The 72089-nt window shown below is 41.6% G+C and overlaps 2 protein-coding genes across 2 annotated transcripts in view; both read right to left on the bottom strand.

Moving 5' to 3' along the window:
- Positions 1-23438: 23438 nt before the first annotated feature.
- Positions 23439-55173, bottom strand: DHX35 (DEAH-box helicase 35). The gene is made up of 22 exons (XM_083147712.1): positions 54859-55173; positions 51595-51722; positions 51077-51169; positions 46809-46886; positions 45756-45860; positions 45483-45544; positions 44595-44664; positions 44166-44225; positions 43220-43332; positions 42495-42591; positions 40997-41155; positions 40689-40899; positions 38792-38916; positions 37867-37921; positions 37162-37257; positions 36061-36155; positions 33091-33168; positions 29504-29633; positions 28954-29035; positions 28637-28708; positions 25027-25138; positions 23439-24126 (listed from the first exon to the last, which is right to left on the bottom strand). Exons 1-22 carry the CDS (start codon positions 55052-55054, stop codon positions 24082-24084), a joined length of 2262 nt encoding a protein of 753 aa, XP_083003838.1. The 5' UTR covers positions 55055-55173; the 3' UTR covers positions 23439-24081.
- A 15828-nt stretch (positions 55174-71001) lies between these two features.
- SACK1D (scaffolding CK1 anchoring protein D) overlaps positions 71002-72089 on the bottom strand; it is an 18196-nt gene continuing 17108 nt past the window's right edge. The window contains exon 4 of the mRNA XM_083147716.1: positions 71002-72089. This exon is cut by the window's right edge and continues 1840 nt beyond it. The gene's annotated coding sequence lies outside the window, so the exon portion shown is untranslated.

The raw sequence follows: 72089 nt of genomic DNA on the forward strand, positions 1-72089 counted from the left end.
AATTCCACAACAAAAATCACAGAAAATGGGTATTATTGACCACAGCAAAAGATAGCTCTCTTGTTGAAAGAGTTGAATGGTAACTAAGGAAGACAATCCCAGGACATTTTTTTATCAATCTCGGGATTTGGGAATGAAAATGTCTCAATCCCAGGATTCTCGGGATTGAGCTCCAGATACCACGCCATGGCGGGGCATTGCTCTTTAGCAGTCCTTCAGCAGGCAGGTAGATGTGAATGAAAGAGGGGTGAGCACTTCTGAAGGGGCAGGCAGATGTGTGGCTGTGCAGAGTGACCTCTAACATAACCACACAACCTTCTTGCCGGGCAGCATCTGAGCCATGTGCCGCTGGTGCTCAGCACTGCCCAGCAGAAATAATTGCGCATGTACAAACTGATCCCTAAATTGCGGAACTGTGGGCTCCAATCCTGGGATTTAAATCATGGAAAGTTTGGGCCTTAATCCTGGAATCCGACCAATCCCGATACCAGGATTGGCCTCTCTAGTTGTAACTAACCAATGGTCAAAAACAGGCATTTGCTCAATAGATCTAATGGTCAAAAAAATTGTAGGCAGCTAAAAAAATCTCACCATATCGAACATGTCAAATGTGTGATTTTCCCCCCAAAATTTGCAAATTTTTATAGTCATAAATCACTTGCAATTTCTGGCAACTTTCAGTAACGGTAACGTGCAATTTTTATAGACATGTGGTTTTTTTAGTAACGTGAATGTGCGATTGTTTTAGTAATGGTAGTGTGCGTATTTTTGTTTCCCCCCCTAAAAGGATAGTATAAAAAAAGTCAAATAGTGAATGGAATAATCTTATTGTACTGGTATTCAAGCCAATACAAACTTAATACAATATCACAATTTGATGCCATCCCCGTGTGTGGGTTGACAAACCGGTAGAGAACTTAGTGAAAGACCAATATGTAACCATTCTTGATATGACAAAAGGGTATTGACAGATACCCTTAACTGATGCTTCAAAGCAAAATTAGCCTTCTCTATCCAGAAGGGATTGTTCCAATATAAAGTACTACCCTTTGGTTTACATGGAGCCCCTTCAGCCTTTCAGAAGGCCATGAACAAATTTATCTGAAGTATGCAGCGGCTTACATTGATGACATTGTCATCTTTAGCTCAAACTGGAGGAGGTGAAAGAGGAGGGACTCTGTAAGGAAATGGAGAATTGGCATCTTCCCAGAAAGGTTATGAGAATAAAGGAAGATGAGGTAGGGTATTTTATCTCAAGAACTTGTAGCTTTATCAGCTACAGCGGAAGTGTGTGACTGGGGCAGTACAAACATACCTGGCATGGATATAAAATAGCAAGGATGTGTCTGGAAAGAATCCAGGCCAGGTCTTCCATTTAGAAATTCTGAGAAATAGCCAGTATGAATACAGACAGGATGAACATTACTCCTGGTGGTAAACTAATTGCCCAGGTGATAAGCCAGGGGGTGGCTACTGTTAGGGGACCTGCACCTGATCTTTGGAAACTTTATATCTCTGTTTGCAAAGGTCTGCTCTGAAATGTTTTACTGGGAGCTTTACTTGCTTTTTTTTATGGACATTCATCTGTGAACTGCCTATGTGAAAACTGAACTTTCACCTTGAACTTTTACCCGGTATGTGTGCTTCCTGTCACAATATTTTCCCCCTGATGAAGTCGCTTTGCTGACGAAACGTATTGGACGTGGTTAGACTAGCGGTGACATGAAGAAATTGACCTGTATTGGAACTGGGGGGGGGGATTCTGGTTGACGTGCATCGCTGTTTCATTCGCAGTGATGCGTGTCATTTCCTGCCTGCCGTTCACATATATCACTGCCCCCCATTAGCATAAGTATCCATTTGCAGCCTATTGGGAAACATCCACATCATTCGATGGTCGCAGAGGTGTCTTAGTTTTGCATGTGTTCTCGAGGAAAACATGATGGGCAGCTAACATCCAGTGATGTCAGCTACCCGCCCACAGCATCTGTGTCACTGGGTAAATCACCATGGGAACGCCCAGTGTTTTCATGGAAACACCCATGAAACGCTGGGCGTTCCCATGGGTGTGACTATTGATGCCTCCCCACTTCCCTTGCCTGCGGTGGTGGGTGCGTGTGCTCACTGAACACTCTGTTCACCATGGCCGCAAGCACCGGGTGCATGCACATGCGCAGAAATGCTCAAAAGCAAAACATTGGTCCTTTGTGCATGCGTGCGGAGGACCACATGAACCGGAATAAGGTCCAGGATTTGGGGAGGATTGAGCGGCAGTGTTACCATGTTACCCCCAGGCTGTCTCCTAGTGGGGTGACCCATCCAGGCTTTAAGCTGACAAGCTGTTCTATTTTAACTTTGATGTTTGTGAGTAATTTTAGTATGGTAAAACGATTGTCTGCTCAGCTGGTGTGTGCTCTCCATGTGCTTATTTACCAGTTTGCATGAATATGGATGCGGACGGTGTAAGGGCATCATGGACTGTGTAAAGGTTAGCATTACTGCTTCACAGCGCTGAGGTCATGGGTTCTATTCCCACCATGGCCCTAATTGTGCGGAGTTTGTATATTTTCCCAGTGCTTGCGTGGGTTTAATCTGGGTACTCCGGTGTTCTCCCACAATCCAAAAATATACTGGTAGGTCAATTGGCTTCCAAAAAAATTAACCCTAGAATGTCTGTGTGTGCGTATACATGTGGTAGGGAATATAGATTGTAAACTCCACTGGGGCAGGGACTGATGTGAATGTTCAAATATTCTCTCTGTAAAGCGCTGTGGAATATGTGTGCGCTATATAAAAAAATGTTAATAAATAGCCTATGTTACATGAAAGCTCTCAAGGAACATTTCAGCCAATTAGCCAATTGATAATAGCAAGAAATTTCATAGCCTATGTTACATGGAGGCTCTCAAGGAACATTTCAGTGAACACCCAATCACAATCTATTCAGTAGTTTATTGCAAACATGCTGTAGCAGGGTTAGAGAAACAACAGATATCTTCTGCTGGGGTAGATGCCAGTACACAGCAGCCAAGAGATTACACAAGGTTTCTGGTCCAACTGTCCCCAACCAATTTTATTAAGCAGCAAAAGAGAATATCAAACAAACATGGCACTAATAAAAAAAAATACAGGAAGATTTACCAAGCATAGCTCACTTGTTTCAAGTAACAGTTTTAGGTACTCTTTACCTAGAAGGGCGCCCATCGCGACCATCGCGACCATCGAATGCACTAAAAATCGGGTGCGACGCGATGGCCGCGATTTCCCATAGGGACCAATGTTAAAAATGAGATTGGACCTGATTTTAGTGTTCAATGCCTCAATGCCCGCGATTTTTACATAGGAAACAATGTTAAATGGGCCACAGAGCCCTAATAGTCACCGTGAACTCTGAAATGGCCCCCACAATTGTTAACGCCACCCCACGATCAACGTGAACCCGAAGCGTGGCGAGCGGCGGCGGTACGCGTCCTCCGACCTTTTCATGCCCTACTATCCACGTCGGCGTGGAGTTGAGAATAGAATAGTGTGGCGAGCACAGCGAGCCACCGAGGCCCGAAGTGTGGCGAGCGCAGCGAGCCCCGCGAGGGGACGCGGATACCTTCACAGTTATATGCGTCCCCTTGCGGGCTTCACAGGTGTCCGTGGCGAAAAGCGGACACCTGTGAAGCCCGCGAGGGGACGCGTTTACCTGTGAAGGTATCCGCGTCCCCTCGCGGGGCTCGCCACGCTTCGGGCCTCGGTGGCTCGCTGCGCTCGCCACACTATTCTATTCTCAACTCCACGCCGACGTGGATAGTAGGGCATGAAAAGGTCAGAGGACGCGTACCGCTGCGCTCGCCACGCTTCGGGTTCACGTTGATCGTGGGGTGGCGTTAACAATTGTGGGGGCCATTTCAGAGTTCACGGTGACTATTAGGGCTCTGTGGCCCATTTAACATTGATTCCTATGGCCAAATCGCGGGCATTGAGGCATTTAACATTAAAATCGCGGTCAATCACCGTTTTTAACATTGATCCCTATGGGAAAATCGCGGTCATCGCGGGCACCCGTTTTTAATGTACCCGCGATTTACCCGCGATGCCCGCGATTTTTTACCCCCGACGCCCGCGATTCCAATCGCGGGCGCCCTTCTAGGTAAAGAGTACCCAGTTTTCTCTAACAAGACTCTGCAGTCCCCAGGAAATATGAGTGAATTAGTGGTCATGCTTCCAGCCTTTTAAGGCTTTGCACACACCTAAAGATACACTAGATCAGTGGTTCCCAAACTGTGTGCCGTGGCTCCCTGGGGTGCCTCGGGACACATGCAGGGGTGCCGCGGCTTGGGGGTCCAGGACCAACTCAAATTATTAATGGTTAATTATTTATGAGCAAAACCAGTGCTGGTGGCTGCCAATCATAGAATGTGTACAAACAGAAGCAAATCCTGCCCTTTACCATATAACTGCCACTAAGAATCGCATATAAACCCAATCAAATTAATTTTTTTGGGACCTAGGGGTGCCGTGAAAAAAATTCTGATTCTCTAGGGTGCCGTGAATCAAAAAAGATTGGGAACCCCTGCACTAGATGAACAAATGTATTCAGACACCTTACCGTTACACTACCAGGGATTATAATTACATTGTATTCAAATACATATAAGGAGTTGGTCCCTCGGCTGTAAAAGATTCCACTCTTCTTGAAAGACTTTCCACAAGCTTTTGGAGTGTTTCTGTAGGAATTTGTGCCCAATTATTGTGTAGATCATTTATAAGGTGGGGGACTAATGTTGGACAAAAAGGCCTGGCTCGCAACCTCCATTCCAGTTCATCCCAAAGGTACTCAATGAGGCTGAGGTCAAGTCTCTGTGCAGGCCAGAAATCTTTCTCAAATGGGAAAAACCATGCTACACTGCAGGTGAGCAGTGGCGTAACAATAGCCCCGCAGACTCTGCAGTCGCAGGGAGGCGCTGTGTAAGTGCGGGCGCCGGGGGTCTGAAGGGCTATTGTAATGATGCCGTCGCCACTGCCGGGACCCTCTTTGGAAGCGTCGGCACCGCCCTCCCCCCTGGCCACCCATGCCCCCGTGCCTCACCCCTCCACTTAGCAGCATGGACCCGCAGATCTTCTTTGTGGTGCGGTCCCGACTCCTCTCCTGGCTACTGCTGCTTTGGAAATAGACCATCAGAAAATGTCCACCCCCATACAGCAGACAGTTCTGTGAAACTGTATGGGGGCAGACTTTTTGTGATGTTCCATTTTCATAGCAGAAGCAGGAGGGGAGCCGGGACCACACCGTAGAGAAGATCTGTGGGTCCCTGTTGAGCAGAGGAGTAAGGAAGGGGGGAGGGTTGCTAACTTTACTGGGGCGGGAGACTCATAAATTATAGTTACACCTCTGTAGGTGGTGCAGACAGAGGCAGAACTCTGGGAGGCAATGGAGTCATCTGCCGCCGGGCTCCTGCTCCCAAGGGGGCACCTCTCCTCCCCCTGGAAGTTTAGATTAGTCATTTAAAAGCCAACGATATTGCCTCTGTGGCTGAGTTCTGAAATATATATGTTAACATGTTATCTCTATCTATATTTCTGAACAGAAATATTGTGTGTGTGTGTGTGGTGTGTGTGTGTGGGGGGGGGGCACCAATATATATCTTGGCTCCGGGCAACTGGAACGAACTTACGCCACTGGGTGCAGATGTAACATGTGCAGAGAGAGTTAGATTTGGGAGGGGTGTGTTGAAACTGAAATCTAAATTGCAGTGCAAAAATAAGGCAGCCAGGACTTACCCTGCACAGAAACAAAATAGCTCACCCAAATCTAAAGGTGGCCATACACATGCAGATTTATCTGCAGATCTGTCTGGTAGGAACAAAAACATGGTTATGGATGAGAGCAAATGTCAGTTGACCATTTGCTTGGAAATGCTGGAAAACTGACAAACTGTCACTAATCCATAACCATGTTTTTGATCCAACCAGCCAGATCTGAAGATAAATCTTACTAGTGTATGGGCACCTTAACTCTGCACGATACATCTGCCCCGCCTGCAGTGCAGCATGGTTTTGTCCATTTTGAGGACAAATTTGTATTGCAATCAGGTCTGAATTAGACCCCATGTCTTTAGTGTCAGTGCATTGGGACACAGTTATGTAGGAATAGAAAGGGGCCTTCCCCAATCTGTTGCCACAAAGCTGGAGTATAGCACTGTGGTCTTGGTATGCTGAAGCATTATGATTGTCCTTCCCTGGAGCTCCTAACCATTACCCCTCCTCCACCAATCTTCACTATTGGCATTATGCAGTTAGACAGGTAACCTTCTCCTGGCATCCACCAAACCCAGACTCGGCCATCTGACTGCAGAACAGAGAAGCATGATACGTCACTCCACATTCCACTTCCACTGCTCCATACCTCCCAACATGACCCTCTCCAGGAGGGACACATTACTCTGTTTCTGGACTTTCCTCTTAATTTATGATTACCATCACCTGTGCTGAAACACCTTTCTTGTCCATTAACCTATTTAAAACAGGTGATGGCAATCATTAATTAAGAGGAAAGTCCAGAAATAGAGCCTTCTGTCCCTCCTGGAGAGGGTCATGTTGGGAGGTATGCTGCTCCATAGTCACGTGTTTGTGTGTGTGTGTATCACAACAGTCCGTTGGACTTGAAGATGTGATGCCTAAATCCAGCTGCCCATTGTTGTGCTTACATTAATGCCAGTAGAATTTTGGAACTCTTCAGCTATGGAATCAGCAGAGCGTCAGAGACTATTACTCACCATGTGCCTTAGCAGTAGTTGACCCCGCTCTGTGATTTTACGCGGTCTTCTGCATTGTGGCTAAGTTGCTGTTGTTCATAAACCGTTCCACTTTTTGATAATATCACTTACAGTTGACCGTGGAATATCTAGCAGGGATGAAATTTCATGAACTGTCTTATTGCAAAGGTGGCATCCTATCACAGTACCATGCTTGACGTCATAGAGCTCTTCAGAATGACACATTTTGTATCACAATTGTTTGCAAATGGAGACTGCATGGCTGGGTGCTTGATGTTATGGCAACAGGTCTGAATGAAACGCCTGAATTCAATAATTAACAGATGTGGCCAAATATTTTTGTCCATATAGTGTATAGTTTCACCCAATCGTAAAATCTATTTATAACAGAATACGAAGACCCAACCATTACCCATTATCACATGGAGTGTTAAAATATTATGGGATGGATTTAATTATCCACTGTCATTTCCTTCACGTGGAAAAGGGTGCACCCTCAGGCTTTTACTCCCAGGCATATTCATTTAAAGCCCCTTTTACTTGCAGTGGAAAGGTAAAATAAATTAGCCTAACTGTAAGCTACAAACCACTGCCTCTAAATAACTATGACCGTCCTAAACATATAGCAAGTCCCATTTATTGCTTTTCCACGCTGCCAACTTCTAATTGGATAGCAAGTAAAAGAATTACAGATCAATTCAGCTCAGTGGCATTATTTGCTGGTGTGGTTTTTTCTTGACTTTTCAGGTCTCACACTGCTGTGAATCACTGTGCCTAATTCAGACCCGATCACAGTACAAATTTGTTCTCAAAATATGAAAACCCATGTTTACTGCAGGTGGGGCAGATGTAACATGTGCAGAGAGAGATTTGGGTGAGGTATTTTGTTTCTGTGCAGGGTAAATATTGGCTGTTTTATTTTTATACTGCATGTTAGATTTTAGTTTGAACACACCCCACCCAAATCTGAAGCTCTGTACACACACATAGATTTGCTTTTCATTCGATTTTCTATTAGATCTGGCATTAGATCTTTCCATTCGATTTGGCATCATATCTGTACTTTTGCATTAGATATCGAATTCCATATACATTCATGGTACATTGTACACATTTGATTTGATTTGCTAGATCAAATTCGATATTTCCTTGGCTGCACAGTAGATTCGATTTTGTTTAGGATTCGATTCGATTTTGCTTCTATAAGCAAAATCGAATCGAAAATCTGCAAAAAAACGATGCATGGGCTTAACTCTCACTGCACTTGTTACATCTGCCCCACCTTTATTGCAGCATGGTTTTGAGCACAAATCACAATTTCCCCACTATCACAATACTATACACATTTTACAGTAGTCATAGCTATTACATTCATTGCCTTCACACTACATATCTTTTATAAACATATTGCAAATTATATTGCAACCTAAAATGTTAACTAAACCTTAAAAAGTAAAAATGATTTCTTACAGCAAGAATACCTATGCAGCTAATCTTCCTCTCTCCTCTCTCTCCAGTTTAACTGTAGTGATAATTCAGTGCTTGCTCTCTCTCTCTCTCCTTCTTTATAAGTAGTTTTGGCCTTGAACAGCTCTGTGGAAGATCGATACAGCACTGGGGTCCCCTATATCTCCTGCTTTAAGTGCTTCTCTGGTCTTTAATGCTCTTGCTGATAAACGGCCACATGGATCAGCGTTTATCTCCTGTTCCAAAACAGTCTTTTAACTGCTGCTTATTGTCCCATGATAATTTATTATTTATTGTTAACTGTACCTGTAAATTTTCTGATCCTGACCTGCAGGACAAGATATGTGCATTGAGGCCAGTTACCAGAAAAAAATCTGAATCAGAATTTTCTTTTCATTTTTTTTTTTTTGAACCACAGATTCATTCATGAGCAAAGGAAGTATTTCCAACAGGAAGCATTTAGAAATAGGGAAACTATTTTTATTTAACTGTACATGGCTGTATTTATAAATAAAGGAGCGAAAGCAGCCATTTTGTATGCTCCGTAGGGCTAATTCAGCATGGATCGCTAAATTAAGAAAACACAATCCAGTCAATTATGGAATGTCTGCCCGTGCGTAGGAATCGCATTGCATATGTGCACCCCCAATCTGCAAATGATTCTGCTTATGCATTCTGCTTCAGTGATTGACACAAAGCCAGTGATTAAGGGCAGTTACATGGTGTTTTGTGGGTGTGTTTGTCCAAATGCAGGCGTGCCCAGGCATTTTTCGGGTGGGTCTCTGTCATCAGCGATGACCACTTCCAGCCTGTTGCTTTAGCAGAGTTGTGGAAGCCTTTATTGGGTGCAGATGGAAGGTATTCGTTGATGTTCATTACAATGCAGCCTATTCATTTAGTAAGTCATTTCATAACCACAAAGATTAATCCATTGTACAAATACCAAAAGGGTGGAGCGCTAAGAAGTATGGATCAATTGGTTACTGGTAAAAAACAATAATGTAATTTATTTAATGAATTAGCAATTAATATGGTATAAAAACATATAAGATATACAATTTATCTACTTGCGTATTAACTTAAAATAGTTGAGGTTGTATACTTAGTGGTATGGAGTCCAATAGGGAGTCTCAATAGGAAATTCCTGAAGATGTTAGTTTCCTTTGGGCTATTTGTAGGGCTGGATAAATGCTGGGTCCATAAACCTCGCTGGATTTGAATTACGATGGAGGACGAGGATGAACCCCAGATTGGAATAGGGGTGTCCTCAATGACTGCACGTATTTGTAATCCGCAATTGGTAGGTGGTGGAGTCCCAAAATGATGGTAGAAGGATAATACCTTTCTCAGCTCCTGGCCCAGGAATGATGTTGATTGTATAAATCTCCAAAGATAAGGTGTCCAATACCAAGCCAAAGTAGTACAACAGAGTAAAATCAGCAGGTGCTCCCTGACAGCTTTCTCAATGGAACCAATTGATCCATACTTCCTAGCGCTCCACCCTTTTGTTATTTGTATTCATCCCTTAGGGCAGTGGTTCCCAAACTTTTTGACTCATGGCACCCTAAAGTATCAGAAAAATTTTCACGGCACCCCTAGGCCAAAAGTTGGTTACCTATTTCAGGAAAAATATAAAATTAGTTGTGATTTAAATGTTTTCCTTAGGTCCATTTATGTGGTGAGAAACATGATTCACTTCTGTTTACCCACATATTCTTAATTGGAAGCCACAAGCACTGTTTTGCCTATTTCATTGGCCATAAATAACTTGAATTGGTTCTGGAGCACTAACCTGAGGTACCCTTGCAAGTTCTTCAAGGCACCCCAGGGAGCCTAGGCGCACAGTTTGGGAACCACTGCCTTAGGGGTTGACGCCCCCCAGTAGGAGCAGCTTGACACAACACCCTATCAGGCGCCTGTCTACCTCTGGTCGTAAAGCCAAGAGTTAACTCTTTTTCGCTTAATCCATTGTACAGTCTTCGAAAAATTCAATCGAATATAAGCCTCTAAGAAAACTCTAAGCACACTCATCTAGAGAAGAGAAACAAATTGCAGGTTGCTCTGCTCATCCCAATACAGGCTTCTATAAAAAAAAAAAAAAATTATAAAAAAAATTATATATATATATATATATATATATTGAGTAATTAGAGGCTGGCACACCATATCCCGTTTCCCTGCGCCCTGTACCTATTGGCAACGTTGTCTTGATTGCCGTGGTGACCGACTCTACTAGCCGGCTGATACCGGAAGTGGCGCCGCGTCACATCCTGCCGCCCGGACACAGTGGGAGATGAGATGTAATGTCTTATTGCTGGTACAGCACAGGTGAGCATGCTTCAATTTCATTAGGCTGCGTTAGTGACACTATATATATGCGCTGTCTGTCTCAGCCTAATATGCTCCTGACGACGGCAACACCCCCACGCCGAAACAGCTGTTGAGCATGGCTGACTTACAGTGGAATCGTTTTCTCTGATGCTTTTAGATGGCTGATAAGTATTGCTTGTATTCTGTAAAGCTCCACTGCAAGTTATTGGATACCTTTTTCACTATAAAAATATTTTTCTATTTTTTGCAATGGTGTGCCAGCCTCTAATTACTCAATATAACATTTATTCAATGAACTGTGCACCTGCCCACTCAAAAAGATTTTAGAAGTGTGCGGACTGCTAATACCAAGATAGATACATATATATATATATATATATATATATATATATATATATATATATATATATATATATATATATATATATATATATATATATACACATTTAAAAAAAATAACATAAATTCTGTGGACATCAGAAAAAGAATTTTAGGTGCTCTCGAGACAGAAACAATGAATTACATATTGCTGAAATAGTAGTGTACATAGATAGAAAATCTATTGGGGGGAAAAAGACCGTACAGAATGTTATGGTATCAAAATGTGAGAAAAACTTGCTTTTTACATTTGGTTACAAATGAGAAAAACTTTGTTTGGAATAAACAAAACACAACATCACTACAGTTCTCCATCCCACTAATAAAGCTTAATGCTAGGAGCATTACATTTTGAGGCTGCCTGGAGAGGGATCCCTGGATATAGCTAGATTGCTTGGTTGGTCCCAGGAAGCGTAAATGTTTAAACCGGCTTATCTGACCTGCTTCCCGTTTACAGCATTGGGAGATCCTCGACATGGAAGCAATATACTCACACACATACAGGGGCAGGGCCAGTGACATCATGGGGTAGAGCATACCTCCCAACTGTCACTATTACAGCGGGACAGTCCCGATTTTCGGGTCCTGTCCTGCTGTCCCACCCGTGGCAGGCATTGTGCCGCTGCGGGGGGTGGCAGTTGGGAGACCCCCCCCAATCTAATAGAATAGACGCTGTGCGCATGCGCACAGCGTCTATTCTCGTATGAAAATGAGGTTGCGGCTAATTAGCATAAGCCGCACCCTCATTTGCATACGCCCCACCCCCTTTTCGGACGCTCCCTATTTCATTTCATCAGAAGTTGGGAGGTATGGGTAGAGTCATCCAGCCACACAGTCCAGGTTTTAGTGATATCCATGCTTTAGCACAGATGATTAAACCAATATAACTTAGGTACATTAAAAGGGTGTGCACTGGACACTCTTCATGTTTTGGTTCGAATCTAGATCTCCCTTCGTGTTTTGTATCTGGATTGGTTTTGCCAAAACCACCCTTTTAAAAGGTTGCACCAAGGTAACTGGATGACTTTGCTAAGAGACACAAGTGGGCGGCACAAACACTGGACTGATACTGCCCACTTACACCCCTGGACTAATACGACACACTAAACAGAACCCTTGCAGTAAAAGGAAATTTTTTTTTATTACTTTTAATTTAAAAAATAAAAAATAAAAGGGCAGCTCCCCTGGATTAATACTGTACAAATGGCGGCACCCCTGGATTTATAAGGCACACATGGGGGTAGCCTTGGACTGATACGGCATATTCAGCAGCACCCCTGGAATTATTTGTTACACTTGGCAGTCTCCTATAGTAATCCCCTTTAATATTCCCCCATAATAATCCCATTTTGTAGTCCCCCATAGTAATCTCCCTTAGTAGTCCAGCATAGAAGGTCTCCTAAAGCTGCCCTCCACAGCCCTACCTTCAGCTCCCCCCCACAGCAGAAAGCATAGACACATCTGTGCTGTATGAAATCGCAGTCAGAATGAAATTGGCGCCAAACGCTGGGACTTATATCGTGAGAATCCTACAGCGGGATGATGATATTTGGCCTTGTTCTGGATCCGGAAAAATGGCGCAAAGGATCGAACTGATGGGATCGAATGGCTTGGAAGCGAACCCACTCATCTCTAATTAAAAGTCACCTGTGCTCAAGCATTGCAATCACTAAAACCCAAAGTGTTTGTTTGCTTTGTGGATCAAGGTTGTGCATGCCTGCACTAGGTGATATATCACTAGATGGTTGGTGGGTTACGCAGGGCCGGCACAGGAAGTGGGCCCGTTACACTGACATCTCTCGGGTACCCAAACCCTGCCCCCCTTTAGCAGTGGAATTTTATTACAGTGCATACTAAATGTGTTTATTAAAAAAAAAAAAAAAATGATAATTACTATTCACTATGATATGGAATGGGGAAGGGCAGATAGGAAGGCGCAGCATTTTTCATTATTCAGTTTGGTGCGCTGCGTGATTCACAACTTATTAGTGCGGGTACCCTCACAGGTGTCCAGGCCCAGGGGAGTTAACGGAGGGGGGTTTTGAGTAAGCTCTCTTCCAGGAATCCAGGCAGGCGGGTTGCTGGCTGGCCACCCCTTTATAAACTATTTCTAGTTGCTGCACTGCAGCCAAGCTTACAGCCCCTGAGCCCTTCAGGTTGGGGTCCATTACAGGTGTCCCCTTTGACCCCCCCACCCCCACCCACCCACACACAGGTCCTAGGTGTTGGCAAACATCTGTGAACAATGTCGGTCATAGGTCATAGACATATCAGATGACATTTAATGGGATGAGATATCTCGACTTTTGCGATTTTTAGTTAAAAAACAGCGAATTAGCACAATTTTTAAATATACTTCAATTCGCATCCAGATGTTTTCCCATTAAAAGGTGTACAGCTCTCAAATTTAATAGGATGCGATTTTGGGAAAATGTTACAAAATATTGCAACACAAATAGATCAGGTTTTGGCAGACGATTTTGACAGAGTCATGCACAGACCAGTACGATCTGGCCAAAAAAAGTAAAAAATTTTTTTACAGTAAATGGTGTGAGGTCCCCCTTCCTGAGCATAACTAGCCCCGGGCTCAAATAACTGTTCCTGGTTTCAGAGATTCAGGGGAGCAAAAACATAGGGCACCCCCAGGATTTAAAAAAACAGCACCAGGCTCACCGGCCAGTCCTGGTTTCAAACATACGGGGGACAAAATGACTAGGGGCCCTGTATTTTGGCAACCAGCACCAGGCCCAAACAGCCAACAGGGTAATGCCACAGCCGGGGGAAACTACATACATTCACACATACATTACCTATGGATTCCCTTGTAGGCCTGTCCTCTTCTCCATGTAGAATCCCAACGAGTACCTGTTGAGAGAAATCATACTCACCAGACGCCTTCCAGATTAAATGCTGTCAATAAGGAGTGGAGCCGCAAATGTAAAAAAACATTCAGGCTTCTCTCACAGGCAGAGGCGTAACTACCTCCTTTGCGCCCCCCCCCCGCCGAAAATTTTCAGCACCCCCATCCCCCTACCCTTACTAAAAATCGCACCATATCGCACTTTTCATCAGCAAATTCGCATACCATTAAATAGTCAATTTTCTTTATTTAAAAATCCCGATTTTGGAAAATTCAATAATGTGCGATTTCAGAACTTTACTAAAAATCCCATACCATTAAATGTCACCCCCATTGCCAACTTCAGATATATCAGCAAATCTGGCTGTGTGTTTGGGAGGTCCTCATACCCCTGTAAACACTTGCTGTGGGGGTTAACGTTACAGCTAGTTAGGCAAATTCAAATAGCTGTCTGGCTATTATGTGAGACTGAAACGTGATATTATAACTCAATATCAAGATCAGATCATATTCTAGAATTTTAATTTAGAATATTAATTCATGAATACAACAAAACAAAAAAATCCAAACTTGGTCACCAAAGTAGTAAAAATCACATTATTTTCCATGCTGTACAGGCCTGGGAGAAAAGTGTAACTATCGGCCTTTAAATCCAATGATTAAATATGAAAAAGAAAACATAATATGGTGTTATAGTGCCACCTATTGGTTAAAACGTGGCATTATTTCCTAAAACAACAGATTGCACTGAATTGGAGTATCTGAATACAGTATGTTTGCATAATAGAACATTAACTATGTAACCGGTTTAGAATTGTATTTTCCAAAGATCATATAGTATTCACATAAATGGCATTTTGAATTATTTGTGTTTGAATAATAATAATAATAATTTAAAAAGCTGTTTATGGGCTAGTATTTTTATGGGCTAATATACAATCAACTATTTTTTTTATATTTCTTTATGTACATAGATTACACTCATATTTGGTGTTTATTATTATTATTATTGTTACTATGGTATTTGGGGATGGGGGGTGAGATTTAATAGGATGAGAGATTCAGAAAGTGAGTGATTTTGGAAAGAAATCTCCAGTTTTTTTAAAGCGGCAATCATTTACACTGCAAAACCAGTTTGATTTTGCAGTGTAAATGATTGCCGCTTTAAAAAAAACTGGAGATTTCTTCCCAAATCTCTCACTTTCTGAATCTCTCATCCTATTAAATCTCACCCACTATGTTACACCATATTAACAACTCAGGTTTAAAATAAGTAGACAAATATAGTCTCTGGACCAAACAGACTGATAATGTCTCGAATTGTGACAGCTGCAACTCACCTAGAAGAGGTATGCCAATCATCTTAAATCTAAATAAAAGAAAAAACGGTCTAGGTAGCCCTTAATCACAAACTTGTACACAGTATAAAATCAATTTATAAAAATATTTATTTCAACACAGAAAAAATAATGATAACTCCCAGAAGTGGGTAAATATAAATGTCAAATCAACATACTTACACAAACTTAAAAAACATATTAAAAACACTTAAAAGCAAAATTCATAACCGCATATAAATAATCTCAAATGCATGTCTAAATCTCATAATCAATCATAGGGGGTTATTCTGAGATCCAGGCAGAAGTGTGGAAATCGTTAATTGTCAATTTCATCACTTTGCGCATGCATTAGAACTGAAACAGCGGTTTCACTGTGACAGCAGTTTAAGTTGCAAGGGGGGATGGCCTGAAAAATGCAGGACTGTCTGATCCACTCCAGGGAAGGGCTGTGGTAGCTGTGTCATGTAACACAGGCAGCCAATGTGGCCCGAAACATGGCAGGCCTGCATGTGGCTTCTCAGCTAGGCTGCACAGCAAGGGAGCCGCAGGTCATTTGCAAGCCGCTTGCTGTGTAGCGAAGTGTTAACACAATATAGATGTGCCTGGAGCAACATAGCAAGCAAGGTGGCCTTGCCCACTCCTCCAGCAGGCTCCCACCGGAGGTTGCAGTTTTGTGAAATTTTTAAAATCTACAAAAAGCTCTCAATCAAACAGTATTGGTACTGATCATAGACTGACTCATGATAGACAGTCATATGGTTGACCACTAATGGTCGACAGTTTAAAGGTCGACAGTCAAAAGGTTGACATGGTTTAAAGGTCGACACAGTCTAAAGGTCGACATGCATTTTTTTACTAAATTTTCAGCCAACAGGCGGTTTTTCATGCCCTACCATCCACTGGAGAGAGAATAAAGCATGGTGAGCGCAGCGAGCCATGCGAGGGGACACGGTACACTTAGACAGTGACCCTTTACCTGTCGACCTTGTGACTGTCTAAGATGAGACAGTCTATGATGCATACCATAACCAAATCAAACCCATAGATTACACTGGGGAGTCGATTTTGATTCATTTTGTGCTCCTGATCATGAAAACGCCATGTTTATATTTCAATTGCCTCTAGTTTTTTCAGATATGTATAGGTCTTTAATATTTATGAAAAATTAGGCAATGTTAAAATGATCAAATTTAATTCTTAAAATGTTATAAAAAAAAGACACAGGATAATTACATACATATTGTTAGAAAACTACGAGAACCGGTTTTGAGTAGGGTTTTCGGTACTTATGTAGTATCTGGGCGCCCGATTTTTTGATTGTATGCCTTAAGTTAAGGCATACAATCAGATGCGATGCGATATCGCATCCGACCATCGGATGCGATGCGATGCGATGACCCGATTTTTCCATAGGAATCAATGTTAAAATGGACTGAGTCCATTTTAACATGGAATTCAATGGGAAAAATGGGTCCTTTTCATACCCCTACTATCCAAGTGGGCATGGAGTTGGATATAAACCTGTGGCGAGCGTAGCGAGCCACCGAGCCCGAAGCGTGGCGAGCGAAGCGAGCCCCGCGAGGGGACGGTATTCTGTGTCCCCTCGCGGGGCTCAGTGGCTCGCTACGCTCGCCACAGGTTTATATCCAACTCCATGCCCACTTGGATAGTAGGGGTATGAAAAGGACCCCTTTTTCCCATTGAATTCCATGTTAAAATGGACTCAGTCCATTTTAACATTGATTCCTATGGAAAAATCGGGTCATCGCATCGCATCCGATGGTCGCATGCGATGCGATGCGCCCGATCCGACCCGATTTCTAAATCGGGCGCCCAGATACTACATAAGTACCGGGTTTTCTTTTGTATTGTTGTCACAGGCAGTTCTTTTGCAGACTCCAACAGCAATTGGCTATCATGTGACAATCCCATCTTCCTTGATATCTATGTTCCATTACCTAAATATCCTGGTTCCATTACCTAAATTCACCAGGTTCTTTGCTTAAGTCTCCTTGATTAGACAGGAAGTGATACAAGTGGCTGCGCAAATAAATTTACTTTAATACTCATGTTGGCACTTACTTTGTCGAAAAATTTTGTCATGCTGTGGACTAATTTGTGATACTTGTCTGCCTTTTTACTGCCTAACACATTTTTAAATGACAGATACATCTATGACCGAAACTCTACTGCCCCGCTTTTGCGTTCCACGTCTATCCTATAAGCATATGTGACAAGTTCTAAAAGGCCCTACATACTAAAAGACTATCTTTCAATGTAGCTGGTTGGAATGAAAATTACAAATTGACATATGCCTTAAACATGGAAAAGAGAAAAAAAATGTAATTCGGACAAAGTATTTTTTGATGATGGTTTTGTCTATTTTCATTCCAGCCAGCCAGTTTGGAAAGATAATCTTATAGTGTGTATGGGCCTTTAGTATATGCAGTACTGTTTCCTAGCACGGCGCCCTTTGTGAGTGATCGCATACCTTAAGTTAAGGTAACTTAAGGTATGCGATAGACGCGACCAACGCGATATTTGGCTATTTTTTGCTGGCAATGAGAAAATCACGTCGACCAACGCGATCAACGTGATATTACATAGGGAACAAAGTTAAATGGGCCAATGGGCCCGATTTTTGATTTTATAGGCAGCCTAATGGGTAATGTGTATGTTAAATGCCCCCCCATTGTTAACGGCACACCACGATCAACGCCAACCTGAAGCGTGGCGAGCACAGCGAGCCCGCAAGAGGCAGCGGTACGCATCCTCCGACCTTTTAATACCCCCACTATCCACGTCTGCGTGGAGTTGATTTCATATAGTGTGGCGAGCGCAGCGAGCCTGAAGCGTGGCAAGCCCCGCGAGGGGACGCATAATACCTGTGAAGAAGTAATGCTCGTGCGCTCGCCACACTATATAAAATCAACTCCACGCCGAACTGGATAGTGGGGGTATGAAAAGGTCGGAGGACGCGTACCTCCACCCCTCGAGGGCTCGCCTGCTTCGGGTTGGCGTTGATCGTTGGGTGGCGTTAACAATGGGGGGGCATTTCACCCATGAGGGTGAGTATACAATGAAAATTGGAGTCTGGGGGGCATTTTACATTGGGGCCAATGTAAGATAGGGTCTCAGGGACCATTTTACATTGGTTCCAATGTAAAATTTGCGTCGATCGCATCGCATGCGATTTGGTTGCATGCGATGCGATCTACTCAATTTTTTGGGTCCCGATGTATGCAATTAAAATTGCTGGCGCCGTGCTAGGAAACAAGTACCGTATATGCTCTTTGCTTCCCAAGAAGAATTTACCAATTTTTTAAATGGACACACACAGACCACCACTGTCTAGAAAAAGCTATTTTTTCTTACACTAATTTTATTATTATTATATTTTTATTTATAAAGGCGCCACAAGTGGTATGCAGTGCCGTACATATAGAACACATTATAACAGTACAGGGTATACAGAACTAGACATAACAATGACAGAAGCACAAAAACAGAGCACAAATCTTGGTACACAATACAGCTGAGATATAGGGACGTGAATGAGAATAGATGCAGGTATAGATTGTGGGTGAGTAATGCCCCTTTCAGACCGCACTAAAAAAACGGTATATTGCCGATTTTTTTATCGTTTTAAAACGGTAATCTGTGCGGTCTGAAAGGTGCAGAACCACTTTACCGTTTTAAAAAAGCAGTTTTTTTAAAACTGTTAAAATGGATGGTCCTACCCATTTTAGACCCAGTACTTTGGCATCAAAATCGGGTCTGAAACAGTATTTGTGACCCAGCCAATGAGCAGACCCAGCGCAGTGAATATTTAATGAGTGCTCATTAAATATTCACTGCGCTTCACCAACTGGAGCCACCCGCCCCCCGCGCCGGTTAACATCCCCCCCCCCCCATGCCACGCGCCGGTTAACATCCCCCCAACTCCCCCCCCCCCTGCAGCCGGTACCTCCTGCGCTGTGTTGAGGATCCCGGCAGTATGGACGGATGCACTTGTAAAAAAAAAAGTGTCATTCGGAAATTGGCTGCCCCATAGGAAAACCTGTTTAAAAAAAACTGTCTTTCGTATGGGGCAGCCATTTTCCAAAAGTTACTTTTCTTAGAAGAAAAGTGACTTTCGGAAAATGGCTACCCCCATACGAAAGACGTTTTTTTAAACAGGTTTTCCTATTGGGGCAGCCATTTTCCGAAAGACACTTTTTTTTTTACAAGTGCAATGCATCCACCCATACTGCCGGGATCCTCAACGCGTCACCGGAGGTACCGGCTGCATTTGGAAAGCTTCCAAGAACGGGTCTGCCAGTGTCAAAAAAGACGCCACTTAAACGGTAATATACCGTTTAAGAGATGCGGTGTGAAAGGGGTTTTACCTGGCAGACCTGTTTTTGGAAACGTTTTCACATACAGGGTCAAAGCCAGTTATGCGGTCTGAAAGCAGCATCAGAGAGCTGTAATTGAAAGGCAAGAAGAGTGCTTGATCTGTTCATACTGTTCTTTAGGTTTTGTTGGATGACCAATAGAAATCAATGCAAATATATTCCCAGTATGCAATAATACACATTTTCAGCTCCTTCTAGAACTATCCAAGAAGAGCTGCTAGTCTTCTACTCTATGGTAAACCCATCATCTGGAGAAGGTCAGGAATATTGTTGTAATACACAAGATTGTCATTTTGGCTAAAGAATGGCAGTATGGCTTGCTCTCTATTTCAATATGACATTATAGTAACATCTGGCTCTAGAGAGTAAGCTCAGCTCCTTTTTTGATACATTTAAGCCACAAGCTAAATCGTTTAGTTACTTTTGGGAAAATTTGTTTGGAGTAGAGGAACTTTCTTCAAACTCACTTTCATTTGTTGTCACTTGCACTGGATGAAATTAACGGAAGCAGTATGAAATCCCGGCGGTCGGGATCCCAGCGTTAAAAATCCCGACGCCGAAATCCCGACAAGGGGGGACGTGGATTGCCCCCCCTTGCGGGCTCGCTGCGCTCGCCACGCAGCGGGCCCGGTGCCTCGCTACGCTCGGCACACTAATTTATTCTCCCTCCAGGGGTGTCGTGGACACCCCAGGAGGGAGAAAGTGTCGGGATTTCGGCGGTCGGGATTCCGGCGTCGGGATTCTGAACGCCGGGATCCCGACCGCCGGGATTTTAACTGCATCCCAAATTAACATTTCCACATAATCACACACAACTTCAAACAACAAACAAAATGATGGTACAGGTAAATCTTTGCTATGTAGTATCGGCTGTTTTGCAGTATGCATACTTGGGTGTTCTTAAATTGATTCATACCCTTAACAGTTACAGTGCAAAAATAGCAGTCACTAATGATCTTTGTCGCACACCACATCATAGTTATGCCAAAAACAAGTCCTTTTCGATCACCTTAATCCAATTTTTGAGTGATTCCACAAAAGTTTTACAAACTTTGGGGGTTATTCTGGTTAACCTGCAAAGGCACAATCACTCTAATGGACAAAAACATGTGCACTGCAGGTGAGGCTGATGTAACATGTGCAGAGAGAGTTAGATTTGGGTGCTTTGTTGTTTCTGTGCAGTGTAAATACAACATACTGTAGATATCAGTTTGAAGTAGTAACCCCACCCAAATCTAACTCTCTGCACATGTTACATCTGCCCCACCTGCAGTGCATATGGTTTTGTCCATTAGAGAGTGATTGTGCCTTTGCGAGTTAACTAAATTAACTCCCTTTGTGAGGCACCCAATTCTAGTCTTGCTGGCTTATTTGAAGTCCAAAATAAGCCTTATAGGCTTTTTTTACGAATACAGTTATATTTTTTATTTCTTTTTCCAACACTATGTAACAAAAAACCTAACATTACACCTGGGAGATCCTTCCCATTTTTTTTTTTATTATATTCCCTGCCATTATGGCACTTACTATAAAGTTCCACACAGTCTCTGGAGTCAAGGACAGTATCAGAATGGTTAGTCAGGAACTTCACGAATTGGATTTCTATTGCAAAGGTGGCACAGAAGCATCAGATATTAATGCACAGGGTTGAATGTTGGCTGGAATGTTGTAAAGCATACTATAACTGGAACAGTAGAAACACTTTCTGCGGCGTGACAAATTATGCTTCATCATCATCAGTCTGATGGATGAATCTGTCTATTGCACAGGTTCTCAAAGTCGGTCCTCAGGACCACACACAGAGCATGTTTTGCAGGTCTCACAGAATCAAGTGAAATAATTAGTTCCACCTGTTCATCTTTTAAAATCTGTCAGTCAGTAATGAGTGCACCTGTCGGGTGACCTGGAAAAAGTGAACTGTGTGGGGTCTTGAGGACTGAGTTTGAGAACCACTAGTTTATTGGATAACAAAAGAATACTTCATGTCAGAATATATACTACCAAATGTAAAGTTTAAAGCTTGGTGGAGGCGGAATACCAGTCTGAGGTTGTTTCTAGTTTGGTCTTAGCCCTATACTGCGGGTTAAAGGAAATATTTATTCTACAGCACACAGTGACATTCTAGTCAGTATTTCCAACTTTTGGGGGCATTCAGTTAGTCAATTTTTTCACATAGACAAACACCCCCCCCCCCCCCTTACCCCAAAGTAATCTGCCCCAGACTATTCAATTGCAGCCATATTTCACCAGTGTGCTTTTTTTTTTGGGGGGGGGGGGGGTTTGAATTTGCAAAAACACCCTCAAAAAGTGGCGAAAACAGCTGTAATTTTGCTGGCAATGCGGTGGAAACATGTGGACCAGCAGCTAATTCACCAATCCAAGCATTTTTGAGTATCCCCCTTTATTTTGGCAACAGTTTGGTTAATGCCTTTTCCTGTTTCAGCGTCAATATGAAGGCAATCAAAAAACTGTTTGCAAAGATTAGTGTGGCAAAACTCGATTGCCCTGCATAGAGCCCTTACCTCAACACCGATTGGACAAATTGTACAAATATATCAGGGGCCAATAAAAATGAATGGTCAGACACTCTTTTTGCTTTGAGGAAAGACTTTAGGACACGTGGACATGCGTTTAGACTAGAAGAAAGAAGATTTCTTACCCTTAAAAAGGAAATACTTTTTTACGGCAGGGCAGTTAAATTCTGGAACCCTTTTCCTGGAGAAGTGGTGTCAGCAGACACAAGAATTACATTTAAAATAAGGTTGGACAAACATCTATTGAATAAAGACATCCAGGGATTCAAATAAAATCATAAACTGTCTAAAATGAAATATATAAGGGGATGTAGCAAATAGATCATTCACTCTAATCAAAGTTTGAACTCGATAGATGCACATTTATATTTAGCCTTTTACCTACTATGTAACCGTCTAACACTTTTGTGATGTATTTCAATGCAGACTGCAAGCTAGGCTTGGTCGTAGAACATAAATGCCCGCCTTGCTAATGCTTAGGAGTAAATTAATGTGTATCCCTGCAGCCATTTTCCATATACAGTATTAGAGGAAAGCCTTCCCAGAAGAATTAAAGCTGTTATAGAGCAGAGGGAGGACAAACTCCATTTTAAACACCAGTGGTATGTATTAGAATGATATTTTTAACATGCACTTATGGGTGTGATGTTCCGGTGTGCAAATACTTTTGGCCATGTAATTTATATATTGTTGTGCATCATACATATAGGTTCTGATATAATTTCTCAATATAATTTGCAAATGTAAGTTTACTTTACCTATTTACTTATGGACTACAAAAGGAAACATTACATTTACCCGACAAGCAGCTCAAGTATTGTAACCAAGTATATTCAATCACTGGTAAAAATAGGGCAAAAAGGACCACAGGAATAGCCAGTGTTTTCTGAGAGGACAGACCTTCGCTTGTGAGACCTGATGCCAACCTTGACAATTCAGATATATACCAGCACACCTGATAATGCACTCATTGGAATATATACATGACAGTACAACATTTTCCTTATACACACACACACACACACACACACACACACATATTTCCTGCCTCCAAGGTACATTTAGTAAAGTTTCTACAAATGAAAACAGTACTGTTCCAACACCAACCAATCAGCTTTCATTTCTCTATAGCATCCTTGAAAATGATAGTTTGAATCAGATTGGCTGCTACCCCTCTTCATTTTTAGTTTTTTTTTTAAGCTTCTCCTCTTTCTGAAACCGCTTTTATGACTTTACACATGCCTTAATGTTTTGCTTGTGTATCAGTGGAAATATACCACATTTAAAAAAAAAAGCCAGTTACACCAAGAAGGATATAGTGATGCTACATTCTGGTCATCTAAGAGGTCATAACACACACATACACGTGAGGTACTGTTCGGTTTATTGTGACGATATACAGACATTTATTTAAAAAAAAATAGAGCCAAGGAACAGATACACAGATTTAGTATTTGTTTGTTGTCTTCTAAATGTTTTGCAGCTCCGTGTGATTTGTAGAGTAGGATTGGAGTCTGTGCTGTGCTAATGTGTTTTTTCCACAGTAAAACAGTTCTTAAGCCAGTTACAAGGGAACCTGACTGAAATTAGGTTGTTGTTTTTTTCACTTTCACAAACCAGAGTGTATGTTGGTGGATTCAGATGATACAATGTATAATAGAAATGTCATAACTCCAATGCAGCACTTAAATTGTTCAGAAGCATATTATCCTCTAATCATTTTCCATCCATCATTTACAAATTAAAAAAATAAAGCCGCTTTCTGTATATATAATATATATTCTATGTGTCTAAGTATGATGTATAGAATGGCACCGGCTGACCGTTCAGAATCGGCCAACGTAATTATGCATGGTGCTAGGCTGACTGGTCAGCGAGAGGATTCAGAATTATGTCCTTGAAGGGAAGCAGATAAGACTGGTCTCCATGGGAGTTGAGGTCAGACGTAGAAATGTTGGTGACTCTGGAGTATATTCTAGCTCCGAGGGATCACATACAAATGCTATGGGCTTACAAATTGTCCAGCTTGGCCCGTTTATTGGTGCGTGATAGATGCTGTAAGGTTACAGGGAGAATAATAAGTTATATAAAACCGCACAATGACACTGTAGCTGTATAAAACAAATGCATACTGATAGTTTTTCAACTCTTATATACAAACCTGTCACGGCATTGGGAAATGGCAACATTGTTAACCAAAAGAGCAAGGTATATATTAATTTCGGAAAAATATTATAAAATATAACAATGCAGAAAGTAAAAGATTTCACACAATAGGAAAAAAATATCCTGACATCATAATGGGGAGATGTAGCAAACTTTGGAATGAGATACTGTAATAACGAATCAGCTTCCAACAATCACGTTACTGGCTGTGTTTGAAAAATGAGCAGATTGGTTGGTACTTTCTCTCTCTCTCCACTACATCTCTTTCCAAAGTGTGATACATCTCCAGGCAAACATACAAAAGGGGTAAATATACTCAGATGAGAGTTCTATTGAAGATGGGACATTACTATGGGAAACCAGAGTCTATTGATCATCTTCTAGAAGGTGCTAAATAAATAAGGGGTAAAATCTGATTGGTTGTGATGGGCAACATTCCATCTTAAATAGAACTAGCGTAAATTTACTTCATAATGTCTATCAGGTCCTATAAGAAGATATGGCTCCTAGGGCTCCATCATAACCTCAGGAATCCTGTCACTTCATATGTTATCGGTGCCTTGATTCTCTGCTAATATAAATCTCTGTACTGCTCACTTTACGCCAACATATGGCAAGGAGGAGAAATGCATCAGTGTGGAGGGTAACAAGGAAAGATGAGGATTCACACTTAAAATCACATCTGCTTATTAATTTTCAAGACTACCCGGGAACATCTTGGTAAATTTGTCCTCAGTGCATAATATATGGATTCACCTGTAGACTAGGTTAATAAACTGTATGTCATACCGTTCCCTGCTGGTAGAAGTGTGGTGCCAGCTCCAGCAGCCATGCCGACTCGACTGCAGTCACATCCCGCATGTAGTACTTGCTGCTTTGGATCACTTCACTAAACAGCACCCTACATGTAAAAACAGTGTTATCTAGTGTTATATAATGTTAAAGCAGAACTTTTGTATTTGAATGTATCTAGACATCTGAAAATGAGGCATGACCATGAATTGCTTTGTACTGAATTTCTAAATTCTTGTACATTGTAAACTGAGATTTGGCATTGTTTTATACTGTATATAATATGTTCTATTAAATTTCTACTTCTTTCTTCAGTGCAGGTCTTCCTGAAAGCGGGTGGGCAGTAAATTTTGAGACCATTAAAACGCTTTTAATCTGAATTCTTTTGATGTGTAATAAATTGAAAAGTGTGCTTAGATATAGATACATAGCAATTGACATAGAAAATGTGTATAATCATCATCAACTAGTAAAGAATTAGGAGAGAATGTAACATCTTAAATATTCCCTATCCAATAGATCTGTATTTTCAGGAGTGATTTACAATTATAAGACCTTTTGGATAGATCATTTGAGAAGTAGCGCCCACATTTAATGCTCACTCTTTGCTGAACTGCTGGAACTGGAAGACGTCCGTGCATCACAAATGAGGGATCGACTTAGGGATGACTGTAGTAGTTCACTATTTGGAAACTATCATTTGCCTCTGTGCTAACTTTGCGCTGATCTCCAAAACAATGTAACCAGCACAATAGCTACAGACACCTGGGAATTTAGCTAGTAAAACCATGACCCTTTTAATTATTGGGCGCAAACAAGATCCAAAATTATGGGTTTTGCAACCTATCTATTCACAAATAAACCCAAGACTTTAACATTGGTAGCTCATGATGACGTGATGCCTGAATGCTCTCCTTTATTGTGGAATGATTTCTTAATCAATATTCCAAGTTGGCATCAAAATGCTTTGTAATATAGTAGACAATTTTGATCTTGGAACGTACAGTAAACAAAACAAAAAGCTTCTTATGCTGTGTACACATGATGCGATTTTCATGGTCAATTTTGACTATATAGTCAAAATTGCATAGTATATAGTGCAGATCGCACTGTTCTATTCAGCACCCGATCCCGATTCGATCCGGATGCGAGACCTCGCGCCATTGGAATCAAATGTAGAAATAGACTGTGCAGAACAAGTGCTCAATGATTCATGGTTCAAATTTCTAGCCCATACAACTACTATAGGGTAAATCCTTCTGAAGGTGGTCATAAAATATTGGGTCCAAGGTCGCATTTGTGAGCTTGGTACATCGTTGATGCACTGTGATCCCTCCATAGTACATTTGGGGGGAGCCTTAACATTTGCAGATATCCCACAAATATCCATTGATAAATAGGCCCTTAAGCATAATTGGCAGGGCTTCCTGTTGTTTCTTTCTTTACTACAACATGATGTGTGGTATTCGATAAAATATGATATCTATTCAATTAAAAACTCTCACTATCCAGCTATTAGAACGGTCCAGATTATTAATGATAAATTAAGCTTAGTAAAATGACAGTAAGGATCGAAAGTTTGGGCACCCCAGGCAAAAATTCATTTTAATGTGCAAAATGCAGCAAAAGATGGAAAAACCTCCAAACGTCATCGAATTACAGATTCTTATAACATGTCAAAAAAAAGTTTGATTTTATTTCCATCATTTACACTTTCAAAATAACAAAAAAACAAAAATGGCATCTGCAAAAGTTTGGGCACCCTGCAGAGTTTATAGCATGCACCGCCACCTTTGGACAGCTGAGACCTGACAGTGTCATGTATTGTTCTCAATCATCGTCTGGAAAGACCAGGTGATGTCAATCTCAAAGGTTTTAAAAGCCAAGACTCATCTGACCTTGCCCCAACAATCAGCACCATGGGTTCATCTAAGCATTTGTGTAGAATACTGAAACGGAGAATAGTTGACGCTCACAAAGCAGGAGAAGGCTATAAGAAGATAGCAAAGCGTTATCAGATGCCCATATCCTCTGTTCGGAATGTAATTAAGAAATGGCAGTCATCAGGAACAGTGGAAGCTAAAGCAAGATCTTGATGACCAAGAAAAATATCAGACAGAACAGCTCGCAGGATTGTGAGAAAAGCAAATTAAAATCCACGTTTGACTGCACGATCTCTCCAGGAAGATCTGGCAGACACTGGAGTTGGGGTACACTCTTCCACTATAAAGAGATACTTGTGCAAATATGGTCTTCATGGAAGAGTCATCAGAAGAAAACCTCTTCTACGTCCTCACCACAAAAATCAGCGTTTGAAGTTTGCAAATGAACATATAGACAAGCCTGATACATTTTGGAATCAAGTTCTGTGGACTGATTGAGGTTAAAATAGAATTTTTTTTGGCCGGAATGAGCAAAGGTACGTTTAGAGAAGGAAGGGTACAGAATTTAATGAAAAGAACCTCTATCCAACTGTTAAGCATGGGGTGGATCAATCATGCTTTGGGGTTGAAGGAAAAATGGATTCAATAAGATTGCAGCAAAGTTTGGACACTAACGATGCCATCTGTGAAAAAGCTGAAGTTAAAAGATAGGCTGGCTTCTACAAATGGATAATGATCCTAAATACACCTCAAAATCCATGGTGGATTACATCAAGAGGCGTAAACTGAAGGTTTTGCCATGGCCTTCACAATCTCCTGACTTCAACATAATTGAAAATCTATTAATAGACCTTAAAAGAGCAGTGCGTCACAGACAGCCCAGGAATCTCAAAGAACTTGAAGACTTTTGTAAGGAAGAATGGGCGAAGATACCTCAAACAAGACTTGAAAGACTCTTGGCTGGCTACAAAAAGCGTTTACAAGCTGTGATATTTGCCAAAGGGGGCAGTACAAGGTATTAACTCTGCAGGGTGCCCAAACTTTTGCAGACGCCGTTTTTTGTTTTCTGTTATTTTGAAAGTGTAAATGATGGAAATAAAATCAAACTTTTTTTGACATGTTATAAGAATGTCTAATCTGTAATTTGATGCCTTTTGGAGGTTTTTCCATCTTTTGCACATTAAAAAGAATTTTTGCCTGGGGTACCCAAACTTTCGATCCCAAATCGAGCCAACAAAAAGCTTTAGAACTACGTTACATAGAGCACTGATATCATCGGGGGGAATGTCCTCTATACATACAGTATTATGCTTTATAAGACAATGTCCTTAATGTTGAAATAGTGACAGGATACGTTTGGCAGTCAGAATACCAATGCCTGAATCCAACAGCGCTCACAATGGCAAGTCTGGAATACTTTCATAGGAGGTGTTGACATTCGGCACATAGGGATACCACTGTTGGTTTTCTGATTGTCGGCATCTCAATAGCAGGGCTGCCGTTACCATACTGTAGTGACAATATTCCCTATGTGTAAGTAACAGTGTACAGTGTCCACGAACATGTACTGTAGATTTAAATTCATGTAACTTTGGTATTATTATACACCTTGCATAACACTTTAAAAGGAAAGATAATCATAAACATCCCAATAAGCTGCATGATACAAAGAACAATCATCCATGCTGTACAGGGACATAAACAGATGTATACACAGAACTCACCAGCTTGGTGGCTTCTCCGCATATAACACAGATGTTGGGTGTATATGTAATTCGTGACCATCGCGAAGTGTCCTTACAAAAAGGAAACACAGAATATGTAACTATCTGGCATTTACATATTTGCAGTTATCAAGTTGCACATACTGTACATGCAACTCAAAGTGTATCCATCAATAGATCAACAACATGGAGATACTCCAAGGTTACAGGATGTGCGAAGATACTACACACACCTCCGTTTGCTCAACTCAAAATACTTCTGTGAATTGTGCACAGCCCAATTAAGTTTAAATTGCGATTTTAAATTGTGAAAATACCTGTAAACACCTGTGGAATGCAGCTTGGCAGCATTGGCAAAGAACCCAGCCACAATGCACCGCAAAATGGGATCCGGATCCCCTAAAATTATATAAAAATATATACAGTAAAATAAAAGCTTGTAAAAATCATAGAAGAAATGTCTTAGTGCCTTAAACCCAGGGCTATTTTTGTGCAGGCTCCAGCAGGAACTGTGGCCCTTATTCTAGTTCACTCTTTCTGACAAAATATTTCTTAGATGGACAAAACCATGTGCACTGCAGGTGAGGCAGGTGTTACTTGTGCAGAGATAATTAGATTTGGGTGGGGTTTTACACCTGCCTCACCTGCAGTGCACATGCTTTTGTCCATCTAAGAAATATTTTGTCAGAAAGAGTGAACTAGAATAAGGGCCACAGTTCCTGCTGGAGCCTGCACAAAAATAGCCCTGCTTAAACCAGTCCCATTTTCCCACTCAAAACTAGCATACTAGGTATAAACAATGGACCCAGGTCCCTATCCCATCACAAGGATTGGAGCGCACAATCTCCTGATCACAAGAGATCTCACCTTCACTGGAATTCTTGGGCACCTTGAACTTGCTGAGAAGTTTCTTTAGCTGTTCACGTACTGTGACTGCTCTCATCAGCCCCTTGTAGTTTAGGAAGTGTTGCTGACACCACTGAGAACTCTTGTTAAACTGAAGAAGGGACAGAAGACACTATCGCATAACACACAAGGACATGTTTGGCGAGGTTTCTGTATATCCTATGGTGAACAAGTCTTTTTGAATAAAAATTTACACTTAAATCTAAATGTATGGAGTTAAAATGAAGTCCTAATGCATCATTAACAAGATAAATCCATTTAAAAAAAAAACGGCTGTAGAAAAGGGTTCCAAAAATCCTACTTGATTTTTTTTTTTTATTTATAATAACAATTAGTAAGGGGAATTTGTAAACCTTATGTATTTAAAGTTAATCAACTAAATAAAAAACTAAATTTAAAAAGACAAAATAATGGCAATGATCACAAATTAAACTGGACATCTAAACAACGCGAAAGGAAGGATCATGATACGAGGTTCTTAATCTAAAGCTGGGTACACACAGAAAGATGTATCCGTCCAATCTGTCTGGTGGGAGCAAATAATCAACCATTCGCTTTCAAATGCTGGAAAACAGATACAAATGATTAGTTAAATTTGTTAAATCAAATGGCTTTCACCATTTTGTCTGACTGGCATTGTCTGTTTTCCAGTTTTGGGAGCGAATGGTTGATTGTCATCTGCTCCTACATATAAGTAGATTTTTGTCCCCATCAGACAGATTGGACAGATAAATCTTGGTGTGTAAACAACTTAACATAGCATAAACGATCTTGTTAAAATCCCTGCAATTTGCAATAACCAGTCAATGCCAAATGTTGGCTTGAGGGATGAAACTACACTGCCATCAGAACCAGGAGCAGTGGATAAATGTTCTTTGAAGTGGCAAACTTTCACCATCTGCAAGGTGAGACCAATACTATTTAATAGAAAACCTTTTATTTTTTATATTATACCTATCAAAGGTAGAAGAAAGAATCAGCATGGGCCATGTTCAGGTTAAAAATAAAAAAGTTTTTATTGAATTAGTCAAAGGTATATAACTATGCCCTAATATCTGTGGATGGCAGAACCCAGACATTAATTTCTACCTGAACTGCATCACATGTGTAATTGGGTTCAAACAGTGGTGGCTTGTACCTTATGGTAGGAGGGGTACTGCCACAGACTGCGATGCCGGCAACCAAACCCCCCCCCCCCTGCCGCCGCCACTCTTCCTTGTCCATGCTGAAACGTTCACGTTCCTGGCACCTGTATTATGGAGTCAGGCACCTGGGCTGCGCTGGCACAGTACAGACTTCCGTACTGCGCATGAAGCCAGCTTCTATGGACTGCTTTGGAAACAGTCCATAGAAGGGAAATCACGGTCCCAGCACCAATAATATACAAATGACAGGCACCGGGACCAGTGCCAACATAGATTTTATGGATTGCCGCTCAGCAGCCCATAGAGGCGTCCCGGAGGGAGGAAACACCTCCTAATGGCACTGCCTTGGTGACTGGCAAGTTGTACTTCCAATGGGAAGTCACTGCCTGCCACAGTGAAGCCAGTGCAGTCTCACAGACTGCATCTGGCTTCACTACAGTGGTGGATTTTACCTGGGGGGGGGGGGCTGCAAGCAGTGGCGTAGCTAAGTTTTGGGCGCCCCCCCCCCCCCCCCCCCGCCCAGCACCCCCTCCCCACCGCCCATGCTCACTTTCTATGGCCACGATCAGCCTCTTTCACATGACTGTCCTTATCGGTTGATTAACAAATGGCTTCTGTCTCCCTGCAAGTTTTCCGGATCAGTCTGGGAAGAATAGCAACTTTACTAAGCAAAGACTGATGGCCACACTATTCCATGGTTTGTCCATGCTGTATATGGTACTTTGGAAGAGTGCGTGTGTGAATGGAGCAATGGTGCAAGTAACAACAGGGTAAAAATCATGCCTGGGCTGCAAATGACTGCATTGTGCTTCTTCTTAAGGCCCCCATACACTAGCCGATTTTGGTCCGATTTTGGCCAGATCCGACTGATCTGGCCAAAATCGGACCAAAATCGGCTAGTTTTGATGTCCCCTCAGATCCGATGCGCGGTCCCGTGCGCATCGGATCTGCGTCGGGTGGTCGGACCTGCTGCACGTCCGACCACCCGACTTGGGACCTAGTGGGGCGGCGCGGCGGTGGAGGGAGCAGGGGGGGCTGGGGACGCTGCGGGGGACACGTCTGTGTCCCCCGCTGCTGGGGACGCTGCGGGGGACAGCGTCTGTGCGGCGAGAAGGTAGAGGGAGCAGGGGGGGCTGGAGACGCTGCGGGGGACACAGGCGGCATAGAGCCGGGCAGGGGGAGCCGGCCGGGAGCTGTCAGTAATGAATAAAAAAAAAAAGCCCATACAATGAATGGGCAGCCTGTGATTGGCTGCTGAGCGCTCTCTCAGCCAATTGCTGACTGGCTGAGAGAGCGCTCAGCCAATCACAGGCCGCCCATTCATTGTATGGGCTTTTTTTTTTTATTCATTACTGACAGCTCCCGGCCGGCTCCCCCTGCCCGGCTCTATGCAGCCTGTGTCCCCCGCAGCGTCTCCAGCCCCCCCTGCTCCCTCTACCTTCTCGCCGCACAGACGCTGTCCCCAGCAGCGTCCCCAGCAGCGGGGGACACAGACGTGTCCCCCGCAGCGTCCCCAGCCCCCCTGCTCCCACCAGCTCCCACCTCCTAGCCCCCCCCCCCCCCCTGCTCCCCGGGTTTTTTACATGTGATAAATCGAGACGATTTATCACATGTAAAAAATGGCACATCAAGTGCCAATCTAATCAAGCTCCCCCGGGGAGCAGCCGGGGAAGCTCAGGGGGAAGTCGGGGGCGACTTGTCCTAAGGACAAGTCGCCCTAGTGTATGGGGGCCTTTACATCAATCACCTAACCAAATTATCTGCCAAACGCCCAGGGCAGCCATCAGGGGGGGACAGCGGGGACTGCAGTCCCGGGCACAGTCAGAAATGGGGCCAAGGACTGCCGTTTATAAAGTATAATTTGTCATAAGCAATTTCCCTTGAAACAATGTAGAGATTGAGTAGTGTGACCAGTGCTGCAGACACAGGTCTCCCCAGGCATTGCAGGTGTTCAAGATTTTGGCTATTTTATCAGTCCGGGGCCCCACAATTTCTGATAGCAGTCCTGCACATGCCATATATGGGTTTAAAAAAATAGATTCAATTTTATAGGGGTTATTATGCTTCCTTTTGTAGAAAAAATACATAGAACGTTAATAATTAAATTCAGCATAAAACTTTAAAATCTTCTTAGTTCTTAACATGAACCTCAGTAAGCGAACTCTCTCAAGTAACACTGGACTACCGAAATATACCTCAGACATAAAATGAGGATTAAACTACAAAAGACGCAAATAGAAATGCACCACACAATGTAAAACAGCAAAGGAATTGTGGTAGACTAACGTATACATTAAAAAGATCATTTGTGCCCAAGCTCCTGGTCTACGGTGGCCACATTTAATAAACTATATGAGTCAGTCAGTGAGTATATGGTCACAAACTAAGAATGTTCTTGCTTACCTTAATAAAAGCCTCAAACACATTTAACATAGTCAGATGATCTCCCTCTTCCACTGCAAATTTTCGATGTTCTCTAGTCTGTAAACAAAGGTAGTGACTAGTGTATAATTTCAATGGTAATGATAAAAACACCAGCAAATTGGGCCATAAATAAGTCTTCTTCCTTGTGATCACACCAACTGTGCAGCTTACAAAACGCCAAATAGAACTTTTCTGATCATTTTATCATCGCACTTAAAAAAGGACCATTCTGAAACTATACTGTCCAGAATTAACCTGACATTCTGGTCAAATACTACCTCCATGCTTCATTACAGGCCACACCATTAGAAGACACGTAGCAAAGAAAAGACTGAGTTGCTGTGATATTACTGGCGTAGCCTGGGTATGAATCAACCTATCTGCGCTCAGCATTTCTGCTAAACTGGTCTGCCCTGCCATCAGCTGCTGCCTCCCAGCTTAGACAGAGAAGCACCTGCCTCCTTGTATGGTAACCCGCTACAGAGAAAAAAGAAAATGGGGGCCAAATTTAGTGGAGTATAGTGCACAGCAGTAATTTTGTGTATATTATTCAGCTCTACAACACACCACTATTGATATAAATACATTTCAGATAGTAGTTTTACTTTATCTTAAAAGTGTAAACAAAATATTGTATTATACAGTACCACCACAGGTTTCTCAAAAAAAAAAAAAAAACATTTAAAGGGCAATAAAAACAATATATGTATTCTTTTTAAATGGGGTTTTCTTTCTAAAGACACCACAAAGCTTTTCTAACAGTATACTGTACTAAAATAGAATTATAAAAATAATAATAATAATGATGATGATTATATATATGGATAAGAGATAAATGGCTCCGATGCCTTCCTTAAGGCTGTGACACCCCAAACATGATCCAAAGACTGAGGCGGCACTCAGAGGCTTAATCAGTGGTAACGTGTGTATTTAAAAGGACATCAACGTTTCAGGGAGAGTTTCCCCTTCATCAGGATGGATGAAGGCAAAACTCTCCCCCTCCACATATATTCAATTGTATGTGAATAATCTACTTACCTTAGCCCGTGTGTATATTGTGCATTCATGGTTGAGCTCTGAACCACCCTCCCATTTATCATAGGTTGCTCTAGCTAACACCACTACCGCCAAGTTTTATGTATAAGAAACCTAAATGCGCAAAAAAATATGACAGTGTGGGGTCTCTGGCTAATGTTCTATTTTGTTTACTGGTTTCAGAACCTGTCTCCCTGGTGCACTTCAGGTCCCTCACATGCCCATATTATGATTATTCACTTTCTGCTACTCTACTTTTATTGTATATAAATTCATTTATATTTGTAATGAGGTGAAATACAAGTTATTTTCAGTTGTCTAGCTCCTGAGGATGGCCCTCTTTAAACTTATATGTATCCCGAACCAAACTGCGACTTGCTGAACTTTGACCACCAAAATGTAGAATACGTGATCTTGTCTACTGATTGTACTCACCGCTGTTTATTTAATGCTGTTTTTGCAAAATGCATGTATTATTTTTTGATTGTGTATTCTATCTTCTTTTTTTTTTCATTTTGTGTTAAATTTATTAAAAACAAAAATATATCTAATTTGAAAACACACACACACACTAATATATATATATATATATATATATATATATATATATATATATATATATATATATATATATATATATATAATTTTTACACTGAAGTTGAATTGTTACTTTGGTTTGTACATGTCATCTTACAACTTTTACAGAGTACATTACTTTTTTCCTTCCTCCATCTGGGGTATATGATAGGGTATGGTGAGGGTGAATGAGCTTATACTTAATAGGCTAACTTTTTTTAATTATATACAGAATGGCTACGTCCATCTAGCCTGCTTTTGCAATTAAGTGACTCCGTAGCACTGAGTGTGTCTTCTTTTTTTTTTTTTGAGCTTTATTTATTTGCATAAAACTGATATAGAGCATGCCTATATTCAGTTTTCAACCACAGCTGTATCTGCATACAAAATGTTACATTTTTCCTGGAAAACACTAACTTTTTTTTTTTAATGCAGATACAGCTTCAGTCACACTCACTTATTTAGTAAGCAGAAGCTGCTTGTTCTTTCTATTTACTCCATTTTGCAAAAAATATATTAACAATAACTTCTTATATATATATGCAAAGAAAAGACGGGTGGCACTCACGGGTTTCAATCCCAAAAAATCTTTAGTGCAGGTGTCACAAAAAACGACGTTTCGAGGCTACAGTGCCTCTTTTTCAAGGTGTGAACCTTGAAAAAAAGAGGCACTGTAGCCTCGAAACGTCGTTTTTTTGTGACACCTACACTAAAGATTTTTTGTGATGTAAACCCATGAGTGCCGCCCGTCTTTTCTTTGCTTTTGTAATACAAACCATTGGGAAGGCAAAACGGTCCATCGCAGCCGATAACCAGAGTGCCGACCGACCCTCGAATATATATATATATATATATATATATATATATATATATATATATATATATATATATATATATATATATATATATATATATATATATATACACACACACAAATTACAGTAAGTCACTGAAAAATACAAAGTGAAATACATGTATTTGCTTACATAAAGTAACAGGACAACTACACACTAGGGGGGGTATTTTCCTTCTTAGGTGGACAAAACCATGTGCATTGCAGGGGGGGCAGATGTGACATATATTTGGGTGAGTTATTTTGTTTCTGTGCAGGGAAAATACTGACTGCTTTATTTTAACCCTGCAATACAGATCTCACTTTGAAGTAAAACCACACCCAAATCTAACTCTCTCTGCACAAATAACATCTGCCCCACCTGCAGTGCACATGCTTTTGTCCCTCAAAGAAGGAATTTGTCAGAAAGAGTGAACCAAAATAACCCCCTATATGCGAACGTAATCTGAATGTAATGGGGTGGACTTTATTCCAATTCTACTCACTGCTTGAGATTTTTGGTTTGGAGGGAAGACAAAAACATTCTGAATTTGCATCATGGCCGCAATGCTTAAAACTTCAGCAGAACATCCAAAATTTCCTGTGAAGAAAAAAAAACAAAAAAACAATTGCTTAACAATTACATGTATGTACTGTTCAATCACCAAAAGCTACCTAAAGACCTTTAAAGACCTAAAAGCCTGCATTAATGATTCAACAAAGACCACATGTAAAGAATGACTAGTAAAGAAAAAACTTCTTTCTACATAAGAGTTTATAGAGTTGATGAGCATATTCCTATTTGAGTCACATACAGGACCACTACCGGCAGTGGTGGTGGTATTATTAGGAGGTGGTGTGGGGAACTGCTATCCATGGGAAGATATGGCCCTGGTCATACAAAGGAAAGCAAATACAAGTATATTGCTGTAGAGCACGACTGCTGCCAAGATTAGCATAACTTTCTTTATTAAGCATGGCCTGATTCCCAACTAAGGTTCAATAGTCTATGGCGCTAAGAGATGCCTAGTCTGAGCCACTGTATATACTGCCCCGGGTGTCCAGGTGCTACGTGTGCTAAGCTCCTCCAATCAGGACCCTGCAAACATTCATCTGACTTCTGGCACACCACCTCTAATAGAGAACGAAGCAGTTTTGATATATAAACATCACTATTGGAACATCCAACCATAGTAGCCTTGCAGTCTGTGAGCACAGTATTGTTATTCTAACTTGACGATGAAACAATTTAAGTTATATCATTATGTAGTTGAATATTGAGCATTATTATGGAACCTGTTGCTCTCTAGTTGTTTTGGAATTGGAATGTATCGTTCCACTACAGAATAGGTTGTGTCATAGTAACTATACCTTACAATAAGACTTTTATTCATGCTGTTCTGTAAGTGTTTGTAAAAAGAAGACCACTAAAAGGCTGAAGGAGAAACTAGACAAGCAGCACTTATATGAATTTTCTTTTTTAATATACAGTAGAAAAGGGACAACTCTGATACCACTCAAACATTCAAATCAAAAGGAATTATAAATAATAATATTCTGTTACCAGGATATGCAGGGCGCTGTAGGTGCCCATCTAAAAAACTTACCAGACTCCAGTAGCATCTTAGCAAACATTGGATTAAGTGGAAACTCTGCCATTCGTACACCAAGGGGCTCAGTCAGACGACAATGCTTATCCAAGCCTGAGAGAAAAATACTAATGGTTACAGATCATTCTGCATAGATAGCATTGTAATAAACCATGATGTCAAACAGGATATGGCAAAGCACAGAATTTCTGGTTCTCCTCCACAAAAATCCCACCCTTAAAGGTGTGTACACACGGTCAGATGTGCCTTAAGATGCGATCCACGATCCGATCGGATCGCAAGGCACATCCGATTTGCATACAATCTTGACTATATAGTGCAGATCTGCACTATATAGTCAAGGCAGCCAAGACTTTCTGGCTTGCGATACGTGAACGCGCATCGTGAACGCGCATCGGATCGGGATTGCAAGGGTTAAAACCCTTGCGATCTGCATCCGATTCCGATTCGATGTTGACTATATCATCAACATCGGAAAGGAAATCGGACCGTGTGTACACAGCATTACATCTCCAGTGTGCTGCCCAGCTATCAGCACCACAATATTTAACTGAGTAGCACCTTGGGGCAGCAATGTCCAGATCATTTATACTGTTGCCTAATACAATATAACAGAGTGCCCTGCTCTAGTACACATTGTGGCTAGCACAACAAAATTCAGACAGTAAGGGGAACAGATGTCATGCACAGACCAGTCCTCACCTCCTAATGCATACAGCAACTCCAGAGCCTGAACCATTGACTGAGCAGGTGGTGGCTGGGAAATTACAGAAACAGAAGATAAAAAAAGATGGAAAACACATGTTTAATTAAATACAATATACAATTAAGCAAAATGTTTAAGTACGCTGCATAAATATATAATACTAGTAAGCCCGCTCGAAGCAAAAGCTTCGAAAGCTAGTCTGCTACCTTCTGTGTTTGCGCATGTGTGACAAAGGTGTAGTTACACTTCCTGCCAGCAGATGGCAGTGTTTCAGAGACTCACTAGACATAATGTTTTATTATTAATAATAAGAATAAGAAGAAGAATATTAATACACTAATGGTGTGTACACACGGTGAGATTCCTTTGTTATTCCACAGATTTGATTGCTATGCAATCTTTGCTAACTCATGTGCTATTCACATACAATTCATACTATCTATATTCGATTTGCACTATATAGTCATTGCTGCACTGTCTACTTGGCTTTCTGATTTCAGCTGAACGGGAGCGTGCATCAGCATCGAATCGGGATAGAAAGCTTAAAAAACATGTTTTCTCTCCATTCGATGTCTATGCAATCTTGGTTCGATTTTGACTATATAGTCAAAATTGAATGTCAAATTGTACCGTGTGTGCACAGCATTACACTGTAATGTAAACTGAGGGAACCCCTACCCACATCCCGAGGAACAAATACAAAGTTTGTGAGAGATTAGTCCTATGTTTCACTCTGAAAGTACAACACATTATTAAAAGGATAAAATGTACAAATACCACAAGTAATAACACAAGTTGTTCAAGTGTCTTTATTTAAAGTATCTGAAGAATCCCAAAGTTGACATGACCGTTTCAATATACTACAGTTTTACCCTATTATAACGTATCATTGACAGCATTTTTTTTTTCTTTCACACTCACCGACAGGAAGTGGAAGCGCAGGACATTGTCTATACCGAGGGCTTTCAGTTGTAAGATTACAGGAGAGAGGTTACTTCTCTGCATTTCTGGGACAGTGGAGGGAGGGAGTTTTTGGAAATCTTCCTCTAAGACACAAAAGAAAAAACCATTACATCAAACCTGAGTAAATGCACATTTAGGGACTGATGCACACGCATGCATCTTTTGCAGTAGTCGGGTCTGTCTGGCTAGTCAGCTAAGTGAACACATCCAAGCGACCACTAGGTCGGTCCTCTTATCCAGCTGTGTGGGAACTTGAATTTGGCCACCCAGCTGCGACGTCGGCCCCCATCGAACTGATGCAAAGTTGACGGTTATATCTGTACACGATGTTGTTTGCAGACATAAACTAGGGGACACACACCCAACAAACTCACTATATATGGGCAGATCGATCAATATCCGTAGTCACCAGCAAGTTTAGTGACCATATAACAGCACAAGGCTGTAGGCATAATGCTTTTATATAGGCTTTTAATAACTATAATAACTTACAGCCTATAATACATATTTTCTTAATGAGCCCTAAAGTAGTTACCTCTGAATTCACCACATACTGTATACAGCTATTTTCTAGAAGTTAATACATATTGTAACAATACTTGTGTGTTAAATACTGGACACTCTACTGTACGTATACAGTACAGCAAAACAGATAATACACCTAGTCATTTTTCTAATAGCTCCTTGAGGTTTTCAGAATGGGATGATGTTTGTAGTTGTTATTTTTTAAATGATTAAAGTAATAAAAGGCGGGAGAAGTGGTTGATCACACCACATTTTTGAAAGTTGCAGAGAGAGACACACCTGTGGGCGAACAGGGTGTGGGGGCATGAGACAACATGTGTGTATAAGAACAAGCTTTCCAATCCTGTATAATGCCAATAAGCTAGACAGCCTGGAGGTGTATAACGAGCGAGAAAACTGGAAGAACAATGAAAGGGATGATCGTGAGGATTGCCAGATACACAAATGTATGCAGGTGATCCACAATTAATGTGTCTTTTCAATTATGCACTAATAGCCACACTCATTTCTTTATATCAAGTTATAATATACTGATTATTCTAAATAAACATGTTCACAGAACCCTTGCCAGCCAGTACCTAGTAGAGAAATAATTTTAAAAAAAGTGTTCACTAAGATGCTTCCTCCACTGTGTTAATCTATGTAGGCGATTCAGACTGTACTCACTAAAACAGTCCTAAATTAAACACTTTTTCTTTGGTATAATAAAATATGAAATTTTTGCCTATTACGCTCTGAATGTTATGTGGTAAATGTTTCTTTAGGGCTCTTTGTGTGTGTGTGTGTGTGTGTGTGTGTGTGTGTGTGTGTGTGTGTGTGTGCGCGTGTGTGTGTGTGTGCGGAGGGGGTGTGTACAGTCTCTGTCAATTGCTGGCATACTGCCTTCTTTAAGTGGATGTTAAGGCCTGTGTCTATTATGATTAACAGAAATGGAGACTTCTGGTTTCCCCCTCTGCTTCCATGGTTAGCCCCCAAACAGGGAGCAACACTGAGAGACTTTCAAACACATGCAACTCTCAAGCTATCTACCACAAAGACAGGATAAAAAAAAAAAAAGAAAGACATGGAAAGTAAGAAATAGACCAGAGTCATACCTTCCGAGTGCATGGTCGTTTTTTCCAGTCTGTCTGTGTAGAAGACGGTTTAAACCATTTGCCAGGAAGCCATTTAGTGTGCAAAAGAAAGGCCTAATGTGGCCTGCCAGTGCTTAGCATTAAAAAGACCAAATAAGTGCTTGAGGACATGCCTGTCTGAATAAATCATATGCTCCAAAAGATATTTTAATACAACGACTAGACCAACATGTCACAGAATCAGGGTAATGAACTACCTGTATAGAGTCTGTAGCACTGTCCTGATCTGTTCCTTCCACTGCGCCCAGCTCTTTGATTGGCAGATGCTTGTGAAACTGGAACCAGAAGCAGAGACTCCACTGCACGCTTAGGATCATATGCTCGCAACTTGACAAAACCGCAGTCTATAACGAAGACGATTCCATTTATAGTGATGGACGTCTCTGCAATGTTAGTAGCCACAACTACCTAAGGGCCAAAAAAAAAAATAGTATAAATAAAGCTCTCTTCTGACTTCCTTCCTTAGACTTCAGGCCCATATAAACTAACAAAGGGTCCCGTTTACCTTCCTGACATTGTGGGAAAGCCGGTCAAACACTTTCATCTGTTCAGAAGCAGGGAGCCCTGCATACATTGGGAGGACACGAAGGTGTTTCTTCATGCCTGTGCGTGATAGGATTCGAGCCTGCTCCACCAACATGGATACCACACTTTCTACTTCCTCCTGTCAAATAGGAAATAAATAAACTGCTGAACTGCCATCTTATGAAGCTTTCAGTGGAGGAATTGTTCACGGGTTATAAGATCGGCCCGCATTATATGTGCGGGTGCACTTTAAGATAATTTAAAAAGAGAAAAAAAAAAAACAGGAAGTACTACCACAGAACAGTAAGTATTTTGCCAAGCTCACCAACTGTATCTGGGCACAAAAAGGGTGACAAGAATGGATGTAGCTGTGACGGTGAGGATTCCCCCGGAACGTTGAATAGGGCGAGCGGCCGGCGAGGGGGCTAAACAGCGAGGATCACTGGTTTTCTACGATCCTCGCTGTTTAACCCCCTCGCCGGCCGCGGCGAGCGGCATTGAATACTACCCTATGTATCAAAGCTTGGAACAAGATAAACTGGAAAGAGATAAAGGTCCTTATTCTGATGCATTCGCTCTCCCATGAGTTTGCATGGGGGAGCGATGTTTTCCTTCTGTGCATGCGCATGTGTGTACGCTGGGTGCAAGCGGGCATGGCGAACTGCTAGTTCGCCGTTCCTTTCGCACCTAGCAGTGCGGGCATGGGGAATTGGGAGGCAGCGAAGGGCTGCGCCCATGGGAATACCCAGCATTTCATGGGTGTTCCCATGGAAATTAGGAAGTCACTCGGGTGCTGGGAGCAGGCAGCTGATGTCAGCTGTCCTCCCTCTTCCAATACAAGGAACACACAAAGCAAAAACAGAGAGTTTCTTAGTTTTGTGTGCACCTTCCAAAGCATTAGTTGGTCACCCAAGGCTGCGAAACATTCATTCACAGCCGTGCGGAAAATCGGCGAGCAAGGGCAGGGGTGGCTGTGCGAGCCGAATTTTATCCACAAGCAACGCTGCAAAATTTACATCGTTGCATGTGGACCAGAATAAGGTCCAAAGTAAAAATCAATGTCAGAAGCTTATTCAAATGGTATTTTCTCTCCACGGTTTGATACATCTCTACCTCAAGCTGATTGCAGCCATCAGGCCAGCCAGATTTTCCAGCAGTCCTCCTGACCTTCAAGCATCCCTGATGCTGCAGTTTCGGCCTATTCCATCTAAATCTACCAAATTACCCCTTCAAATTGCTGTGTGTACAAACAAATTAAAACAGCAGCTGGATTTTGCTGTAGTATGTGAACATTGCTGGGATAGACAATACAAACCAGATTGCAGCTCTATATATTCTACATGAAAAAAATCACCTTAATCACTGAACAAAGAAAAATAAAAACAGTATAGACAGTAAGACAATCACTTTTAATCTTTGTAGCAATTTATTATGCGAGTATGCGGCTGTCTAGGCATCACTTGTTTTTTCCTTTTTACCTGTCCAGTTAGGAAAGCAAGAATATCCCCCTCCAGGTCACTCTGGTGGATTTTCATCACTGTCTGTACAGTGGACTTCAGGTAATCTGGAACAGGACTGTACATATAGAGGAACCCAAAAAGAGGAGGGTTACAAAGATAAAAATGAGGAAAGGCACATAATTATACAGGATTCTCATTGTCCCAATTGAGTGAATAAAGAAGACCTTTAATGCCAACCGGTTACTTTCTCCCATTCCCGCCTCCAAGATTTTGGCTGTTGCGCTCCTTTTCTCTGGAGTTCTGTACCCCTCCTTATCAGACTCTCCACCTCCCGACAAAACTTTAAACGGGCTCTCAAGATGGGTTCTCAAGACTTCATTAAACCCAGCCATTTCTCATCCTAACATTCTGTTTCTGCTCACTTCTACCTCTTCTGTGTCCCTCCTGTCTGTCTGCCCCTCCCCTTTAGAATGTAAGCGCTCATAAGCAGGGCCCTCTCCTCTGCGCTATCCTTAGAAAAAAATCTGCCACCCTAATAATTGCTTGTGTCCTATCCCTTAATGGAATGGTCTTTATTTACCGTGTACTTGTGCTAAATTGCCTTGTACTGTAAAATTCTTTATTTCACAGTTATATGTTTTTGCTCATTTATGTATTGTTAGGCACTGCAGAACCCTGGTTGCGTTACATAAACAAACAATAATAATTAGAATAATAATCTAGCGTTAGTAAGAGATGCTGACCTTTGTGTATAGAAGATGTCAACGGGAAACGTTCTGCCCTCCACCGTGAGAATAGCACATGTGTCTCTACTGGGGTCGTTACTGTCATTCTGATTGAAAAAGGCCTTGAATTTCTGTGGGATTAAAAGTCATGTGTTTAATATTACCAATATAAACAGGGGTTCTAACATTCACAAAGCAAAGGTAGTATTTTATACCATAAGATATTTCTTATATAAACAGCAGCCTGATCTATATGTACTTATAATGCTGAACGCTTCCTTTGGCACTTTGTCTGTGCTGACAGATTGCAGAGTTGTATAGAGAGAGAAAGAGTGGGGAGGTGGGGGGCAACAAAAATGAAAAAAGGAGTTTCAGCGACCACACTTCAATTTTGTTGCATGACAAATACTCCAGATACAGTAGCAGAAAAATGGCATGGGATTAAGGCAGATATATATGTAATATGGACATTTAAGAGTATTAGAAGAATGAAGCTAAAACAAAATCATCCAAAAGGACAAGTAAGATTTCATACGTGGAATGTGGAGATGTAGAATACAAATAATGGTTGAATGAGCCCATGTATAGGGCAGCACGGATGGTGTAATGGTTAGCATTACAGCGCTGAGGTCATGGGTTCGATCCCCACCACGGCTCTAACTTTGCGGAGTTTGTATATTCTCCCCGTGCTTGCGTGGGTTTCCTCCGGGTACTCCGGTTTCCTCCCACAATATACAGCTAGGTTAATTGGCTACCAACAAAATTAACCCTAGAATGTCTGTGTGTGCGTGTACATGTGGTAGGGAAAATAGATTGTAAGCTCCACGGGGCAGGGACTTATGTGAATGTTAAAATATTCTCTGTAAAGCGCTGCGGAATATGTGTGCACTATATAAGAAACTGTTAATAAATAAATAATAAAGTTATACAAGACATTCCTGCAATACAATGCATCAAGCCCTACCTCTGCATCAAGTGTCGCTGAGGCCACAATCAGCCTTAGATCTCCTCTTTTCTTTTGAACCTATATATGAAATATACAGATTTAGTTTTAGTAGAAGTAGATGTAAGGACTAGTAAGATTTATGTATACAACCCCCGCATTCGCAATTTGGACACTATGTGAGATGTGGAGTGTGTTCGGTCAGATGTTCCATTAATATTTCAAGCTCAATCATTTATTGGCACGGAGAACTCTTCTTCCCTCCTATTATATATATAGCCGCCCATTAGTTAACTTCTTAAATCACTGGGATACCCAGAATGGCTTTGGCCAACTGGATAAAGGAGATTGTTAAAGGAAAGAGGACAGCTGGATTACTTTGTAGAGTTTCATAACCAAATAGGGGGTATCACAGTACAATGACAGAACGCTCCCCATTGCAGGTATTACCTTTTTTAGCAAACCAATAGCAATGTCTGTGTATAGCGTCCGTTCATGGGCTTCATCTAACATGAGCACACTATGGGTTTAAAATAAGAAGACAGGTTTATGCAGGTTATGGATGAATGTTTATAAAACAGACTTGCAATTCCTCCTCCCTGCCTGGGGTGTCACTCTCTGCTGTGGTGCTTCGAGTACACTCTGTATCCTCACACTGTGGACTGAGTCTGCTAGAAGCACTACAGAAGAGAGCGACACCACAGGCAGTAAAGAGGAACTGTATATCTTTTGAAAGATGCAGGGTGCTAGAATTAAGTCAACTTATCTGTATCAATTCTAATTTTTAAAAAATGATCTACTATAACGTAATGATTAAAAGAGTCATTACATACGTACAATATAATTACAACTTGCATGTTTCTTAATGCTAAGTAAAATATAACCATCCCAATTTATTGTCCTGTACTAAACATGTAAAAGAGAGGGGAAATGAACATTAAGAGGAGTATTCAATCATGGGGCACGGCTGTCGGGATGTCCTGACAGTTGTGACCCTGGCCCGTTCTCGGCCCTCTCGAGTGATATTCGGCAGACGGGACATTTAATGTCACGCCTGCCGAGCACAGAAAAGGGGGCATGTCCATGAGAAACGGCAGTGGATCGTCGAGATATGGCCGTGAGCTGGACAATCCACGGCAGCTCTCAGCAGAACGGGCCCGACTGCTTTTAAAGTCGGGTCGGTTCTGCTGAGATGCCTGTTCAATGCTGTCTGGAAAGACTGCACTGAATAGACAACCAACACTATTTCCCCCATCGGAAATAGCAGCGGGGGATTGAATACCCCCTTTATATACATAGAGACAGGGTACATATTAGACTACATGGGATGAAGCCTACCTGTATCTGGTGAGCAATGGATCAGACATCATTTCTCGAACAAGCATACCATCCGTCAGAAACTAATAGACAAGAATGATATAAATAAAACTAGGCATAATAGATCAAAACTTGTATAAGTAAGTAGCAAGACATGTAAACCGCCGTGAGAATGCATGGGAAGGTATACTATTCAGAAGACACAAAGCTGGTCACAGGTCATTTCATTAATGGCTATCAGCCATCGCACAGACTGAAACAAGAAGCAGTTTAATTTTTTTTTTTTTATCTCACCTTGATGCGTGTGGCTTGAGGGTCAGTGCAATCATCAAAGCGTATGCAGTAGCCAACTTCATGTCCCAGCAAAGCCCCTCGCTCCTCTGCCACACGTCCTGCCACCTAAACATAGCACATCCATTCATATAGATTAACAGGATTGTACAAAATCCCTTCAGCCCTCTGTATAACACTCAAACTTGTCACATTTAGATCTATGTATTAATCATGATTAGGTCCATTATCTGCTTTTAACCAATAACTGATGCACATCAGTGTACTACAGCAATGTTACAAGTGCATGACAGAAACAAAGAATAGCTGACGTTTTTATCAGTGTCTTGCATACACAAAAAAGAAAACAAATGATGATATAATAAAGAGCACATGAAGTGTGCTAAATCAGTGAATACAATAATGTTTGGTCAAATTATTGACAAAGGTTTTTTTTTTTTTTTTTAAGAGGTTATTACGGTAACCAAGAGAGGTAGTAAATTCTGGTTACCTAGAATGCTTAATGTCAGTCAGCATGCTACAGAGTGTATGACCAGACAGATGCCATTGGGTACATGCAGTAGGATCCAAGTTTGCCGGTGGTGCAACACTTTGGCTGATAATAGCAGTATTTTTAATGTGGCAATCAATTACGAGGCAAAACTAGGCTTTAAAAATATGACTATTATTGCCTGACAGATGGCCCCTCCAGCAAACTCGGACCCTATTACATATGCCCACATATCCTCTGGCAGGATATAAAGCACTGTGCTAGTTGATGTCTCTGAAGACAGAAACATTTGCTTTGCCTTTTCTTCGAAAGAAGAGCGAGTTCTGGTTAAAAGGCCCCATTACCAGCAAAGGAGTATTACCTAATGAAATGATGGCAATGCCAGAGGAAACATAGTCCATACTGCAGTATAAAATCAAGATGAGCTTGGGGTAAAAAAAAACTATTATGCTGCTCATCATTATTAGATATTAGTATCTTTAGCTTTAGTAGTGGTTTTGCAATTACTTAGCCCAAGCACAGTAGAATATGATATGCATTTGTAAAATGCGTTTCCTGAGTCTTACCGAAACTGCTGCCACCCTGCGGGGCTGTGTAACTCCAACTATTTTTCCGTCTGCTGTCCACCCGGCTTCTGCTAGGTACTGTGCCATGGACAAAACATCATTATTGATGATAAAACAAAGCTTTTTCTTATTAAATACTTCTAGAGGCATCACCAATCCTGAGGCACCTGTAAATGATTCAGCTTGGGCAGGCATACACTTATGTGTCCTTTCTGTACTCGCTCTATGCCAAGATGCCCGTTGCCTCCACCATCCCACTCTCCAGTCATAAGCTGTAGTTTCAGAATCTCACACACCTGCAGAACCATTATTTGCTTGCAGCTGGCTTTCCAGGAATAGGCAGAGTGATGAGCACTTTACAAACTAGAATGGTTCTTATTGGTTAGTTCTTAGTCTGTCTCAGCCTCATAAGCAACATACCCCTGAAACCACTATTTAGCTCAAAGAACAACCCCAGCAACCCAACATACACAACAAATATTCCTTTACCACAAAAGAATTTAGATTGAAAAAAGTTGAAAGTTAATGGCTACAGTACTTTGAGCTCTTAATGGAACACTGGTGCGAACTGGATATATTGTATGCTAAAACGATGTGGGTTATCCCAAGGAGGACTTCCTTGCTTCTTGTGTTTCCATACCACAGTGCCACAAGCAAACAAGCAAAATTTCCCTAGCAAAACCCAGTACCTACACAAGCAACAGTACCTACACAAGCACACACTTAATGAGGTTCCAACAGACTCTTTCTGCTTATAGAATCTGCCCCTATGTATGGATATAACGGAATTACTGAATAGAACAGATAAAATGGTCAACAGCAAATATATTGGAGTGAAGGGTTCTTATCTGATGTCAAATTCTATGTTTCACCAATAAGATCTTTTTACTAATCTTAATACACTAAAAAGACAATACATCCATTAAAATTATATTTTATCTTATTTTCATAATACAGTATATATTACAGTCAAACCTGGATAAGTGGGCCACCTCTATAGCTGGGACTAATTGTGAGGTTCCAGAACATTTTCACAAAAAAACATCTGTTGGTGAGACTGTCAAACCTCTTTAATGGAGACTGATTTTTAAGAATAATCAACCCCATTAACAGACGATTGCTGGTTGGACCTCTTTAAGGGGGTTATTTTGGTTCACTCTGACAAAATCCTTCTTAGATGGACAAAACCATGTGCACTGCAGGTGGGGCAGATGTAACTTGTAACACTGGCTCCTGGAGACCCTGTGATACTGGGCTTACATGCTATTGAGAAACTTCATTTGTTGTGAACAGACTAGAAGAACTGTTTTAATTGTACTGAGAGATACTTCAGGTTTTCTGTGAATTTACCATTGGTATTGGAGATCTACTTCCCATCCCAAGGGCTGTACAAAGTCACTGAACCTGAAGAATACCACACTTGATTTTATGCAAATCCATCTTTTTGCCCTATAAGACCACACCTATCCCGAGACGGTTCAAACCTTCCATAATGGACAGCACTGCTCTAATTTGAGAAACCTTTTTACCGTTTCTGGTAACTACAAATAAAACTTCCATTAAACTATACAGCTCCACTCACAAATTGTATAGGAGATCTCTCCAGTCCATCTCGTTGTCTTAAAAGACCGCACCCATTCTGAGGCAGTTCAAGCCCATAGAGGCAGTTCAAGCCTTTTCACGGCGGACTACATTATACTTACCTGAGAGACTTTTCTCACCACTATTGGCAACCTTTATTAAAGTCTATTAAACCATACAGTCCCACCATCAAAAGGGTGTAGGAGATTTCTCCCCATTTGGATTGATACATTTGCCCCTGATGAAGTCCTAAGGGACGAAACGCGTTGGGCCGCGGATCTACAATTTATGTGGCATATTTCTGAAAAAAACCTGAACACATGAAATCTTTTTACTGCTGGATGAACCACCAATAAATGTTTATCTGTTTTTACAACTATTGTTTATTCATTGTATGTTGAGCCACAAAGTGGTATATGCAGCGCACCCCTATTCTCTTTTCTATCTCTTCTCTCACTGTACCTTCACTGACAGCAGGGTACTATAGAGGTGCTGCTCCTTTCAGCGCATTATTGGGGCCACTATCCTTTTATATATATATATATATATATATATATATATATATAAAGAACACTGGTTTGTCATCCTGAGGAATAAGCCATGGGGCTTTGAAACGTCGATTTGAATAAAGACACCTGTTTATTTCACCTGAAAGCCCGCTGAGTGCCGCCTGTTGTTCCCCCTGCACAGGGGGTACTCTTGGTGTATATTATCTTGAAGAAGGCACCTGTGGCAGTATTTACTTTGCACATTGGAGTGCCGGACATACATGCTATATATAAAAACACACACACACACATCTTTTTTTTTTGTAATAACAAAGACATACTATTTTTTTTTTTTTAAATTATTTGGTTAAATATTATATACTAATTGCCCCTTAGTAGGTGTGTATGTATAATATATATATATATATATATATATATATATATATATATATATATATATATATATATATATATATATATAGAGATAGAATATATAGTAGATCCAGGCACTCGCATCAGACAATCAATTTCAGCAGAAAAAAACAGAATACAACAGGTATACGGTGGTCAACGTTTCGGGTCCTTGACCCTTTATCAAGACATAAGGGTCAAGGACCCGAAACGTTGACCACCGTATACCTGTTGTATTCTGTTTTTTTCTGCTGAAATTGATTGTCTGATGCGAGTGCCTGGATCTACTATATATTCCATATTTCCCTGTTTGGGAGCAAAAGGCACCGCACAAGTTGCATCGATTGACGAGGAGTGCCGAGCGCTTTCTACAAATATATATATATATATATATATATATATATATATATATATATATATATATATATATATATATATATACACACATACACACACACACACATATACACACACACACACACTAGATTTATACTAAGGGTGGGTACTTTTATTATTTTAAGAAATCGAATTTTTAATGTTTATTTGTATTTACTACATGCAAATCAAAAACTGCCCCAAAGCAAAAAAAAACACTCATAATAGACCTTCTTAAACTAGGATTCTTCCTAGACATGAAAGTCCCTCTGATGAGATCTAAAGTATTAATGAACGACAAATTTCAAGACAAGTAATATAATATGGGTAGCTTTAAACACAATTTTTTAAATGTATTTTTAGCATAGTAGCGTAATTGCAGTTAGAGGATTTAGCAAGCCAGAGACATTTTAAAGTGATCAAATAAGTCCAACAGGCGTAGTTTAAGGCGTTGCATCATTAAAACTTCAAACCAGCAATAGCACAATATAAAATAGGCAGGTGTCACTTAGACCAATAACACGATTAACCCTTTGAGTGCCAAGTGAACTTGTCAAAATTGGTGTGAAAATTGCCAAGCAAACATTTTTATTCATTATAATGACCTGTAAGATTTACCTTTTATAGGATATATAATCTTTTTTTCACACATCTTCTGACCTTCTTTAGCACTCTTAGATGCTTATAAGAGTTTAAAAATTCCCTTTTTGGACTCCTACTTTCCTTTTCATATAATAGCCGAGTTGAAAAGCCATGGAAATAACAACCAGAGTAAAACTCACGTTGCTAACTCACCAAGGGGTGTGGTATAGGGATCCCAACAGTCATTAGCCCGACGTCGGGATCCCAACTGGCCGGACTGTGGGGCAAGCACAACAAAGCCCCTTGTGAATATTCTATTCTCCCTCTATGCGGGTCGTGGACCCCCACGAGGGAGAATAGCCGGTGGCCGTCGGGACCCCGAGTGTCAGCGCTTTGACTGTCGGGATCCCGACATCGGGGTAATGACTGTCGGGAGACCTACCCAAGTGTAAGAAGGAAATACACTGTGCCATCTTTCCAGCATTAGGCATTAGTCTTCCTCCCTTTACCAGTCAATTTATTTTCTACTGTACAAGCCGCACTTCTTATTGCCTCACATGCTTTTCCTCACTTATACCATAATAACCTTTGCTGCCAACACCAGCACCATGTAGAGGTCTCTATTTACATACTCTGTAAGGCACTACAAACTCCTTTTGGTGCCACATAAGTACAACGACAACAATAAATAAAATAAATAAAAATATGTTGTGTGGATTTCAAACAATGTGTTAAAATCTGTTGCAATTACATTTTTTGGATTTATTGTGTTTATCCAATATTTTTCAGCAAAAAAATAAATAAAATAATAATAATGAAGTTATTAATTACCTGTGGTATTTGTGTACTCTTACCGCATCCTGTTTCTCCAATTATCACCACAGTCTGATAATTCTCTACCAGATAAAGGATGTGATTTCTGAGCTGTAAAGACAAAACTAACCTTAGTGAACAATGAGGACAGTGTGTAGGTTTATAGAAGTAATCCTAGCACCAAAAATTACAGCAAGACTGTTACAAACTAAAGAAATAATTTAAAAAAATATGATTTTTAAATATTTACATTACTTATGAAAAAAAAATCCCACACATATTGCAAATTGTGCTATATAATCAAAATCGATAGCAAGTTGGTGCAAATCGCCCCACCCAATCCCAAATTTGATCCCGATGCATGGCCCTGTGGCATCCAAATCAAAAGTAGAAATAGACTGTGTAACACAGTCTATTTCTACTGTCTCAGAACGAGACCCCACCACTACCCCCCACCCTTCCATCACTTCCGCTGGACGGTAATATTGAATCGATATCGACAGCCGCCACATAGGCCCTTGTATACACACCATTACCTTAAACACTGGCAGTTTCTGTCTCTGCTGCTCTATGGAAAGAGAAGTATTAGGGTTATAGATGACAGAGGTAACCTCTGCATTACTCTGCCTCTCCTCAGCAAGACTTGCACCGGGGCCTTCTGTACCTGTAGACACACAATGGGTGAATGTGAGCAGATATTGGTTAAAATGGCCTATAGAAAGATATATATTTATGTCCCAGTGACAATGTAAACAATAATCAGACTTATTTCTTGGCTAAACATGCCCAAAACGGGGAGGGGGTGGGGGCAGGGGAAGAGAAGAGGTAGAGATTATTTTTCCAGCACTTCCCGCAGGTGCTCTCAATTAGATTGATATCTGAAGAATATGAAGGTCAAGACAGCATCTTAAACTCTCACAGCCAGACACATTGCAGGAGCCAAGGTTACCCAGGGCATCACACAGCTTTTCTCTGTCTTCACATAGTGCACCCTGGTCAGGGACGTGCAGTGAGTTAAATGGCTCAAGAGTCCCTGGCAAGTGCCAGAGCCAGATTTGTGCACAATATATGAGCCATGGGGTACATGCCGGCATTATACACATGTGCAGCAGTATACACTGCTAGAGATTTGATGAGTTTTGATAAGAGATGTGCAGAAAAGGTAGCCACCTGCCATAGATTTTTTACTCCATAGTTTTGACTATAAAAATGATTAGAATAATAAAAATAAGATTTTTTTTATATACTCTTTTTTATTTTTTACATACTTTATCAATTCAAAACGCCGTCATATATGCTGTGCCTCTCCTGCCTCACCCCACCACATGCCACTGACCCTGGTGCCATCTCTTCTTCACAGGTAAATGACAGACAAGCAAACTAAAAATAAATTTCATGATGTGTAGGATATAAAGCAACAGACGGTCTATAATTTTAATTAAAATGAAATAAAAGTTATGTATTAAGAATAGTCATAGCACAAATTATCTTTTGGGACATAAGGGTGCCCCCAAATAGAGCTTTTCTTTTTTCTTTTGTTCTCCCTTGAACTTAACAGTCACATATGACACTATTGAAACTCGGGGTGCGCCACTGACTGTCACGTGTACAAAAACCCAAGAATATACAAAAAGGGTTTTTGGTGACTGATTGGAGACTTTACTCCAACAGTCAGTAGTCCCAAAAGATCCAGATTAGTTAAAGACCATATAATAGATAATTTAACATAGTACCCAATAGACTGGTGCGTTCTCCGTTTCCCAATTTTCCCCTTTCCCCTCCATGATTATTTTTCTATTTTTACCTGATACATTGTATATTTTATTTTTCCTTGTCAACTTTTTTTGGATTAAAAACCTGCTTTTATGGACGGATGCCTCCAATAAATTTTTAATTCTGACCCGAGAGGAAGTTCAAAGAAACCTTTTTGGGAATATAGGGCCTCATATTGAGGTGAGTTAGTGCCCCCAATAGGCCGTGTTGTTTTGAGGTGATACATGGAGTCAGTTTGGGAATTTACCTATATGTCCTGAGAGGAAAAGTAACCTTTTTATGAAAATAGGGCCTAGCAATAAGGTCAGTATCCTAAAGATCACATTGTATCTTGGAGTGGGAGAAGTCGGGAGATTGTTTTTCCACCAAAGAAACCTTTATATGAACATAGGGCCTTACTAAAAGGTCAGTGTGATTACTTTTTGGAGAGAGCTGAGTGAACATTGATGGATGAGTTCTTCACCTCCCTTGAATAATTAAAAATCCTTTTGAAAAAAAGGTTACTGTGATGACACTCTCCATTCCTTGGAAGTAATTTGTGTGGGGTTTGGTAAACCCAGGAGAACTTGGTCAAGGGGGCGCATTACTAGATCATCAAGGACAGAATACTTCTAGATGTGACCACTGAACTATATTGTTTGTGAAATCGGTAAGTGTTTATGCACTATATTGTTTATCAGTGAGTTCCAGCAAAATTGTTGACTACAGAACATTATTTGCGGTGTCATCTAAAGTGTACATGGCTTTGCCCTAACATTGCTGATATAGAATTACCCCTCTAGTACCTAGTGTTCATTCTAGAACCCCATGCTGTTCCTCTTCCCTGCCTGGTGTGTCACTCCTAGCTAATGTCTAGTCTGCATATCAGTGATGAAACACAGACCACACGGTCATAGAAGCACCACAGAAGAGAGACATCCCAGGCAGTGAAGAGGAACTGCACAGGTTTTGGAAGATGCAGGGTGCAAGAATAATCCCCTCCGACTGAACGCTAACCCATCCTGCATACTTAAGATCGGGAAGCAGCATCTCATGTATTTCACCCCTTGACAGATGCCAATATAAACAAGATAATCAATGTTATTCACTTCACCTGTCACTGATTTTTGTTTTATGGCTAATGAGTGTATATTATGAGAATAACATATTAAAGAACTTTGAAACATTCAAGACATATTATAGGGGAAAATGACACTGAATGACAGAACCAAAGTGTATTTTAGCATGATTATTACTACAATCTTGACAGAGAAAAAGATATTAGTCACAACCCTTACTGTTGTGGGCCATGTGATGGTAGTGGTAAATCATTAAAGCAAGGGTGTGATATATGCTGTCTGCATTAGAATGATCAAAGATGGGTTTGTTACTATTACAGTGTAACCCTTTATAGACAACATTATTTCTAAGGTGCCACAAAACTGCAGCTCCAGCAGTGGGTATACCAAATCATGCACAGGAAACAGGTTGTACATAGAATCAAAGAAGGCCACATTTGGTGCTTTAAGCCAACATTAGCCATGCACCAGGATATACTGCCCAGACAGCAAAGACAATATTTCATATTGTTGTTCTGGATATTGAGGAAATGTACCATCAAATAAAGATTTGATAGGATATGCTCTGACTCCAGAATATAAAACAAATACAGCACTAATTGATAATTTATAAAAAAAAAAAAAAAAGATCAAACACAGATGGTATGAGGATTGCGGCGATCCTGTATTTGGGATGATTGAGAAGATACAGATGTGAGAGATAGCACATTATCACGTATGTCTTCCACTTATTGATGACACAGATCCTCCAAAGAAACGTCTGACCCACCCACGGATGAGAATCAGCTCATAAACCACATTAAATAACGTTAAAGCGACTGTCACTGAGCACCTCAAACCGAGACCAATTGCCCACAATATAAATTATGTGCCTGATGAATGAACACGTAAAGTCCCGAGCACGCACATGCGCGTAGCACACACCATTCACCAACTGCGCATACCGAACGCTACAATGGTCAGTCTTACCCGGCTTCCAGAAACGCACCGGCCCCACGGGCGCCGCCATCTTTGTTTTGGGCTCACCGAGAGCGCGGCTAAAGAACGGAGCATGCGCGGATACTGTGGATGTGCTTGATTTATGATCACCATGGTTCCCTTCCGGCTTCTTGGATACATCACAGATGCAGTAACCTAGCAACAGCCCAGATAGAGTGCGAGACATAAGCCCCCTGATTGTGTGGGTGTGCTGGTAATGTGGGGGTGGAAATAGTGGGTGTAAGACCGAAATGAAAGCTATGGGCCAGTAGAGTGATGGGTGCGGAGAAAGGCAGGAGGATGTGATGATCTGAAGGCTGATGTAAAGGGGTGGGGAAAGGTCGACGTTGTGGTAGGAGGAATGGAGAGACAATTTCGGTGCTGGAGGAAATGGAACATGCAGTGGGATGGTACGGTAGATAAATGGAGTACACATTCCATAATACCTTTCACTTTCCAGACTAGCCATTCCCAACCTCGATCCTCAAGGCACACTAAACAGTTCAGGTTTTAGTGATATCCATGCTTGAACACAGGTAACTTTTTTTTAGTACCTCAGTTTATTTGAGTCAACCATCTGTGCTGATGCCAGGTTATCACTAAAACCTGTGGTAGCTGTATGAAGCAGTGATAAGGGAGAAGTGATAAAGTGCCTGGTACTTTATCACCAGCCAATCAGCTCCTGACTGTTAAGTTACAGGCTGGGTTTAAAAAGGAAAAAAATATGTATTTACTAGGAATAATCAGGCGCTTAGCAGTGAGCTGAATCCTCAACAAAAGCTGCTGCTCAATTGTGGGGGCAGTCACTCCCCACTCAAGAAAAATGGGAAAGAAAGAGACACGCACTAGGCGAGTCCAGCAGCGCTTCTATCAATGAAAATTACCAAATGGTTAGAAAGGTATAACAAATTTTACTGGTTTTAAAATGCATGCATGGTACAATAATACATATAATATATGCATAAAAACAATACAGTATAATATAATAATCAATAAGGTGGGGAAATAAAAGTAAATTGGAATGAATATAAATGAAATGGATACAACCCCGCCTCAATGGACACTTCTGGATATATTTTGTGATCACTTTTTGGGGGACAGGTAAGTGCACGTTACCAATAGATGATATTTGGGTCCTTTTGAAGTAGGAAACTGGGGGTCCTCACGATGTCTGCGGCTGTATGATTTGCCGCTGGAGGAGAAGTGATTCGCTGGATCTTTTTCAGTCCTCTTGTTTATGGTGAGAGAAGGATGTTGGTATCTCGAATCACCGGAGGGATGTCTGAAGCGATGCACCCAGTGGAATTTCAACAGTGGTATAAAGTATGGCTTCCGTGCCCAGGAGTGATACTCACTGGTATAGATGGTGTTTACCAGGAATGACTGAGCACGGTGTCCGCCAGAGATGAATGTCCAGAAGGAAGAGAGCAATATGATGGTGTCCACAAATGGAAGGGTTTCACAGTAATGTCCAGAGGTGGGGGTGAGGGTATCATCAGGTGATTCGAGATACCAACATCCTTCTCTCACCATAAACAAGAGGACTGAAAAAGATCCAGCGAATCACTTCTCCTCCAGCGGCAAATCATACAGCCACAGACATTGTGAGGACCCCCAGTTTCCTACTTCAAAAGGACCCAAATATCATCTATTGGTAACGTGCACTTACCTGTCCCCCACAAAGTGATCACAAAATATATCCAGAAGTGTCCATTGAGGCGGGGTTGTATCCATTTCATAGTAACATAGTTACATAGTAGGTAAGGCTGAAAAAAGACTTGCGTCCATCTAGTTCAACCTGGTATAGATATCCATTGCTGATTTGGTAGGTTCTGGTATTTTACAGACAATTTATATTTCTTATTTGTACCCATGGATGTTTTTTTCCAGTAAATGTTTGTCCAACTTTGCCTTGAACGCATTTAATGAGCCAGCCATTACCACCTCTCTGGGAAGAGAGTTCCAGAGTTTGACTGTTCTGACCGTACAGAAATTCTTTCTACTAGCTGAATGAAATCTTTTTTCTTCTAATCTATACTCATGCCCTCGCGTCCTAGATTCCTTTCTAGTAGAAAAGAGGGTGCGTGACAGTTCCTTATATTGGCCCTTGATATACTTGTACATGTTGAGCATGTCCCCCCTTAAACGTCTCTTTTCTAATGTAAATAGTCCCAAATTGCTTAATCTCTCCCCGTAGCTTAAATTCTCCATTCCCCTAATAAGCTTTGTTGCTCGCCTTTGGACTTTTTCTAATTCTATGATGTCCTTTTTATAGTGTGGGGCCCAGAACTGTACTCCGTACTCTAGGTGAGGTCTCACCAATGCTTTATATAGTGGCATAATTACCCTTGAGTCCCTAGTTTCCATTCCCCTCTTAATACATGCCAGAATTTTGTTGGCCTTTTTTGTAGCTACATTACAATGGGCACTACATCCTAGTTTGCTGTCTATTTGGACTCCTAGATCCTTTTCATTTATATTCATTCCAATTTACTTTTATTTCCCCACCTTATTGATTATTATATTATACTGTATTGTTTTTATACATATATCATATGTATTATTGTACCATGCATGCATTTTAAAACCAGTAAAATTTGTTATACCTTTCTAACCATTTGGTATTATTCATTGATACAAGCGCTGCTGGACTCGCCTAGTGCGTGTCTCTTTCTTTCCCTGGGTTTAAAAAGGACAGGTAGGAGCTGATTGGATGGTGATAAAGTACCAGGCACTTTATCACTTCTCCTCCCTTATCACCGCTTCATACATCTACCCAGCATTTCCAAACTGGGTAGGGATGGCCATTGACCATCGATGATTTGAAATCATTGATGGTTCATAGCCGATGTCGAATACTTTTGCCATTGATAGAGGAGAACCAGATGGTTTCCCTCCATCGATGGAACAGCAAAACGATTGCTTTTTTTTTTTTTTCAAAGTGCCGGGACACGGAGCATAGCTCCGCCCCAACACCCACGAAGCCTCATCCCCCCCTGTTTTGAATCAATCAAACAAAATTGATATGTAAAAATATCAATGGTCATCCATTGCATAGTTTAGCACTATCGATGGCCAATTGCAGAATTGCCATCGATGGCAATGGCAACAATGGCCATCCCTAAAACTTGGTCAGACCCATGACAGAACCAATTCTGCTGCATCGATGATCCGGGTTATTCCCAGCACCCTAGATCTGCGCTTTTCACACTGTACACAAGATTTTTCTCCCTTCGGAAATAAAAGTCAGTCTGAACTGACTTTTATTTTCTTCACAGTCCGCCGATTAGGGGGCGGGCGCTGACTTCCTATGAAATTCAGCACTCGACCCCAGAAGGCATCGACCCGCCCATGCTCCCCGGGGAACGCCCAGCATTTTCATGCCCATAAAATGCTGGGTGTTTCCCTCCAGGCGCCCCCGCCTGCCCCTCCCGTATGAAAATACTGGGTTTTTATCAAGCGCTTGTATTTGTGTCACTATGTGTGTTGTGCATGCCGTACAAAACGTGAAAAAAATAAATAATAATAAAATAAAAATAAATAAAAATAAATATAAAAATAAAAATGAAAATAAATATAAATATAAAAATGAATAAAAGGATGAGTTGTAAAAACAAATGCAAAAACAATTGTATCAACACTTTTGCAAGGTAATCACTTTTGGGTGTTTACAGCCCCTTCTGGAGCAAATAGAGTTTTTTGTGGGTTTATGAGATTGCACAGATGAAATGCCGGGGTTGGTCACTCGGAGGTAGCCGTCTGTAGCAGATGATATTCGGGAGGTTGGTGGAAGCCCTATCTATCCCTAATCTTACCTCTCCTTTAGATGTTGAAGTATCGGCGTTTCTTCTCCGTCCCCTTGTGCCGTCCGCACGCTGCTTTCCCGAAACCGGAAGTCGCGGTACGTGCTTCCGGTATAGCGGGTGTGCTGGTCTCACGCTTCCCTCTCTCCAACGCGTTTCAAGGCAGTAGCCTCTTTGTCAAGGATAAGGACTGGCTGTTTGAGCCTTTGTTTTATAGCGTTGTAGCTGTGAAAAAAAACTTTTTTCTTTTGTTCATTGAAAAAACTTTATTTATAAAAAACGGAAAAAAAGGGGGGAAAAATGGAAGTTGGTCTCACTTTTGGCGGCATGCACATGTTCTATAATTAAATGAAGTTTTCCTTGGGCAATATGTGTATGTGAAGTAAATTTCTGTGAATAATATATATTACAGAAAAAATATGTTTATAGGAAAAAAGGATAAATGAGAATAAAGATCGAATAAAAACTATATTCTTTTTATTATTTTATATTATTTTAGAAAACTTGCAAACTCGAAGTCTATGTTTAGACCTTCTGGTTTTAGTGTTTGCAGTTCATATATCCACTTGGATTCACGCTTTTTTAGGTTTTCTGAAGGATCTCCTCCTCTCCAGTTTGGTGTTACCTTTTCAATAGCATTGATTTTCAATGAGCTTGGGTCTTTGTTGTGACATTCCAAGTAATGTTGGGAGAGACTGTGTGTCTGGAGGCCTTTTATAAAAATATATAAAATATACATACATACATATACACACATATATATATATATATACATACAGGGGCATCAACAGCAGTGTAGACCCCTGGGCATAGCAATGTATTGGGGCTCCTACCGATCCTCCAGCAGTAGGGGTGGGGGAAGCTTTGATGTCCCACTGGTGGTAGGGGGTATTATATCAACCACTCAGCATGTAGGGCCTGGATCAGTAATTTCCACTAATTACCCCTTTACTTCACAGATGGTGGGAGATGGGGTGGGAGAAGGGGGCATTGAGCTGAATGAAGCGGCCCTGATACATAACTTCCAGAGTGGTAGAGGATGTTTAATATGCAGAGGAGGGGTGTATACAGGGCCGGCGCCACCACTAGGCAAGGTTAGGCATTTGCCTAGGGCGCCGGCCACTGGAGGGCGGTAGTGAGCCGGCCAGCAGCAGCAGGAAGCTACGTCGCTACCGCAGTCCGCAGAGGAGAGGATCAAGAAGCAAGCTGCCTGCAGGACTTCTACAGAAACAAGTGTGCAGCTATTATGTAAGTATTCCCCCAACCCGTCCCCCCCCCGCCGGAGCCCGCCCGTGTAGTGAAGTACCTTGCTGCGCTGCCTCCTGCCAGGCGCTGACAGAATAGTCAGTCAGTCGCAAGTCATCAGGCCTGGCCAGGCGGGCCTACAGCTACAGCAGCCAGCGGGAAACTTCGGCGGCGGGTGGCGGCAGCAGCCCCTGCCCCCGCCGGCAAGTCAGCGTCAGCGGCACAGACAGTGAGTGAGCAATGCTCCTGTCTTGTAAATCTCCGGCAGGTGGAGGAGCCGCCGCCCGCCCCCCTCCCCTAGCCCAGCTACTCGGTGACACTGTCCGAGCCAAGCTGTTCATCCTCTCCTCTGGCAGTGATTTTTTTTTAACACGGTGGTGCTTGCTTCCCCCCTCTATGGGGGGTTTCATCCTCCTCTGCATGGTAATTATTTTTACAAAGTGGTGCGGGGTGGAGGGGGGGGGGGGTCGGGTGTCAATGGCAGCTATTTCTTTTTTACACGGTGGTGCTTCCTGCCTCTATTGGGGGGGTCCACTGGCAGTCATTTTTTTTATAAGGTTGTGCTTCCTTGTCACTGTCTGCAGTGCCTTGCATTAAGACCAGGTAACAAGAGCAGATGATGTTACTCTCTCCGCGGTGACACCCCCCCCCCTTCCTCCCTCTATTGGGGGGGGGGGGTGAGTGTGTCACTGGGTAGAGAAGGGAGAGAGTAACATCATCTGCTCTTGTTACCTGATCTGAATGCATTGCACTGCAGTGACTGTCAGCCAAAACTCCGGGGTGGGAGTAAGGTGGAGCACGGTGGCAGTGATTTTTTTTTTTAACACGGTGGTGCTTGCTTCCCCCCTCTATGGGGGGTTCCATCCTCCTCTGCATGGTAATTATTTTTACAAAGTGGTGGGGCGGGGGTCGGGTGTCAATGGCAGCTATTTCTTTTTTACACGGTGGTGCTTCCTGCCTCTATTGGGGGGCGGGGGGCGGTATCCTGTAGGTTTGCCTAGGGTGCCTAGATGCCTTGCACCGGCCCTGGGTGTATAGTGGAGTGGGCTTATTATTCATAATTTTCTGGTGGGAGAACAGCTTGCTTGACTGCAGATATCTCCAGTTACCGGAAATAGATTTCTTAGATTTTAATGGAATTAAAAACTAGCGAATCCCACCCACCAAATGGTCTTGGGGACTAGGGAATAAGAGTTCAGGAGGCAGAGCAATCTGCCAACGAGCATATAAAACTACATACCAGGTAGGTGGAGCTGGAGCAGTAACCAGCTGCTGGAAGGCTGATATCTCTGGTTCTGGGAACAGTAGAGACAAGCTACTAATGTCTTTTAAAGGGGGAGAGTCCCAGCTTTTGGAATATACCCTCAGAAAAACTCAGTCAGACAGAACGTGAAATATCTGACTGGGAAGAGCAATTAACAGGCTTGGATCAGGACCACTGCTTTGAAGTCAGATATCTCCGGTTCCCAAGGGCCGATTTTTAAAATTCTTGTACCCATGGAAAGAGGGGACCCTCAGCTTTCAGCCTAGGGTCCTTAGACTCCTGGGGGGGGGTTCTGGGTACTCATAAACCACCCCCCCTGCGTGCGCTACTGCCCTTCCCTCTCTTACCTAGCAGCAGGACCTGCAGCTCTTGTCCTCAGCATGTCTTGGCCTGAAATGTTGCCAGAGAGGCTGCTGAGCAGCAGCAATCTCCTCTCTCTGTGCTGATGGGGTTAGCGATAAAACTGACCGTGGATTTGCCCCTGTCCAGCCCAAAAGGAGCTTAAAGTACTTTTTTACTGAATTCTGTTTATGGAGGCGTGGTCACTCTACAATGAATTAAGCCACGCCCTCCCCCAACGTACCTTGGTTCTGCCGATTCTCAGTAACACCTGCCACCAAATGTTATACCCCTTCCCGCAATGCTGAATTAACGTTTTTTTGGAGGGGGGGGGGGGGATCTTGTTTTGATTGTAGTCCTGCAGTAAGATTCATAAGTCTCCTGTCTTCACAGGCACCATGCTGCATTGTTTTAGTTTTGATACAAGAGGTATACAAAATGGTCCTCATCTGTCTTCAGCAGAGGGGCAGTATTGCATAGTATTGAAATTATTATTATTAGTAGTATTATTATTATTATTATTAACAACAGTTTCTTATAGCAGATTCCATTGCACTTTACAATTGGAAAAGTGGAAAAACATGGGTATTTACAGACAGTCATAATAATAATAATTTTATTTATATAGCGCTCTTTCTCCAATAGGACTCAAGGCGCTTAACAGATAGAATGATTGTAATACAGTACAGAAACAATGAAGTACAGAAAAGCTTTTCATAAACAATACTTAAGGGACTGAAGGAAACGCTTGAATAAATAGGAAAGTCTTGAGTCTTTTTTGAAGCATTCTAGAGTAGGGGCCTCTCGAACTGTGCGAGGAAGTGAGTTCCATTAAGTCGGAGCTGAATGGCTAAAAGCTCGACCCCCAGATGAATTACGGGAGATCCTAGGTACTGCTAAAAGTCCTTCATCTACAGACCGCATAATGTGGTGGGACAGTATGGAATCAGAAGCTGCTTCAGTTACCTTGGGCCTTGGTCATGTAGGGCATTGAAACTCAGTAAATTGATATTGAAAATGATTAGCCATTTTATTGGCAGCCAGTGAAGGGAGTATAGAATGGGAGTAATGTGGCTAGAGCGGGGCTGTTTAGTTAACAGCCTGGCAGCTGTGTTTTGTACCAGCTGTAATCGGTGCAGTTCTTTTGCTGGTAGACCAAGGTAAAGGGCATTGCAGTAATCCAAACGAGATGATACAAATGCATGTATGACTTTTGGCAAATCTTCAGATGGGATTAAGTGTTTGATTCTGGCTATGTTCCTCAGATGAAAGAATGAGGATTTGATTGTGGCTGATATCTAATGTTTAAGTGTCAATCCACCATCTAGTACCACGCCAAGATTCCGCACATGATCAGAGTTTTGTAATTCTGTACCCCCAAGTGTCAGTCCAGTTGGGTGGCTGTGCTGCAGTCTTGTCCTTTGATGTTGAGGTCCAATCATAAGGACCTCTGTTTTATCAGGATTCAGTCTCAGCCAACTGGCACTCATCTATTCCTTGAGCTCAGCAAGACAGCCATTTAGGGTTGCTATTGGGTTTTCAGTGCCCGGAGCAAAGGACAAGTACAGCTGTGTGTCATCTGCATAGCAGTGGTAGACAAGAGGTTGGAAGGCCCTACTCACAAGCTTACAGTCTATAGGTATGAGTAATGGCCTCCCCTCAGATAAGTGCTACTGCCATCCTTCCGACCTTCCTATAGGTCGCAGGTCTACTTATCCTTTAATAACATTACCTAGAACACCAACCTAATTGCAGTCGTATTTTGTTCACCTGCCTTTTCTTCATGCTAGGGCCTAAATATAGGCCATGTACGCCTTTGAATCTTGGCGCATAATCTGTTTCTTTTTTCTGGAATATACAATTCATATTCCTATGGTCTTTGCCCTTTTTGTGGACTATAACTTAAAAGTTTTAAAGCCTAATCCATCTTAGCTGTCAACTTTCCCAGCTGACTGACAGCCGCAGAGCTAACTAAGTGGGTTATGATAAGTAACTCACAGAAACTCTTTGCCAAAGGGAAAGGACAGGTTATTTTTTGTTCTCATACGAAAATAAAGCATTCCTTTTTGAGGTCCTGTCCATCACCCATTACAAGACTTAATACTGCGGCCAAACATTGCAGCTTACCGAGCGCCTGAGAACCCTGCCGAATAACTGACCCCCACCCGACCACAAAATACCCTTGTAAGGGTAGCGTCAGGGGCGTGGCTTCTGTAGATATCTTTCAAATTCTAAGCAATTTATTCAGAAAATTGCTGCTGCTGCTGCCAACGTTTCGGTCCAACAAGGACCTTTTTCAAGGCTTGCAGTATGATCAAAAAAGGAAGAAACAAGAGCCACAGTTGGGAACAGTTTTTTCGATCATACTGCAAACTAGGGCCCTTATTCTGATCGGTGCGGATATTCCCGCATTCTTACGGAGCGGTCCGCACGCCACGGTGTTCTGCCGCGTGCGGCCATCGTCCGTAGAAACGCCCACGTGTCCTCCGCATTCGGACGGACTCACTCTTTAAGAACAGGGCGTGTTTACGGACGACATACAAACCATGCGTGTGCGGGGGAAACACTCCGATTCTGCACGGTATTACAGAGTATTACAGAGTATGCTCGGGAATACCGCATCCGAACGGGAGCCAAGCGGTGCTACCGCCCGTAAGCGGAGTATTTACGCCAAACAACCCACTATTATGTATATTCTGCAATACATCACATGACCCACTTATTCAATTACCTATCCTCTTAAAAAATTGCTTATTTGGAATTGGAATCAATTAGATGCCAATATATCCTTACAAGCATGCCTAACACATGCATTGCACACATTAACCCTTACAGCAATTGAAGTGCAATGGTTTCAATTAAAGCACTGACAAGCGTCCTATTAGTGAGTAATGAGTAAAGGAGTCGATTTTATTGGGTTCAGGTGTTAATGCTTGTAGTCATTAGGCGGTCCGTTCGCCTCCCGCAGGAACGAGTGGTGTCCGCAAAGCAATAGTGGCCTTTTGGACACCGCACATTTCTTCCCTTTTTGTTCGCGTGCATTCGGAGTGGTATCCGAATGCACGCCCCCCAACATCAGTGTACTCCCCCGTGTCCGCCCATGTTTCCGCCCCGTTTTGCTCACTTTGAAACTACGCCCATGTGTCATTCCGCATGACGCCCATAATACGCCCATATTTCCCGAATGATTGTGGTGACCAGTTTTGTACGGGATTTGCCCGAACAGGTACGGAGTCAAGGCGTGGCACATGCGCGTAGCGTTCTCCACGCATGCGCAGACGCCGTAAAGACGCGATCCGAAAGTATGCGGTAAAGTACGCGTCAATCAGAATAAGGGCCCTGTTGCGGGTATTGTGAGCTTTTCCCTCTGCACAGTAGACGGCAGTCACCTTGTCCTTGATTAAGTTCAGACAGCATCCCGGTAATTGGCAGGCATAACCTGCCAAGAAATGTTGGCTGTTCCTGGTGAAGCTCTAGTTTGCAGGAGACCACCCGAGTACTGTGCAGGGAGTAACAGCCGCTGCCTGTGACCATACCACCGGTACACGTAACACATATATTCATACTGTACATACAAATCCTGCGTTTAGATCAGTTATACAGCAAATTAACTGAATCTAACAAGTACTTGTTCTGTATGTCCTGCTAAATATACAGTACAGTATATACAAGGGCGTAACTACCATAGACGCAAGGGGTGCAGCTGCTATGGGGCCCAGAGCTGCAGGTGCCCATCTTTGCTGTTTAAGTAATGTTTTTCATATATTTGTCACCATCAATTGCTAAATAGGGGGCCCTTACAAAACTTTTGCTATGGGGCCTATGAATATCTAGTTAAGCCTCTGAGCACCAGGTTCACATTGACAAAAATGGACACAAGCTAAATTTTGACATGTCCATGGTCAACACTGGAAAAGCTTGACATGAGTTTTTCATGTTTTTTTTATTAATTCTATGGACAGTTTCATGCTTTGCGATCCACATGGACAACAATTGGGATTGGTACAGTGTGTCAAGCGAAGCAAGCCATGCAAAAAAAAAAAAAATCCAAGTATCTACAAGAAAGCCCATCAACAGCTATTATATGTCTCATCAGTAATGCAGTGATATTAGTTATATTAAAACTTAAAGTGAGGTGGTACGTAAACTTTAAAGGAGATTCAATGAGTAAAGGCCCCCACACACAGCACAATTTTCAGGCATTTTCTGAGCGATTTTACTAAATTGTTCAGAAAATGCCTGAAAATGCATGTAAATCGCTGTGTATATAGCCCACACAGCGATTTACATGCGCGCCCCCGCCGTTCTGAATCTGCACAAGATTCAGAATGGCCCGGTCAGTCAATTCATAACAGTCGCTCAGAAGCTCCTGCTCATCTCCCGCATGTGTGGCGCGGGGATGAGCAGGGCCATCTGAGCGACTGTCATGCCGGAGCACGCCGCCCAGATGAAGACCCACTGCCGCCGACCTGGAAGCCCCGCTGCCGCCGACCTGGAAGCCCCGCTGCCGCCGCCTGGAAGCCCCGCTGCCGCCGACCTAGAAGAATCGCTGCCAGAGCCCAGCTGAAGAGACGCTTCCTGGACCTGCCGGGTGCCGCACCCGCCCTCTGCAGTCAGATGGAAGCTGCAGTGAGAGGACGCGACGCTGGAAGACACCGGAGTTGGTAAGTATATACTATATTCTTTTACACTGTGCCACCAACGGAAGAGGGGAGAGGGGGATGCCACACTATACCACCAACGATTAAAACTTTTTATGGGGGACACTACCACCAACTATTGTTTCATTATGTATATATATATATATATATATATATATATATATATTATGTATATATATATATATATATATATATACTATGTATGTATATATATATATATACACTGTGTATATATATATATATACTATGTGTATATATATATATATATATATATATATATATATATATATATACACACACACACACACTATATATACCATATATATATATATATATATAGTGTGTGTGTATGTGTATATGTATGTATGTATATATATATATATATATATATATATATATATATATATACACACACATATATACACAGTGCAGTTTGATGGCATGTGCGGCTGTGACAGTCGTAACAGATTTGAAATCTCCCATGCTGAATCTCCCAATTTGAATCTCTGTCACAAATCTCTCTGTATGTGGCTCATTGTCTGAAATGAGCCACACGAGTGAAATCTCTTGTGCTGAATCTCCTATTATGTATCTCTGGCACACATCTCTGCGTATGTAGGGCCCTTAACAACACTATCAAGATAAGGCTTGTCACAGCAAGATAAAAGAGGCAATGTTGAATAGACAGTAAAACAGTTTGACAGGGAGATAAATAAGGTTAAATATATAAATCTCAGGTGAGTGTCCCTGGTTGATGCCCCCAAAGCTTTCAGTTGCTGCTCGGTTCCATCCCCATATAGCATTTATTACATATTTGCAACATTACTGTTGCTCATGATATATGAATTAATCTAGTTTTCCCCTCTGGCATGCCTTATGGCTGTATGATTCAAATGTAAAATATATAGGTCCTGATTCTGGTTCTCTTGCAAAAGTAAATTCTCTCTTTAATGGACAAAACCATGTGCTCTGTAGGTGGGACAGATGTAACATGTGCAGAGAGAGTTACATGTGGGTGTGTTATTTTTTTCTGTACAGAGTAAATACTGGCTGCATTATTTTTACACTGCAATATAGATCAGTTTGAAGTACAAACCACCCAAATCTAACTCTCTCTGCACATGTTATATCTGCCCCACTTGCAGTGCACATGTTTTTTGTCCATCAGAGCGAGAATTTGATTTTGCAAGTGAACCAGAATCATGCCCATAGTGTACAAAGAGCTTCTTGATGAACAAAACCTTATTGCTTGGAGTCTAATTGTTCATATTCAGAATTGTTTTTATTTTTTTTGCGAATAGATTTTTATTAAATTTTGCAAAAAATTGTACATACTGTAGAATGGACTTTGTGTGATCAATAAACATTGACATGTGTTAAACCAAACTAACACTCTTGTCTTAGTTCTCACTATATCAGTTGTTAGTGTAAATGTTTTTTATTATTCCGGGGATGTCACAAACTGAAATCCTTCTTCCAGGTGGTACTCCTGCCATCATGTAGATGCAGTGGTCAGCCAAGGAAACTTACTGCATCATATGAAATACACATCACATTTCCAGTCTAAATTGTCCAGCAGTGCCATCAGCTCATAACTGTCAAAAAACAAGGGTGCCCAGGTAACTGTTTGGAAAAGCCTGGCCAGAAGTGGTCTTCATGGATGACTTATAGCCAAAAAGCCATGCAAGAAACTCAGGAACTGGAGTGCAGAAAAATGGCAGCAGGGGTTGTAACAGAAGGCAGTTTGTTCTCTGATGGGCTAAAGAGTGGTACAATATTGGGCGCCTGCAGGTGGGTTCCTTCAAGTTTGGTGCTGCATTTCAACAATTGGAGTTGGAAATTTGGTCACAAATAATTGTCATCAATTCTGAGAAATACAAACAGGTACTTATCCATTATGCCAGTGAGTGCCGCTATATTTATCTTTATGTGAATTCCAAGAAGGGAACATGAAGGCACCTTGGTGGATGTGCCGTTTCACAATCGAGTGCCGGACTTTGGCTACATACATACATACGCACACACTATGGGGGTTATTCAGACCTGATCTTTGTGAATTCGCAGCCCAGATGATATTAATCAACTGCGCATGCATATGGATCAGCACTAGGTCATCCTACAATAAAATCCATTATATTTTTTACATCGCAAGCAGTTGCAAGTTGATTGTCAGTAAGCCAGCATTTGGGGACTGTGGATTGTCAAATCGCTCTTCTTTGTTTTGCGGTCAGATGGGTAGTATGGGTTTGGCAGATGCTGTGAGAATATTACCTGCCTGACTACATCATGCCAACCTTGAAGTTTGGTGGTGGAGGAGGGATAATGGTATGGAGCTGCTTTTAAGGGATCGGGCTAGCCCTCTTATATCCATGAAGGCCAATCTTAATGCTTCAGCATACCAAGTTATTTGGAACAATGCTATGCTTCCAGCTTTATGGCAAGTTTGTGGAAGGTATCTTTCTATCCAACATGACTGTGACCCAGTGCACAAACCAAGACGATCAAGACATGGTTTTATGCGTGGAGTTAAAGAACTTAACTGGCCTCAACCCGATCAAGCAATGTTGGGATAAACACTAATGGAGATTGCGAGCTAGGCCTTCTTATCCAACACCAGTGACTGACCTCATAAACAATCTTCAGAATAAATGGGGAAAAAAAACTCCCGCAAAAAAAATTGTGTAAAGTTTTCCAAGAAGAGTGAAGCTGTTATAACTGCAAAAGGGGAACCAACTCCATATTAAGTATATGTATTTGAATACAGTATTATCACAGTCCCTGTTGGTGTAATGGTCACTTTGTCTTTCTATATCACTGAATAAATAGGAATTTAGGCAGCTGTAATATATTATCTAAACTATATGGTTACTTCCTTTTGATAGTGTTGCAGTATTAAGTAGCAGCATTGTTTTGTGTTGCTATAAGCTTGCCCTCATAACCAAAACGCCTTGTTGTATAAAGATGATTAAAACAGAAATATGTCTAGATATAATAAACAGGTGTGTATGTAAATTAGAAACTTCTGATTGGTCAGTACCTGGTTAAATATGGGCCAGCTATATCTTGGGTCATCTTCTGAGGAAACCGCCAAACTGCATGGAGAAACAAATCAAGAGACCTCCAATTGTGTACTAGCCTATGCTACTACTGGAATTTAATCTGGTATAAGATCTATCCAGGACTGAAGATTCACTTGTTGATATACAGTTGCCATGATCTAAACTGTCCGCCCCAATTGAGACCAGACTACCCGGAGTCAGCCGCTATACTGGTTCCAAATTGGATTCTGACTTACACACTGTAAACAGCACCGGTGACATGGGCGTGTGCTGACCAACAGGCGTAGTTGATTTCAGGGCCCACCTGCAACGATGAGAGAGAGAGAGAGAGAGAGAGAGAGAGAGAGAGAGAGAGAGAGAGAGAGAGAGAGAGAGAGAGAGAGAGAGAGAGAGAGAGAGAGAGAGAGAGAGAGAGAGAGAGAGAGAGAGTGTGTGTGTGTGTGTGTGTGTACAAACACACCAAGATAAAATGCTGTGGAGTCATTGATTTGAGCTTGCTGTTTCTGACGACTGGGTCCCGTGACACACAAGACTTTCCCAGTGCTCAGCTCCAATGTGGGCTGCTGGTTGCTAGTGAAACTGGTACTAATGAGGTTGTTAAAAGGGCTGTATTTACAATTCACCAGATAATTCCTATATACAAATATTAATGGCATATCGGTCTTCTGAATAGCTGCTCGCTACGAATTAAAGTTAAAAGAAATCAAAATTCCTCAAAGGAACCTTGCTAATTGGAACAGACATTCAAGTGTGAGCTCACATACCTGCTCCCGGATGGATTAACCTCTTTAGTGGAGATAAAATTGTCCTACTGTAACATTAATTTTAAGCTGTGAATGAGGTTTCGAATCTAAGATGTTATATATATATATATATATATTTTTTTTTTTGTTTAATTATTAGAGTGTGATACAATAGAAACTCCCAGCATGGCTCCTACAGTATGTTAACCGGGGCAGCAGAGCAGGTAGAGGTGCGCCGCTGCACTACATATGCTTCTGAGCAGCCATCCACGCCTGGGCTGAAGGGGTAGGGTTGCATGGCTCCACTAGGCCCAGGGATGTGTCTCTCAAGGCAGGCTGCACCTGGAAGAGCAGCATCCTGCCTATATGAAGGCTTCCCATACCATCCCTTTAAAGTGTGGAACTCATGAATTATACAGGCTGCATGGCTTATTAAAATCAGGTGAAATGCAAGTTTGAAATCTACCAACCACAGAACCTGTGTAGCTCATTCATTTTCCAGTTTGACGGTATAGTATGGAATTGCCCAAGACAATTAGCCAAACAAAACCTGAAATCTTGCAAAATAAGAGGACACTCCCCAGTCTTTGGTTGAAGAACATTATAGATTTATTCCAACATACCAATTGTGTTAAAGTGCATTACAGTGGGCCCACGATCATGCACTTTAACACGATTGGTATGTTGGAATAAATGTATAATATTCGTCAACCAAAGACCGGTGAGTGTCAAGATTTGCTCAATGTACTGGTTCTTCTTGGACACCTGAGCTGACAACCCAGCAGTTGTTACTTGTTGGAATAGAGAGTTATCCTTACATGTGGAGAGAGAATATATATATATATATATAAATATATATATATATATATATATAATTATCATCAACATTACTTACTTCAAGAGGTTTTAGTTGCGTTTTTTGTGTTCATTATAGCTCCCAGGAACTCTACCATGATGAAAAGGCACTATTTCCCCCCACACTACCAAATAGTAGTATAATAATAAAAAAATAAAAAGGTGTACCTTTCCAACAGATTTTATTTGTATATGCTTGAACAAATAAATCAGAATCATTACCTTGTTCTTTTCCACATAAAACAATTTCACAACTTACTGTAGAAGTGTAGGCATTTTGTGGAAAACACATTGCTACACAAGTACCATCACCAAGACGGAATAATAGTATATCCCAATCTGTTCAAGTAGAAACCATACATATAAATAAAACAAACACCGCCCCATCACCTGCATACTAAAAACACAGCTGCTACCAGGTTAGCATTAGAAGACTTAGGGGGGGGGTATCTAATATTTTTTTATTATTAAATAGCTATTTTTCTCCCCCTACACATATACATTAATGGGGACTCAAGTGTAAAAATCCAGATTCCAAAATAACCTTTTTTTTTTCTTGGACCAGACACGACCCAATTTTGTGGGTGTTTTTTTATACTTTACCTCGCAGTTTCATGAGATACAAGGTTCAGTCTCTTTGCCAAAACTCTCCCTCTGGTAATTCAATGCTAATTTAAACACTTTTGCCATTGGTTTTTAGCCCCCCTTAAAAACAGGTTTGCAATTTTTTACTACAATAAATTCAACCACGCCTGTCTTGGCTCAAAGGGTTTATGTAACCACGCCTGTCTTGGCTCAAAGGGTTTATCTAAATTACTTATTTAAAAAAAAAAAAAGGTGCCAACACACAGTGCGATCATTGCATGCTTTTTGAACGCAATCGCATGCAATTTGTATGCAGTGCAATCGGGACCTAGTTCAAAAAGTATGTGCAGCACATACTTTTTTTGAACTGTGTGATGGGATGTCCAAAACCCACCGTAACAAGCTTACCATCAAATTAATTTTACACTGGCCACAACCCATCATAGGTGCAGAGTATCATTGAACTTACTCAGCAGTGCAATGCAAAAAGGCATACCTGGGTTGAAGCCAACATCGCACACCCTACACTATAATGCTCAGGCACGCCTGTTTTCCCAGACACTCCCAGCATTTTTCTTACCAATCCCAGTAAACAGACGGTTTTCACCCCCATATGCCTTCTTTCTGTCAATCTTGCAAAGGACATATGTGTAGAAAGAGTTGCAGTC

Source organism: Crinia signifera, chromosome 6 (assembly GCF_055691185.1).
Source record: "Crinia signifera chromosome 6, ASM5569118v1, whole genome shotgun sequence".
NCBI classification, from domain to species: domain Eukaryota; kingdom Metazoa; phylum Chordata; class Amphibia; order Anura; family Myobatrachidae; genus Crinia; species Crinia signifera.

What these genes read in the sequence shown, in the direction of transcription:
- DHX35 (XM_083147712.1), bottom strand. Translation starts at nt 55,054, where the DNA reads ATGTCTCGCACTCTATCTGGGCTGTTGCTAGGTTACTGCATCTGTGAT. An exon ending in GCCCAAGAATTCCAGTGAAG is followed by an intron (nt 29,036 to 29,503) that starts GTGAGATCTCTT and finishes ATATAATTTTAG; the next exon opens with GGGATCCGGATCCCATTTTG. An exon ending in CATTCCACAGGTGTTTACAG is followed by an intron (nt 28,709 to 28,953) that starts GTATTTTCACAA and finishes CCTTTTTGTAAG; the next exon opens with GACACTTCGCGATGGTCACG.